The 72,089-nt window shown below is 32.1% G+C and overlaps 5 protein-coding genes across 10 annotated transcripts; 3 read left to right on the top strand and 2 right to left on the bottom strand.

The window, feature by feature from the left end:
- Positions 1-2,507: 2,507 nt before the first annotated feature.
- On the top strand, positions 2,508-14,434 carry LOC109810775 (Glycosyl hydrolase family protein). Its single transcript, XM_020374330.3, has 4 exons — positions 2,508-3,269; positions 3,365-3,632; positions 12,510-13,283; positions 13,416-14,434. The coding sequence occupies exons 1-4, from the start codon at positions 2,508-2,510 to the stop codon at positions 14,003-14,005; spliced, it is 2,394 nt and encodes a 797-aa protein (XP_020229919.3). The 3' UTR covers positions 14,006-14,434.
- An 18,393-nt stretch (positions 14,435-32,827) lies between these two features.
- On the top strand, positions 32,828-36,700 carry LOC109810762 (uncharacterized). 4 transcript variants are annotated; one of them, XM_020374318.3, is made up of 6 exons: positions 32,828-32,950; positions 34,318-34,393; positions 34,535-34,711; positions 35,329-35,427; positions 35,782-36,024; positions 36,163-36,700. In XM_020374318.3, exons 2-6 carry the CDS (start codon positions 34,319-34,321, stop codon positions 36,499-36,501), a joined length of 933 nt encoding a protein of 310 aa, XP_020229907.1. In that variant the 5' UTR covers positions 32,828-32,950; position 34,318; the 3' UTR covers positions 36,502-36,700. The 4 variants fall into 4 exon arrangements, with proteins under 4 accessions (XP_020229907.1, XP_020229904.1, XP_020229905.1 ...); XM_020374315.3 differs by having other exon boundaries at positions 32,843-33,002; XM_020374316.3 differs by having other exon boundaries at positions 32,856-32,997.
- A 272-nt stretch (positions 36,701-36,972) lies between these two features.
- LOC109810761 (2,3-bisphosphoglycerate-dependent phosphoglycerate mutase 1) lies at positions 36,973-41,070 on the bottom strand. Of its 3 annotated transcripts, none has more exons than XM_020374308.3 (10): positions 40,877-41,070; positions 40,537-40,606; positions 40,141-40,402; positions 39,542-39,765; positions 39,085-39,203; positions 38,825-38,981; positions 38,370-38,471; positions 38,154-38,273; positions 37,392-37,448; positions 36,973-37,312 (listed from the first exon to the last, which is right to left on the bottom strand). In XM_020374308.3, exons 2-9 carry the CDS (start codon positions 40,537-40,539, stop codon positions 37,404-37,406), a joined length of 1,032 nt encoding a protein of 343 aa, XP_020229897.1. In that variant the 5' UTR covers positions 40,540-40,606; positions 40,877-41,070; the 3' UTR covers positions 36,973-37,312; positions 37,392-37,403. The 3 variants fall into 3 exon arrangements, with proteins under 3 accessions (XP_020229897.1, XP_020229903.1, XP_020229901.1); XM_020374314.3 differs by having other exon boundaries at positions 40,585-40,606; XM_020374312.3 differs by lacking the exon at positions 40,537-40,606.
- A 6,412-nt stretch (positions 41,071-47,482) lies between these two features.
- Positions 47,483-48,959, bottom strand: LOC109810767 (protein DOWNSTREAM OF FLC). Its single transcript, XM_020374323.2, has 2 exons — positions 48,710-48,959; positions 47,483-48,020 (listed from the first exon to the last, which is right to left on the bottom strand). Exons 1-2 carry the CDS (start codon positions 48,864-48,866, stop codon positions 47,689-47,691), a joined length of 489 nt encoding a protein of 162 aa, XP_020229912.1. The 5' UTR covers positions 48,867-48,959; the 3' UTR covers positions 47,483-47,688.
- Positions 48,960-62,549: 13,590 nt separating this feature from the next.
- Positions 62,550-63,347, top strand: LOC109810789 (FCS-Like Zinc finger 6). Its single transcript, XM_020374343.3, has 2 exons — positions 62,550-62,868; positions 62,944-63,347. Exons 1-2 carry the CDS (start codon positions 62,582-62,584, stop codon positions 63,059-63,061), a joined length of 405 nt encoding a protein of 134 aa, XP_020229932.1. The 5' UTR covers positions 62,550-62,581; the 3' UTR covers positions 63,062-63,347.
- Positions 63,348-72,089: the final 8,742 nt, after the last annotated feature.

Raw genomic sequence — 72,089 nt, 5'->3', positions numbered from 1 at the left:
AGGTCCATTGTTTCACACACAAGAATACATGCAATGGTACATGGCCAATTCCATCTATTTTCTATGTTACGACTATTATCACAAATCAACATAAATCCTAAATCTTAAACCCTAAACACATTTAACTGTGTATTTATTAATTGATGAAGCATTGACAAGTAGATACATCTAGATAAGTAGATACATCTTGACACCCTTTCTCATATATTTGGTAGTATAGGAGTTTATATTGTGTTTAGTATTGTATTATGGGTCTTAGTATAAGACTTTTTGGGTTTTAAGTTTATTGGGCCTAGTTTTGGGCTTCATGGGTCTTTGGGCTTTTGATTGCTTCAAAGCTTAATGAGCCCAATGGGTTTGGTGAGCCTAAGGTTCTCTTTAATTGGGCTTTACATGGATGACCACCTTTCTCATATATTTGGTAGTATAGGAGTTTATATTGTTTGGTCTTGTATTATGGGCCTTAGTATAAGACTTTTTGGGTTTTAAACTTATTGGGCCTAATTTTGGGCTTCATGGGCCTTTGAGCTTTTGATTACTTCAAAGCTTAGTGAGCCCAATGGGTTTGGTGGGCCTAGGGTTCTCCTTAGTATAAGACCTTTTGGGTTTTAAGCTTATTGCGCCTAATTTTGGGCTTCATGGGCCTTTGGGCTTTTGATTGCTTCAGAGATTGGTGAGCCCAATGGGTTTGGTGGGCCTAGGGTTCTCTTTACTTGGACTTTACATGAATGACCACCATTCTCATATATTTGGTAGTATAGGAGTTTATATTGTTTGGTCTTTTATTATGGGCCTTAGTATAAGACTTTTTGGGTTTTAAGTTTATTGAGCCTAATTTTGGGCTTCATGGGCCTTTGGGCTTTTGATTGCTTCAAAGCTTAGTGAGCCCAATGGGTTTGGTGGGCCTAGGATTCTCTTTACTATAAGACTTTTTGGGTTTTAAGCTTTATTGTGCCTAATTTTGGGTTTCATGGGCCTTTGGGCTTTTGATTGCTTCAAAACTTAGTGAGCCCAATGGGTAGTATATTTGGTAATATAAGAGTTTATATTGTTTGGTCTTGTATTATGGGCCTTAGTATAAGACTTTTTGGGTTTTAAGCTTATTGGGCCTAATTTTGGGCTTCATGGGCCTTTGGGTTTTTTATTGCTTCAGAGCTTAGTGAGCCCAATGGATAGTATATTTGGTAATATAGGAGTTTATATTGTTTGGTCTTGTATTATGGGCCTTAGTGTAAGACTTTTTGAGTTTTAAACTTATTGGGCCTAAATTTGGGCTTCATGAGCCTTTGGCCTTTTGATTGCTTCAGAGCTTAATGAGTCCAATGGGTTTGGTGGGCCTAGGATTCTCTTTACTTGGACTTTACATGGATGACCACCTTTCTCATATATTTGGTAGTATAGGATTTTATATTGTTTGGTCTTGTATTATGGGCCTTAGTATAAGACTTTTTGGGTTTTAAGTTTATTGGGCCTAATTTTGGGCTTCATGAGCCTTTGGGCTTTTGATTGCTTCAGAGCTTAGTGAGCCCAATGGGTTTGGTGGGCTTAGGGTTCTCCTTAGTATAAGACTTTTTGGGTTTTAAACTTATTGGGCCTAATTTTGGGCTTAATGGGCCTTTGGGCTTTTGATTGCTTCAGAGCGTAGTGAGCCTAATGGGTAGTATATTTGGTAATATAGGAGTTTATATTGTTTGGTCTTGTATTATGGACCTTAGTATAAGACTTTTTTGGGTTTTAAGCTTATTGGGCCTAATTTTGGGCTTTATGGGCCTTTGAACTTTTGATTGCTTCAGAACTTAGTGAGCCCAATGGGTTTGGTGGCCTAGGGTTCTTCTTAGTATAAGACTTTTTTGGGTTTTAAGCTTATTGAGCCTAATTTTGGGCTTCATAGGCCTTTGGGCTTTTAATTGCTTCAGAGCTTAGTGAGGCCAATGGGTATGGTGGGCCTAGGGTTTTAACTAGAAATGTCTTATTTCTGAATCTGGAACGGGTTGTTCCGATTTTAGAATGGCCCGTTCTGGTTTAACTGGACATGTCTTATTTTTGAATCTGGAACGGGCCGTTCTGATTTCAGAACGATCCGTTCTGGTTTAACTGGACATGTCTTATTTCTGAATCTGGAACGGACCGTTCTAGATTTGGAACGGGCCGTTTTTGTCTATTCTTCATGTGTTGTTTTTTCATATGGAACGGCTCGTTCTGAACCTGAAAACCAAAGTGTTGAAGTTGCGTAAATAGAATTTTTTTGGGTAAATTATTTTTTTTAATAAAAAAATTCAAAAAAATTAGTGTATATAATAAGCTATTAGATTAGATGCATTTAATGGTAAAGATTCATAGTACATGATAGACCACTTAAACTTCATCTTGAAATAAAAAGGACTTAATAGCAAAATTTTATAATTTCAAATTTAACTTGATATGACACACTTAAATGAAATGTCTTTAAATTATTGGTCCACGTCCCTTTGAAAAGTGAGGGTGCAGTAAACTTTGTCTAAAATAAAATGGTGGTGAGAAACAATAATTGTAGTATGGCGATAAAGTTTTGGCTCCAAAAGATGGGTGTCCCAGTCCCAGCAGCCTTGAGCTTTGCGATTGCGAGCATCTTTTGGGTGACAGTCGTCCTCCATGTCACTGCAGAGCCTCCTTTCGCATGCGACTGGTCCAACCCTTCCTCCAGATCCTACCCCTTCTGCAACCCCAAGCTCCCCATTCCCCAACGAACCAACGACCTCCTCTCCCGACTCACCCTCGCCGAGAAACTCTCTCAGCTCGTCAACACCGCCCCTCCCATCCCCCGCCTCGCCATCCCCGCCTACCAGTGGTGGAGCGAGGCCCTCCACGGCGTCGGAAGCGTGGGCCGCGGCGTCCGCTTCAACGGCACCGTCACCTCCGCCACGAGCTTCCCCCAGGTGATCCTCACCGCAGCCTCCTTCGACTCCCGCCTCTGGTACGAAATCGGTGACGCCATCGGCGTGGAAGCGAGGGGCATCTACAATGCGGGGCAGAGCATGGGCCTGACCTTTTGGGCCCCCAACATTAACCTCTTTAGGGATCCAAGATGGGGCAGGGGCCAGGAGACAGCCGGCGAAGACCCTCTCCTCACCTCTCGCTACGCCGTCTCCTACGTCCGAGGCCTCCAAGGAGATTCCTTCCAAGGAGGCAAACTGCGAGGCCACCTCCAAGCCTCCGCCTGCTGCAAGCATTTCACCGCTTATGATTTGGATAATTGGAAAGGCGTGGATCGCTTTCGCTTCGATGCTCGCGTACGGTGTACCTAACTAGCTAATTACTATTATTTCTTCTCAATTCCATCTCATCCTCTCATACAATATTGCTTTATCCTTCTCCACTCTTTCAGGTATCTTTGCAAGACCTGGCGGATACATATCAGCCTCCGTTTGAGAGTTGCGTGCAGCAAGGGCGGGCCAGTGGGATAATGTGCGCTTACAACCGCGTGAACGGGGTTCCCAACTGTGCGGATTTCGATCTCTTGACTAAAACCGCTAGAAAACAGTGGGATTTCCATGGCTACATTACGTCGGATTGTGGTGCAGTGGGGATCATTCATGACCAGCAAGGCTATGCAAAATCAGCAGAGGATGCTGTTGCTGATGTGCTTCGAGCTGGTATGTCTTTTCTCCATATACATAATAAATTATTGATTTTATGTATATTAAGAAAATTGATTATTTCATTAAATTTTCCTACTTAAAGAAGAGATATTTTTTTTAATAAAAAAATATCACTAAATGATGCAAAATCAATTAAATTTATTTATATTTAAGAATAAAAATATATATATATATATATATTTTTTACTTATAATAGATATTACAGTGACATGGCAAAAATAGCTAATGCTCATTACCATTTCCAAGGGAAAGAAAAAATAATAAAAATAAAAATAATAAAACATTTTATGGAAGAACCAGAGCAAATAGAAATCAAAGAATCATATGAATTGCATAAAAAAACTTCATATTTCAACATCAAACATTCACAAACACCAGAATATATAAAAGCCAATAATCCAAAAAAAATAAAATGAATAACTTAATTATATTTATACTATAAAAAGTATATCGTAATTACAAAGATTAAAAATTGAATATTGTAATAAAGCTATAAAAATATTAAAAGAAAGAAGAGAACTTAAAAAATATAGAATTGAAAAACTAATACATATATATATACTATAAAAATACAAAAATTCAAAATAAAAATACTAAAATATAGCACAAAACTAAGAAAAATAAGTTATTTAATTATATAATGAATATTATTAAAAAAGAAACTAAAATATATAAGAGAGATAGAGCGATTAAATACACTAGAGTAGTGAAAACTTTTTGAGATAGAAAGTACTAAAAAACTTATAAAAAGTATGGAAATTGGAGTATGGAACCATCTCCAAAGATCTCAGTCTGAGTAGACATATGTCAAAAGTGAATACTTCCGAAGCATTAGGCAAAACTCTTGGTAGAAAAACGCAGTCCAGAGTGAAATAAATACTCTAACTTCGATATTTTTCAATAAAATCATCTTGTAGTAAATTAATAAAATTTAAAGTGATTTCTCTTTCCCCTTTTAAGTTTACCCAATACGATATATACCAGAATGAACATTACCAACGTAACGCTTTAACTGGTACACAAAAGTGTATACCATGATTCTTATGTGTCTATAATTATATATGTTACACGATATATATGAAGTATATATGAAGTAGACCATTATCTCGGTAATAATGACTCAAACTAGTATTTACGGTGAATCGTTAAATAATCATGCATTATAAAGCTTTGGTAAATACAACTCTTTTTATCATCTTTAATTTTCGCATAGACTTGCCGTTGCATTCAAGTAATGCTATTTAATTTCACCCATTTTAATCCGTGCTTTATTAAGTGCTTCGGCACAAAATAAGAAATGGTAAGTAATAAAAAATATCATCTAAGGAAATTATTTAGAATACAAAGGTCAGGTTTATGAAGGTACCATAGCTCATCTTTGTCCATATATCATTATTTCTCTTGATATTCCTGCATCCGTGATGTGAGCCCCGCAAGAAGACTTTCTTTCTTTCACTCACATGGGTGCCACACCCACCTTTCTTCTTTCTAGTTTCAATAATGACACTTACTTTACAGATTAAATTATTTACACTTGTAAACACTAAAAACTAAAAGGATAATGATATATACATCCTTTTTAACTACACATCTTTTCCTATTTTTAATTTTTTTTAAAAAAATATTCTTAATTTTTTTAATTTTTAATTTTTAATGTTACATCTCCCACAACGTTAAATTTAATATTTTCTCCTTATTTTTAATATATTTCTTTTGAAGGTGTTGAGTCGGATACATAACTTTTTCTTCAAATATTTTCTTCCTTTTCACACTTTTAGAAATCTTAACATTAACTTAGTTTTCTAGAAAATACTTTTTTGAACATTAGTTTTAGTATTTCAGAAAGTATTTTTCAGAATTGTGAAATTATTGTTCCAAAAAGTACTTTTATGAAAATATGTAAAAATAATAATTTTGAAAATTACTTTCCAGAATACTAATTTATGGTTTCGAAAACAAATTTTCAGAATTATGTAAAACAACATATTTTTATAAAGTACTTTTAAAATATAAATTTTACTATTTTAGAAAGTACTTTTTGAAAGTGTGTTGTTTTACATAATTTCAAAAAAAAATTCTAAAATAGTAAATTTAGTATTGAAAAGTAATTCTTGGAAGTATGTAAAAAAACAATTCCGAAAAATACTTTTCCGAACACTAGTTTCACTATTTCGGAAAATATTTTCTGGAACAGTAAAGTTAATGTTTCGGTAATGTATTTTTCAAAACAAAAGTGTTGTTCCTTTTGGAACTATTGAAGGGAAGGAAGTGCTCAAAGAAAAAAGTGCATCTGACTCGACACTTTCGACACTGTTAAGGAAGCCGCACACGTCTATAACACTATCGCGCACTAATTCTACGTCTCGAGTGCGTGTGAAAATTGAAAGAAGAAAAGTAAAGGGTAACAATGTAAAAACTAAAAGGGAATGAGAAAGAAAACTTGTGAAAATTGAATAAATTAAAACTACCTATTGAAATAGGTGGAGAATGAGAGAAAATAAGGAGATATATGTGAAAATTAAAAATGAAAGAAGAAGAGGTGTATAGAAATAAAAAAGTGCTAAATTGAATGTTGGAAATGTAAAATTAAAAAATAGACAATAAAAGAAATTAATAATATTTATTTATTTTTTTAAAAAAGGAGGTGTACTCGTATTAAAAAATATATATATACATATGATGTGCTAAACTAAAAAAAGTCCAAATGAAGAAAGTCCAAGTCATTATTGGACTTCATTCCAAAGTTTTTTAACCAAACATCGGGCTTTCCGTGTTCCATCCCCTTACAGGTTAATAAAAATTGGGACGGAACCTGTTTCTTGAGTAACCTGTTGTTCCTCTATATGGGCCTGGGTTTCTTTAGCCCCTGTTGTTTGCTTTAGACCAACCCCAAATAAACAAAACGTATATTGTACCTATGCAAAAGAACTATTGATTAAACCCGTCCCACACATTTAATTTACTAGAAAAGGATAAAACTATATTATCTTTTAGAAATTACATCTCTTCTATTGATCAAGTATTATAATGCAAATTATAGAGTTGGACAGTGCTGAATTCAAAGTTGAATTGTTCAAATAGTACCTAAATCTAATTATTGTTAGAAATGTTATAAAAGAAAGAAAAAGTAGAGAGAAGAAATAAGACAGTATGAGATAGAGAAAAGATTCTGACTGATGTATTCACTTTAAGAGAGGAGTAACCTATTTATAAGTACATGTGGTAACTGAACAATTACACAATAAAGGAAATAATACATAACGGACATATAAATGGTAATGATTGATAATAAATATTGGCATCCATTAATTAAGCCACTAATTATTATTCATAACACTCCCCCTTGGATGTCCAATATTTAGAATGTGTCTCGTTAAAACCTTACTAGGAAAAACCCTATGGGATAAAAACCTAGTGAAGGAAAAAGAGTACATCATTCATAAATATTTATTTCTCCCCCTCATGCATACAATCTTTAAGACGACGGAGTCCAATCTTGTGTATCAACTGTTCAAAAACTTTTCTTAGAAGTGACTTTGTAAAGAGATCTGCTAGGTTGTCACTTGAGCGGACTTGTTGAACATTTATATCACCATTCTTTTGAAGATCATGAGTAAAAAAGAATTTTGGTAGAATATGCTTTGTTTTATCTCCCTTTAGGTATCCATCTTTCAATTGTGCAATACATGCAACATTATCTTCATATATAACTGTCGATGTCATTTTTCCAGAAGATAAACCACAAGTTTCCCGTATGTGTTGAATCACAGATCTTAGCCAAACACATTCACGACTTGCCTCATGTAATGCTAAAATTTCAGCATGATTAGATGAAGTGGCTGATATGATTTGTTTTACAGATCGTCATGAAATGGCTGTACCACCACTTGTGAACAAATATCCTGTTTGTGATTTACCATTATGAGGATCTGACAAATAACCTGCGTCTGCATAACCATTTAGTTCTGGTTTGGAAACATTTGAATATAATAACCTCATATCCATTGTACCTCTAAGATAACGAAGTATTTGTTTAACTCCATTCCAATGTCTTCGTGTAGGTGAAGAACTATATCTTGCTAACAAATTAACAACAAATGTTATATCAGGTCGTGTATAATTAGCAAGGTACATTAGTGCTCCTATAGCACTAAGATATGGTACTTCAGGACCAAGTATTTCTTCATCCTTTTCTTGGGGTCTAAATGGATCTTTATTAACATCTAAAGATCTTACAACCATGGGAGTGCACAATGGATCTGATTTGTCCATATAAAACCTTTTAAGCACCTTTGTTATATAAGCTTCTTGATGCACAAGAATTCCATTTTCTAAGTATTCAACTTGCAATCCTAGACAAAACTTTGTCCTTCCTAGATCCTTTATTTCAAATTCTTTCTTTAAGCAATCTATTGCTTTTGAAAGCTCTTTAGGAGTTCCAATAATGTTTATGTCATCTACATAAACTACAATTATGGCAAATCCATTTTGAGATCTTTTAATAAATATACACGGACAAATTGGATCATTTTTTTAACCCCAAGCCTGTGGTTCAACGATAGGGGTTGATCCACGCTTAAGCAAGGTCAGGAATTCGAATCCTGCCTTGTGTATGCAGCCGCGTTAAATCTTGGGCCTAGCTATCCCACCCTTTGAGGTGCCTCCAACGTAGCGAGGAGATTAGTCACTGCTATCGGCGGTGGATACTCCAGGAACGAACAAAAAAAAATTGGATCATTTTTATATCCTTCTTGTAACAAGTATTCACTTAGTCGATTATACCACATACGACCTGATTGCTTTAGCCCATATAGGGACTTATTTAATTTAATCGAATAATCTTCTCTAGAAATTGCATCGTTAGGCAAATTAAATCCTTCTGAGAGTTTCATATAAATGTCAGCATCAAGAGAGCCATATAAATATGTTGTAACTACATCCATTAGATGTAAATTAAGTTTTTCATGTACAACCAAACTAATTAAATATCAAAAAGTGTTTGCATCCACTACAGGTGAATATGTCTCTTCAAAATCAATACCGGGTCTTTGTGAAAAACCTTGAGCAACTAGTCTTGCTTTGTATCTCACAATTTCACCATTTTCATTTCGTTTTCGCACAAAAACCCATTTGTATCCAATTGGTTTTACACCTTTTGGTGTACGTAGTACTGGTCCAAAAACTTTTCGCTTAGCAAGCGAGTCTAATTCTGCCTCAATTGCATCTTTCCATTTTGGCCATCATTTCTTTGTCGACAATCGTTGATGGATTTTGGTTCTTAATCCTCAATATCATTTATTTCATTTAGCGTTATATTATATGCAAACACGTCATCAATATTGACATTGTTTCGATTCCATCGTATTCCATTCATGACATAATTTATTGAGATCTCTTCATTTTCAATAGTTTCAGGTACCTGAGTTTCTTCTGGAACTGGAATATGAGTTATGTCAGAGGAATCTTTTTGAGTTTTTACATCCTCAATTTGGTCATTTTGCTCTTTAGCTCCTTTTTTTATTCGAAGATTCTTATCCTTGGAACCAATTGGTCTGCCACGCTTCAGGCGTATTTGTGACTCGTTTGTAGTATTAAATTGTCCAACAGGGACTTTGACTCTTATTGGAGCATTAGCCGCTGGTACATATGACTTAGTCACCCTTTTTGGATTTGTGAATACATTTGGTAATTAGTTGGCTAGATTTTGCAAATGAATTATCTTTTGAACTTCTAGTTCACATTGTTTTGTACGAGGATCAAGATGAGATAGTGATAATTCATTCCAACTAATATCTTTTTCCAACTATTTTTGTTCTCCCCCTAATGTTGGGAAAATCAACTCATTAAAATGGCAATCGGCAAACCTAGCCATAAATAAATCGTCTGTTAATGATTCAAGATATTTTATTATAGATGGGGATTCATACCCAACATATATTCCCAACATATATTCTCAACCTTCTTTGGGGACCCATTTTGGTTCTTTGAGGAGGGGCAATTGGAACATATACAACACTCCCAAAGATTCTCAAATGAGAAATATTAGGTTGCTCACCAAAAACCAACTGTAAAGGAGAGAACTTGTGATAACTTGTTGGCCTGATGCGAATTAATATTGCGGCATGTAAGATTGCATGCCCCCAAGTTGACATTGGAAGTTTTGATGTCATGAGTAATGGTCTTGCAATTAGTTTTAAACGTTTGATAAATGATTCTGCAAGTCCATTTTGTGTATGAACATGTGCTACCGGATGTTCAATATCAATTCCAATGGATATACAATACTCATTAAAAGCATGAGATGTGAATTCACCAGCATTATCCAAACAAATTTTCTTAATTGGATAATCAGGAAAATGAGCTCTTAATATAATTAGTTGAGCTAATAATCTCGCAAACGCCTGGTTGCGAGTTGATAATAAACAAACATGTGACAATCTTGTTGATGCATCAATTAAAACCATAAAATATCTAAATGGTCCACATGGGGGGTGTATTGGTCCACAAATATCACCTTGTATTCGTTTTAAAAATAAGATAGATTCATGCCCAATTTTTGCTGATGATGGTCTAATTATTAACTTTCCTTGGGAACAAGCGGTACATGAAAAAATATTTGATTGAAGAATCTCCCGGCTCTTTAATAAATGTCCGCATGAATTTTCAATTATTTTTCGCATCATGATAGTCCTAGGATGACCTAATCGATCATGCCAAACCTCAAATTTATTTTGATTTGTAAACTTCTGGTTTACAATAATATTTTTTTCAACTGTATTAACATACGTGCAATACAGTCCATAAGAGAAAGCAGGTAATTTTTCCAATACTTCCTTTTTATTCAAGTGGATTTTCGTGATATAAAGATATTCTACATTCCCTTCATTGTTTGTTTCAATATGAAACCCATTTAAACGAATATCCTTGAAACTTAATAAGTTTCTATAAGACTTAGAAGAATATAATGCATTTTTAATATGCAACTTCGTTCTTCCCGGTAACAATATATTAGCTCTTCCGGAGCCTTCAATTATATTTGTAGTACCAGATATGGTACTAAATTTGATTTCTTGCATCACTAAATTTGAAAAGAATTTATTATTCTTGAGAATTGTGTGAGTCGTTGCACTATCAGCGAGACACATATCTTCAATATTGATGCTATGGTCAATATCCATTCTTAAAATATTTGTCTTGAAAAATATGACATTCTTGAAAAAAAAATCTTCACAGCTTTCTCTTGTAATTACAAGACCAATAGATAAAAGACTTTCGTGCTGATAACGTGTTATAAAAGAAAGAAAAAGTAGAGAGAATAAATAAGACAGTATGAGATAGAGAAAAGATTCTGACTGGTGTATTCTCTTTGGGAGAGGAGTAACCTATTTATAAGTACATGTGATAACTGAACAATTACACAATAAAGGAAATAATACATAACGGACATATAAATGGTAATGATTGATAATGAATATTGACATCCACTAATTAAGCCACTAATTATTATTCATAAAAACAAATAGTTTTTTAGTAGATTTTACTCCTCTCAATTGAAGGAGGAGGTTAATATAATAAAATATAATAACACTTTTAAACTCTTACAAATATAAAAGATATAATATTTAAATTGCAAATCAATATAATTATATGTATATATATATATATTTATTTATTTAAATTAAAAGAATTTAAATAAAGAAAACTGATAATGATATGTTTCACTTTTAAGCAAAAAGATACTAAAATATTAAGTCATTCAAAATAACATATTCATAATATAATATATAAATATATTAAAAATAATTAATCTAAAGGTATTAGTAGCTTAAACTTGGTGAGAAATAGGAGATTTTAACTTAAAAGAGTAAACAATGCAAGTAATTACTTTGAGAATTTTTTAAAAAAAATATGAAAATTAGTAAAGTTGTAGATTTAAAATAAAAAAGGAGTAATTTTATCATCTCACTCTAAAGAGTGAGAATTAATACTACCTCTTTCTCATAACTATTGATGATGTGTAAAGTTAATGCATAAATTAAATAATATTTAATAAATGTAAAATATTAATACATCTGTATTAAAATGTCCCCATTTAACATCTTGATCCTTAATGTCTACACTCCTGATAATGAGATATTAAAGAAAGCATAATCAAGAAAAATAATTAAATTTTGAATTACTAAAACATCGATTGTTTTAGGATAAAAATAGAAGGCTAAAATATTATAGTTTTTTTTTCTTCTTCTATTCATTAAAATATCATAGTTATGAGAAGGAGGCAGTATTATTTATCTTTTAAAATCTAATTGTTTTGGGGATAAATAATATCAATCTTTTCTAAATATATTAGAAACGATATAAAAGAATAAAGTATGCCTTCTATAGATTTCATGAAATCAATCATTTTCTCGTGAATATACCAAAGAAACCCTGAAGTACAACCATCCTTATAGAAAACTTGAACAAACTGTAATTCCATATCCAAGTTTCAGTAGATGAACTGATGAAATGTAGGCAATTTCATTGTTATAATGGCTCACATTTGGTGGGTGAAGCTGGATTCCTTAAAATTTTAACGAGCTAAAGCTGTGGCCTTGTGAACGACGAATAGTGTGCCTTTTCTCTCACCGAATATGGTTCGATAACCGGTGTTTAAGAAAAGAGTACAAGTAATGAAGTCACGAGTGTGTTTAAGTTTGCACTTAATTTGGTGCTATTTTGAACAGCACTTGTACACTCCAGTTTCCAAGACTCCATGTAAGGAGGGAGAATAATTTTTGGTTGAAAGTGGGATTATGTGTCTTTTCTGAGAACTTTTGAAGAGGGCAATTGTAGTTACACGTATTGTTATTGTAATTTACAAAATTGCAGGGATGGATGTGGAATGTGGTTCTTATTTGACGGATCATGCTAAATCAGCAGTGTTGCAGAAAAAGTTAGCCATGTCTGAAATAGACCGTGCCCTTCACAATCTGTTTTCTATTAGAATGAGGCTAGGCCTGTTTGATGGAAATCCAACAAGGCTACCATTTGGGATGATTGGCCCGAATCATGTGTGTTCCAAAGATCACCAATATCTGGCTCTTGAAGCTGCAAGAAATGGCATTGTTCTCTTAAAAAACACTGCAGCACTTCTCCCACTTCCCAAAACAAGCCCCAGCATTTCCTTAGCAGTGATAGGTCCCAATGCCAATGCTTCTCCGCTGACTCTTCTTGGAAACTATGCTGGCCCTCCTTGTAACTACGTCACAATATTGCAAGGGTTTCAGCACTATGCCAAGAACGCCGTTTATCATCCTGGCTGTGATGGTGGACCAAAGTGTTCTTCGGCTCAAATAGAGCAGGCAGTGGAAGTTGCCAAAAAAGTTGATTATGTGGTGCTGGTTATGGGATTGGATCAAAGTGAAGAGAGGGAAGAACGTGATCGCATTCACCTAGACTTGCCAGGAAAGCAACTGGAACTCATCAACAGCGTTGCCGAAGCTTCTAAGAAACCAGTTATTCTGGTGCTCCTTTGTGGAGGGCCTGTAGATATCAGTTCAGCCAAGTATAACCACAAAATTGGAGGCATCCTCTGGGCTGGTTATCCAGGGGAACTTGGAGGCATTGCACTTGCACAGATTATCTTTGGTGACCATAATCCAGGTGAATGAATTTTCTTTTGTGTTTTATCAATATATCATATATGTCCTTCATATTGTAAGCATTAAGGCCTGCTTGATAAATTTCACAATAAACACTTATAACTGAAATGATGTGTGCATGAATACAATGTAGGAGGAAGACTACCAATTACTTGGTACCCAAAAGATTACATCAAAGTACCAATGACAGACATGAGGATGCGAGCAGATCCTTCAACTGGCTATCCCGGGAGGACTTACCGATTTTACAAGGGTCCAAAGGTGTATGAATTTGGCTATGGCCTAAGCTACTCAAAGTATTCCTACGAGTTCGTTTCTGTTACACACAACAAGCTTCACTTGAACCAATCATCCACTTATTTGATGGTTGAAAATTCAGAAACCATAAGGTACAAACTAATTTCGGAGTTGGGTGAAGAAACCTGCCAAAGCATGTCGGTCTCAGTGAGCGTGAAAGTTCAAAATCATGGAAGCAGGGTGGGGAAACATCCCGTATTGCTATTTATGAGACCTGGAAAACAGAGTAGTGGAAGTCCTGTGAAACAGTTGGTAGGTTTCCAGAGTGTGATGCTTGATGCAGGGGAAATGACTCATGTTGGATTTGTGGTAAGCCCTTGTGAACATCTTAGTAGAGCGAATGAGGCTGGTGCAAAGATAATAGAAGAAGGGTCTCATGTGTTGCTTGTGGATGATCAAGAACACCCTATAGATATATTTGTTTGATGCTACAGATTTAGCCAACCTGTTTCTGAAACACGCTGCACTTCGGGTTGAGACCAACAAGGGTAATATAATTTCGTTTGGTTCCTGGCTCCATGGTTTTTGCATCTGAAATTCGGATGAACGAAGCACTGTTTCTATGTTGCATGTTGAAGTAGGTCCTCTGATTATTGACCCGGATAAACCAGGTCACTGAATTGAACTGTATGTTTCATCTAATAATTATTTTAATACTATTCGCTTGTAGAGAATGCTTCATAATGGTTACAAATAATCGTGGAAACATTCCACGATACTAGTGTTCAATTGTTCATTCAACGTGTCAATATGAGAACAAAATTTCAGTTTATAAAACGTGTAGAAAAAATGTCTTATAAGTTCTACATAATTATTTTACTTTTTGAATGAATCTTGATTTCATTGATACATTCACATCAGTTTTGTCATCTGTACCTAAACACACAAGCAACAAGTCTCATGAAGTAATTTGCACGGTCGGAATACAAGCATTAAATGCTACGATTTTCTTTCCTATTAGATGAAAGACCAATGAAACAATGCTTGACTCTGACCCAATAATTAAACTACCCAATAATTAAACTACCAAAAACCTTGAGATCTAGAGTAGAGTAGAGGTGTCTGGTCCTTTATAGCGAGTAGGGATGGCAAAATGGGCCGTGGCCCGCGGGCCGGCCCGCTGGCCCGCCAATTTTTGGCGAGCCAGGCCTATCATTTCAGCCCGCCAACCCGCTAAGCCCGCCCCGCCAAACCCGCCAACCCGGCGGGCCAAATAGCTGGCTGACCTGTCACAGCCCGCCAACCCGCATAGGTGATTTAGTGATTGGTCTTTAGTATAAATAATAGGCTTTATATAAAAATAAAAAAAAATCTGGCCCAACAGGTAAAGGGATTGGCCCAACAAGTAAACAAGCTTTTTCGTGGGTCTGTTTGGTTTTCGGTTTTGTGTCGTGGGTGCTCTTCAAAAATTTTCATTCTGGGGTTAGTTGCGTAGATCTAGTGTCTCTGTAGCGTATGGTGGGTGTTGATGTGCTTGGCTATACCTCTGATCTATTTTTTCTTTTGATTTTTCAGATTTATGGTTTGCTTTCCTTTGTTTTTTATGTTTTCTAGGTTTTGCTTTGAGTTACATATCGATTTTTTTAAATATTTTTTTATCTTAGGATATTTTTATGTTGGCTTTGGATTCTGTTGCAATGTCTGGGATTTCATCGGTGGTTCAGTTGTTTGTGTATTTTCTACACATTTTTTATCATTTTTTTTGCAAATTATTTTTTGGGTATGCGGGCTGGCCCGCCAACCCATCCTTAGGCGAGGCGGGCCAGCATTTTCAGCCCGTTTTTCATTGGCGGGCCAGCCCGGCCCGGCCCGTTTTTTGCGGGCCATTGGCGGGGCGGGCTGGCCCGTTTTGCCACCCATAATAGCGAGTGAAGAAGGTGTTATTATTATTATTATTATTATTTATTTTTTAATTTAGAAATTTAAATAAATTATTATAATAGTTAACTAATTTAAATAACAACAATAAAGTAAAATGTGTTTTGATCTTAAAAAATTTGGTTAAACCTATTTTTACTTTCTACATTTTTTTAAAAAGGAAATGTTAAAATTTATTTAGTATTTTCTATTTTGAATAAGTCAAGTCCTATTTATTTGGGATTTGATGTAGACTACATTTTAGGAATCCTAGATTTTTCTAGTCTTATCCAATAGTTGTAGATAAGTTAATTGTCATTTTATTTTCCAAGTTTAAGGAACAACAATTTCCTTTGAACTACTATATATGTAATCGGAAGATTTTAATGAATGTATCAATTTTTTCTGCATAATTCATATTTGGTATCAAGAGTCTACACTAGGCATGGGAACGGGGTGGGGCATGTACGAGTTTTATGATACTCGTTCCCGTCTCTACGGTTCAAACCCATTCCCGTCCCTGATACCTGATAGGTATGTAATTTTTGTCTTATTCTTGTCCCCATCGGATATCGAGTATACTCGTACCCGTACTTGTTAAAAATTATTTTTTTTTTTGCAAAAAAAAAATATTTTTAGCTTATCTTTTTCTTATATTGTAAAGGTAATTGAGTTGTTTGTCTATCTCATATTTTAATCAAGAGTCTTCTTAATAATTAAACAATCACAAATGTTTCAAAATCAAATCGGGGTTGGATATTAAATCGGGGATAGGGATGGGGATGGGAATCAGGTGAGTAAGTATAGACCTGTTTCTGTCCCTGTCCCTGATTTAATATTTTAAATTTTACTCGTACCCATACCCGGTCAAATCAGGTATTCTCCATCAAAGTCCGAACAAGTTTGGGTATTATTCATGAGTATGAGTTTATTTATCATCCCTAGTATATACAGGGCCTAATCCTAATCAATATTAAAGCGGTAGCTCTCTTGCAGTAGCAAGTAAGAATGACATCCAAAAATGGCAACTTTGTGTAACCCGCAATTCCTTGCTTTGATGGTCACTATGACCATTGGATGATGTTGATGGACAACTTTTGGCGATCAAAAGAGTATTGGCCATTAATTGAAGAAGGTATCACCATTTATCATGAGGGTATGATGTTGACAGTAGCTCAAGAGGAGCAATTAGACGACCAAAAATTGAAGGACTTGAAGGTGAATAACTATTTGTTCCAGGCTATTGATCATACGATCTTGGAGACCATTCTTCAGAAGGATACCAACAAGCAGATTTGGGACTCAATAAATCTTAAGTATCAAGGGACAACCAAAGTGAAGCATGTACAACTTCAAGCTCTTCAAAGAGATTTTGAGGCTCTTCATATGAATATGGGAGAGTCAGTCACTAATTATTTTGCAAGGACAATGGTGATTGCAAACAATATGTGTATCCATGGTGACAAACTAGAAGATGTCGTTGTTGTTGAAAAAATTCTTCATTCGATGACTACGAAATTTGTTTGCGGTTTGTTCGATTAAAGAAGCACGTGACATTGATAACCTTTCCATTGATGAATTGCAAAGTTCGTCGTTGGTTCATGAGTAGAGAATTAGTCAAAGGGCTACAATTTAAGTGAAAGCTTTAAAGGCATCCACCAATAGTCCAACTATTACTAACAGTGCAAGACGTGGTTAAGGAAGAGGCAGAGGTAGAGGTAGATTTAGTTCTTCTTCCAGAAGCAAAGGGTGTGGTGAAGTATTAAAGTTCAATAAATCTCACATTGAATGCTTTAACTGTCATAAATATGGCCATTACATGTCAGAATGTCCTAACTTCTTTAGAGGTTAAGGAGAAAAATTGAATTATGCTATGTGTAACGTGGTTTAAAAATTTTTTTTTGGCTGATTTAGTAGCCCGGAACGGGCCGTTCCAAGCTATTAAATTAAACTGAAATTCGTGGTTGGGAACGGGCCGTTTTGGAGGGAGAACGGGCCGTTCCAAATTCCAGAACGGGTCGTTCTAGTTGGAGAACGGGCCGTTCCGGAAGGAGAACGGGCCGTTCCGGAGGGAGAACGGGCCGTTCTGGATGAGTCCCGAAACGGGCCGTTCTGAAATCAGAACGGGCCGTTCTAGGCATGGATTTTGTGCGTGATTTGGGAGTTCGGAACGGACCGTTCTGGGGCAGTTCGAAAAATCTATAAATAGGGGTTAGGGGGCCTTCAAGAAAATGTGAGTTTTTAGAGAGAAGGTCTCTGGGTCAGTGAGCTCCTTTCTCTCTCAAATTTCTCTGTTTGACTCCTTTTCTCCTCTAGACCACTAATGCCTTCTGGCTTTTCTTGAAATTCAGATTAGAAAGCTTGCTTTGGGAGGATTGAAGTTCCTGGTTGAGCTTTGGAAGGGAATTCTATTTCGTCACAGTTGTTGGCTATTCTGAGCCAGTTTTCAGGTAAGGAAAGCTAGAATGTTTGTTGTGTAGGTTGCATGTGAGTTTAGAAACTCTATAGGTGCATGAATGTTGAGAATCCATAGATGGATTGAAGAAAATCTCATCTTTTGGGGTTTTGAGAAAAAGGAGGATTTTGATGATTTTGATGCATAGGTTGGATGCATGTGAGATTTGAGTTATTTCGAGTCGTATGGAGCCTATGTATTGTATTTTGTGTTTGCATGTGGCTGGATTTGTTGGTTTGGATGAGAGTTTCTGAACTCTCTGACTGGGATTAGGCTAGGCGCAGGTTGAGCGCGCTAGGCATGGAAGAGCTTAGGACTCTCAGGTTGGGATTAGGCTCGGCGAGCTCAGGCTACGCCGAGCGTAAATATGTTTATAAATAATTATTTTAAATTGATTGCTTATGCATGTTTAAAGTTGAAATGTTAGATCATATATGTGTGATATATGATGTATGGTGCGGTGTGATTCATATGTATGCTTTGTGATGATACGTATGAATGTTCGAATATGATATGACATGTGTATATGTTCATATGAGTATGCTTATTGATCATAATGGTGGGTAGACCATGTATGATGTATGATGCATTATTGCATGTGATGTCTTATGACATGTGTATGATTGTTGATCATTATGGTGGGCAGACCATATATGATGTATGATGCATGATTGCATGTGATGCCTTATGGCATGAGTCTAGCCTAGGATTTGAGGAGAGGAAAAATATTTTCGAACTGGAAGAGCTCACATAGAGTCTCTTGAGAGTGGTGCTTGGATAGGTCACTGATATATGAGAGTGGTGCTCTGGGAGGCCACTGGATTTGGGAGAGTGGTGCTCAGATAGGTCACTGGGTTGGGTGAGTCTCCTCTAAGTCCTTAGCTAGTGTTGGAGCGGGGTATGAGGTCGAGGGTTATTCCCTTAACCAAGTACTCGGGAAGGTGCGTGGATCCTTGCGGATAGTCGGTGGGCGAACTCCACAATTGACTTGGTTAATGCATGCCAAGGTCGTGGTAAGCCCGTATCCAGCTGTGCTATACCTGACGGTGGATCTGGACTTCCAAGTGTGTAAGTGACATCATCCGAGTAAACCCGAGTGAGGATTATATATCCTATTTAGCTGTGACCGAGCGGGCGCATTGGGCGTGAAAACGGTTGGGGTGGTTTCGGTAGGATGTAATGTCACTTATACAGCTCTATTGTTACGGAGATCTCCTAGGTGTATGCGTGACGACGCATTAGATGATTGATATGCATTGATATCTATCATGAGATGCATTTATTGCATGATTATTAATATGATGAAGTGTGGTGTTTGACTTCATGATTGGTGGATTGTACTTTATGTATGAGTAGTATTGGATAGAGTGTATGGTGTGACTCTATGATAGTTGGATGATTGTGTAGTATAGATTATTGTTCTATACTTGTATGACTGATTTGTGAATTCTAGCTTACCCTTCTGTTTTCCATGTGGTGGAACTGCGATGATCATACTTGGTATGGGAGCAGGTCAGGACTAGCTTGGAGTTGAGGTGTCCGCTGCGTGACGGGGAGTTTTGATCCTCGTGTTAGAGTTATCATTTTAGGTAACGATTTTGTTTGTGCTTGACCGGCACTAGGGAATATTATTTATGGGATGACTGTACATATATGGCATTTTATTTTGTATTTAAGAAATTTAGTTATTTTATTCTTATCTATACCTGTATGTATGAGTTATCCAACTTAATATTTCTCCTAGATCACTAGTAGTAGTGCGATTCCACTAAGTGTAGAGACCATGGCGGGTCGTTACACTATGATTGAAGAAGAAGATGTAGAAGAAGAAGAAGAAGAAGAAGAAGAAGAAGAAACAACCTTATTGATGGCATGTCATAATAAGAAAGAAAAATTCGGAGACAACTCTAGCGTTGCTATCATAAGGAAAGGTATTATCAATGTTTACTTAAAAAAGGATGTTGTTGAAAGAATCTCTTGTGTGTTTTATAATCCAAATTTGAAAAGCAAATTGATTAGCTTGGGCCAACTCTAAGAGAAGGGGTATGAGATCATCATAAAAAATGGAGCCTCCCTTATTAATGATTCAAAGAGATGAGTGATTGCACGTGTTCACATTGCAGAAAATCGAATGTTTCCAATTATTGTTGTAAATGACGGTGCAAATTTTCATACTTGTTTCTCTACCAAATTGAAAGACAATGCTTGGTTATGGCACCATCGATATGGACATCTTAATTTCAATGGGTTGAAAACTTTTTGACAAAAAGGAATGCTGACGAGATGATGGGGTTTTTCGCAAACACACCACTTGGCAAGTGAACCAAGTTTCGAAGTAGTATTCAAATATCGTCCTCAAGGATTTGAGTGTTTAGTAATTCTTGCTCTAATGATTCAAATGAGAATTTTGTTATAATTGCAAATGAGTGAAAACAAATTAGAACAACACAATAAAATAAACGTAGTAAGAACAATGATTAAGAAACAAGGATTGGTTCAGGAGCACTTGCTAACTCGTAGATCTTCTTATAATAAATGCGATTCTAATTCCATTATTTCCACGTTCATTAAGTAATTCAACAAGATTCCTCGAGGTTGAATCCTAAAGTCATTAAGCTCAAAACATGATTCCTCTATGTTTTAAGTTTAACACTTCGCATTAAGAACAATGACTTGAACAATGTGACTAACCAAATCAAGTCTATTCCTAGAACAAGAAATGATTAGGTGCAAGATTCAGTTCGGGTTTTCGAAAACGTTTTCCAACTGGATTCAAAAGCCAAAAATCATACAACGGGTGATCAAGCCGACATAAGCATTAAGAGAAGAATCAGACACAAATAATGAGATCCAAATGCATATATTTAAGAAGAAGAAGAGTTAGTAGTTACATCCAACCAATCCTTAAGGAGTTTAGCCACACATGGCCATTACAGGATCAAAGAGTGAAAAGAAGAAATTACAAAGTAAAGGATGAAAAAATGGAGTTGATCTTCGTTCCCAAAGGATTCAGCTTCCAAATCTTTGTTCTCCCTTCGTTCTTTCCTCTTCACGTGCTCTTCTCTCTGTTTTTCTCCCTCTGGTACGTGATGCTCTGTTTTGTGCCTTTTCCCCCTTTTATATGAGCTCTAAAATAGGGCACAAAGTGATTTTTTTAACTCCACCGCTGTGGCTGTAGAACCACAGCTATGGCTGTGGAGAGTCCTTCAAGATGAAGCAACTCCTGGCGCTGCAGTTGTAGCTCCACAGCCATGGTTATGGAAACTCCTTCATGATTAAGCAACTCCATGAGCTGTAGCTGTGAAACCACAGCTATGGCTGTGAGTCTCTGTGGCTTTCCTTGATCTCCCAAGCCTCAACGCTCAAGCTTTGGACCTGCAGCTTTAGCTTCAAGTCTCTGGAACCAAAAATGAGCATTCCAGATTTCCACAGCTATAGCTGCAGAACCACAGCTATAGCTGCAAGTTTCTGGCCTTCAAAATTTCTCCCCAGATTTCCACAGCTATAGCTCCAGAACCACAGCTATGGCTGTGGAAATCTGTCTTCTCAATTTTCCTACAAAAAATGGAGGGAAAACATTAGGATTTTTCTACTACTCTTCTACCCTTTTAGTATACTTTGATTCTTCCAATTTAAGGGCAAAATAACATATATAAATATCTACAAATACCAAAAAGAGTACCAAAAGTTGAGTGCAAATCATACATAAAAGACACTCAACACGAGACTCCCTCAAATCACTCTTCCTTCACGAGTTTGTGGAGATTGTGTTATTGGCAAACAACAATGTGATTCCTTTCTAAGAGGAAAATCATGAAGAGCTCAACAACCTTTAGAATTGGTTCACTCGGACATTTGTGGCTGTATCAGTCCAACTTCAAATGGAAATAAGAGGGTACTTTATTAGCTTAATTGATGACTAGAGTAGAAAAATATGAGTATACTTTTTGCAGGCAAAGTCAAAGGCTTTTACAGCCTTTAAAAACCTCAAAGCCTTGGTTGAAAATGAAGCTAGTAGAGCAATCAACGTGTTGCGAACAAATCGTGGAGGGGAATTCAACTCACAAGAATTTTCTAACTTTTTTGAGTTGAATGGTATTCGAGGACAATTGACTGCAGCTTATACACCACAACAAAATGGAGTATGTGAAAGGAAGAATCGCATGATGTTGAGAATGGTTTGGTGTATGTTGTCAAGAAAAGCCATTCCAAAATGTTTTTTGGGCATAAGCTATTGATTGGAGCATCCACATATTGAATAAAAGTCCAACATTAGCTGTGAAGAACATGACACTCGGAGAAGCATGGAAAGGAAACAAATCGACTGTGAATCATTCCAAAGTTTTTGGTTGTATAGCTTTTTCCTATGTCTGTTGAGATTTCTGTTGACATTAGTTTCTATCTTTGTTATAAATCAGTTTTATTCTATCAACGGACTCAAACACGTCAAGTATACCGGCCGTTCAAATAGTAAATTTAAATCGTATCCACAGGGACTAGTAGGTAAAATAAGCATTTACTGACTATTTGTGACTAAAGAATAATTCCAATTTTTCATAGATTGTCATGCAATTTAAATAAAGGTTATGAATATTGGAATTTCAAACCTATAATATAATTTGTGTGTGTGTGGAAGAGATAAGAAATGGTATTGTGATTTTGTAAGATTGTGGGGTCAGATATCACCAAACTTCACACTGATGAATCTTTGTTCTCTTGTTACATTCATTGCTTAGTCAACTCATAAGTTTACTCAAACCTAATCCATTAGAGCAAGAGCCTGGTGCAAGTAATGAATATCAATTCCTTGAGTATCCAGTACATACACCTGCATTACGGGTTAGGGTTTAAGACTACTAATGGGCCAAGCTCCATTCCTAGATACATTTCCCACTAGGTATTTTGTTTCAGAGCTAGTTTCAAAGGCTATTTTCCAATACCCAATGGACTCTATATCAAGTAAAGGAAAATCAATCCAAAGCAAGTATTAAGAATAGAAACATAACACAATAATGAATGAAACAACATATATATCATTAATAAAATGAAGATTACAAGAGAGTTTCGTTGGTTACATCTAACCCCACAAAATAATGGGTAAAACCGCTCAAAACAATGAGAGTGAAATAAAAATAGAGATGGAAGAGAGATGGAAGAACCGAAGGAAAGACCCACACACGAACAATCCCAAGCACCGGGAATCCCTTCCACAACTCCTAGAAGTCTCCCAATGTGTGAATGAGGGAAAAATCCTTGAAGACTTGATCAAATACGAGCTGGGTGAGTCAGGTTAGGGTTACCACGCCCAGCGCGTTATGCTTTGTGCCCGGTGCAGGGCCTTCCAAAGAGTTTAGATGCTCTTTGTCTCAAGACACGCTCGACGCGATGTCTTCTAGAGAGTTTAGGTTGCTCTCTGTCTCGAGGCACGTCCGACGCATCTACTCTTGCGCCCGGTACAATTCTGAGTTGTAGAAAGTGTGGCTCTTTGTTTTGTTCAAGCCCGACACGGGTAGTCTTGCGCTCGGCGCAGGTACTCTTCTCTTGCTCCTTAGCTCCTTAAATTTCTAATCCTATGGGTCTTCAACCTTACTCCTAAACCTAATACCTGCACAAAAAATGAGATGTATTAAGGTATTGTCAGATGATCTTTGGGTTAGCTATAGTTGCACTAATTTAAACAAAAAAATAAAAACTATATTACAAGGTTGCATGGAGTGAGTGAAATTGTTCAATAATTACTATCTTAAAAGAAGTGTAATTGAGACTTAACAATGTCCCTGATGAAAAGAGGAAGAAGCTTGATGATAAAGTAGAGAAATGTATATTTCTCGATGTTAGTGAGCATTCTAAAGCTTACAAGTTGTATAATCCAATCTCAAAAAAATTCATTAGTCGAGATGTGATATTTGATGAAAGCAACACATGGAAGTGGACTGTTAATAGCATCGAATAGCACATTCCAGTAAGTGATGATGAATTTGAGGGAGAAAACCAGGGTCAACTTTTAAGCTCTATTATCACAAGTTTACCATCAGCCATCTCATCACACTCACAAGTAGAAGCAAAAGATGATGTTTCAAATGAGCATAGACTCTAATGCACAAGAAGAAGGCTAGCATGGATGCAAGATAATGAGGTTGGTGGAGTTAATCAAATTGATGATCCACTCACTCATTTTGCATTGCTTTGAGATCATGATCTTATTTCTTTTCATGATGCCATCAAAGAATTGAAGTGGCAGACGACTATGGATGAGGAAATTAAAACAATAGAGAAAAATAACACTTGGGAATTAATAGATCATCCCAAGGGGAAAAAGTTTATTGGAGTTAATTGGGTGTATAAAATAAAGCTTAATGCAAACAGTAAGATGGATAAATACAAGGCATGACTGGTAGTGAATGACTATAAGCAAGAATATGGGATTGATTACAAAGGGGTGTTTTCCCTTGCAAGACTTGACATAATCAAATTGGTTATTTCGATTGCAACTCAAAACTTATGGTTTATTTATCAATTTGATGTCAAGTCAACATTTTTACATGGAGAACTATAAGAAGATGTATATGTAGAGCAACCTTTGGGATATGTGAGACAAGGGAATGAGGAGAAGGTTTATAAATTGAAAAAGGCACTATATGGACTAAAACAATCACCCGAAGCTTGGTATAGTAGTATAGAGTCTTATTTCATTGGATCAGGTTTACATAAATGTTCATATGAGCATACACTTTTCATAAAGCTTGTAGATGGAGAGAAAATTCTATAGTATGCATATATGTAGATGACTTGGTCTTCATAGGTAATGATAAAGTCATGATTGATTCATTTAAAGCCTCTATGATGGCTGAATTTGAGATGACAGACTTGGGTTTGATGTGTTATTTTCTTAGCATTGAGGTAACATAATCAGTAATTGGAAATTTTGTGTCACAAAAAGTATGTTTTGGAGATTTTGAATAGGTTCCAAATGAAAATGTGCAATTCAGTTTGCACTCCTAATTCTGTAGGCTTGAAGTTGAAACGGGCTTTGAAAGGGAAGAAAGTAGATGCAACAGTCTATAAGTAAATTGTAGGAAGTTTGATGTATTTGACTTCAATCAGGCTAGATATAATGCTTGCAGTTAGCCTTATCAGTCAATATATGGAGAATCCAACAAAATTACACCTCCTAACAACTAAAAGAATATTCAGGTACTTGAAAAAGACCATTGATTTCAGAGTGTTTTATAAAAAAGGAGAATAAAAGGGTTTGATTGGCTTTAGTGATAGTGACTATATATGTTGGGGATGAAGATGACAAAAAAAGCACATTTGGATATTTCTTCATGATGGGTTCGGGTGTTGTTTCATGGTTGTCAAAGAAACAACCAATAGTTAGTTTATTTTCTACTGAAGCTGAGCTTATTGTATCTACATCAAGTGTTTGCTAAGCCATTTGATTAAGAAGGTTACTTAGAGAGCTTGGGTACGATCAAGGAGGCCTTATATCAATATTCTATGACAATGTCTCTACAATTAAGTTGTCAAAGAATTATGTTTTACATGGAAGAAGCAAACACAGATATCAAATTTCATTTTTTACATGACCTGTACAAGGATGGTGTTATTAATGTTATCTATTGCAAGAGTGAGGAGCAGATTGCATATATAATGACAAAACCTCTCAAGTCAGATATGTTTAAGAAATTTCAAAGCATGATGAGTGTTTGTTCAAGAAAGGAAACTAGCTGTGATGATGACAATTTGGTTGCTAAAATTTCCTCTTATGTAAATTGATGTTTATAGAACCTTCAGTTTAATGGAGGGAAATGTTAAAATTTATTTAGTATTTTCTATTATGAATAAGTCATGTCCTATTTATTTAAGATTTATTACTATAAACCACGTTTTAAGAATCCTAGATTTTTCTAATCTTATCCAATAATTTTAGATAAGTTAATTGTTATTTTATTTTTCAAGTTTAACAAACAACAATTTCTTTTGAATTGCTATATACGTATTCGGAAGATCTCAATATCAGTTTTTTCTGCATATTTCGCAGGAAAAAACTATATTTATTCGTACTAAATAACGGTACTTTTTTTCTAAATGGTGATTGTAGTCCTCGCATTTTTTAAAATAAGTGAATTTGATGCCTAATGTGACTTGCATCCAAGTAAATTCCATACGGTATTTGTTAATCATATTCATATCAACAAAAATATTGACGGAGTTAAAATCAACACAATTTTACCTGTTTTTAAAAATTCAAGAACTTAAACCACTAAAAAAATTAAAATTTTAAATTTGATGATTTTTTAAAAAAGAACAAAATATAATTATATTTAAGTGAGTGGTGCTTTTTGTTGTCCAGTTGATTTTTAGGTTACGTATCAATCAAATTAGATTGGTGTAAATATTATAGACTAAAAAAAAAAAAAAAAACTCTACTCACTAGCTCTATTCGTCCAATGATATAGAATCGCCCCCACACCATTCAAATAGGTAGCTGAACAATTAAAGTTGCATGCACAAATAATGTCCTCATTATTATAGCTTTAATTTTGAAAAACCGAAAACAAAAACTCAATAAAAAATCTTATGGTTGAGTCTTGATTCATGAGTGGTGTGTCACGTTGATGTTTAGAAAATAAATTTCAGTTCAAAATTGAGCGGCCAGTTTTCTATACCTATATATTAAAAAAAAAAACAGAGAGAGAGAGAGATGATTTTAATATAAAATAGTTTGATGATTATTTGATTATTTCTAGAGATTATAAAAAAAGTAGAATTTAATTTATGTTCATTTATCGTCATAAAAACAACTTTTATATATAAAAAAAAAGTAGCTAAATTCGGAAGAAACTATTCTGATTAACTTTTAATTTTAATCGGGTTATATATATTTTTTAATTTATAATTATTTTAAAACTAAAAAAGCACAAAATTACTTAAAAAATAGTTATTTGACGAAAAAATATTATAGGACCCTAAGAAAGAATTTTCTCAGCTCATTAACTCTCAGTATGAGGACATTCAACCGCTACCACAATCTTTAAATAAGTAGACTAACAATTAAAAGCAACATGTAAATGATAACGATTTCCTTATTATAGCTTTAACTTTCTTCTAGTACGATTCAAAATTTAAATGCACATGTAAAACTACTCCTCTCGATTTTGAATAGATTATTTAAGAAAGTGAATTGATATCATTTAAGTGTACTGATTTTATCTAAAATAATCCAATTTTAAATTATTTTTTTTAAATTTGGTATTAAGAATAAAATTTTTATCATTAAAAATATAATCTCAATTGAATGAAGAAATATTTTAAAAATAATATTATTAAATAGAATAAATTTAATTGAGATTGTTTATATTTTAAATCAGCAAAATATATATATATATATATATATATATATATATATTAATTATTGATATTTAAAATCAAAAAATATTTTTTTTTCTTTGTTGTTTATATTCAAAATTCGAGACTATGTTTAGTGAAACACACAAAAGTCGTATTATTGAAATTTATATATAATTCAACATTTATCTCTTGCTATATTAATAAAGAGAGAGATAGATAAACTTATGTATAATTCAACACACATAAAGTCTTGTTATTGAAACTTATGTATAATTCAACATTTTTCTCTCTCTATATATAAATAAATAGAGAGAGGATAGAGAATTCTATTACTCTAAAAATATATTTATTTATATTTATTTTATTAAATAATTTATGTTTTATATTAAATTATAATGATTAAATTGTTTAATTAAAAATTTTTAATGTATAAATTAAGTTTTTAAATTTTTTAAAAATTTAAAAATTGTTTGATATTTTATTTTATCAATTTAAATTGAGAATAATTATATATATATATATATATATAATGCATTTATTTGAATTAATAAATGGAGTATTCAATAAATTTTTAAAAAGTTTGCACATGATTTATGCATAAAATTTTTTAATTCAATAATTAAATTATTAAAATTTGATATAAAATATAAATTATTAAATAGAATAAATCTAAATAGACTTATACTCATGAAATACGTAAATTCATATATATATATATATATATATATATATATATATATATATATATATATATATATATAACGATCCACCATATTTCTTACACTTAAAGATATATCGTACTAATTATACTAATCAACTAAGAGGAATTATTAGACTAAATAGCAACGTATGTACATGTATATAAGAGTAATAATAAAAGCACATCTCTATGTACAAAATGGAATACTATGCATATATAGTCATCCAAAATAACAATACTTTCCTGGTGTTGGTCAAGCACAACCAAACAGTTATCCAAGATAGTAATTCTGACACTAGGACAAAACTCCATATCCCGCAACGATCCCAACAACTAGGTCTAACTTAACCTTGACCTACTCTCGTACACAGTATGACTATCGCAGTCCATCCACATGAAAACAGAAGGGTAAGCTAGAATTCAATAAACAATCATGCAAGCATTAGAATAAACATCAATGCTACATCATCATCAAATCACCAATCATTCTCATAGAGTCACATCATACACTCTATCATACACTAATCATGTAGTAAATGCAACTCCTGACAAATATCAATACATATCAATTATCTAATGCGTCATTATGCATTCACTTAGGAAATCTTCGTAATAACAAAGCAATATAAGTGACATCTTATTCTACCGAAATCACCCCCACCGTTTTTACGCTTAAAGCACCCTGCTAGGTCAACAGCAAATCGGGATATCAAATCCCCCTAGGTGTTTACTCAAATAATGTCACTTACATGCTTGGAAGTTCGATACTACTGTCTGGAATAGTACAGTTGAGTATAGGCTTACCACGACCTTGGCATGTATTACCAAGTTACTTATGGATTTCGCCCACCGCCTATCCGCTAGGAACCACGTAACATTTCTCAGTACTTGGTTAAGGGATTAACCCTCGACCTCATATCCCGCTCCAACACTAGCTAAGGACTTGGAAGAGACTCGCCCAAACCCGTGGCCTATCCAAGCACTACTCTCACCCAAAACCATTGGTCTATCCAAGCACCACTTTCATCCAAACTAGTGGTTTATCCAAGCACCACTCTCGAGAGACTTTATGTGAGATCCTCTAGTTCAAAAACATTTTTCCCTCTCCTCAAGTCCTGGGCTAAACACATGCCATAAGACATCACATGCAAACAATGCACCATACATCATACATGGTTAATCCATCACTATGATCAATATCATCCTCATATAAACATACATACATATCATATCATGTTTAAACATTCATATATATTATTCCCAAGCATACATGATGGAACTAGGTGAGGAGATTGATGTTCCTTCACTTTGCTCCATGCTTAGGACCGTGAACTCTTGAGGTAGACCTTTGGAAGAAGCTTGAAGCTCCATGAAGAGGTCTTCAATGGAGGAGAAGCCTCAAGGTGGTTCGGTTACTCCTTGCTTAGTGTAGAAGCTTGAGGAACCAATGGTTAAGGTTGAAGAACCTTGGTGAAACCTTAGAGAGAATTCTCCACGGTTTTAGAATGGACTCTTGATGAGAGAAATTTGAATATTATTTCTCAATTTGTTCAAAAGTGATTACAAATGAAGTAATTAGAAATATATAGGGAAAGGTAGCTTGTAGGAGAAGCTATCCTTAACCATGGTTCACTAGGAACCATGGTAGGGTTAGCTTTAACTCCCACGGTTTAGGTAGCTTCTAGGAGAAGCTAACCTTGACCATGGTTCACTTAAGAACCATGGTAAGGTTGGCTTAACCTCCCTTGGTTTAGTAGCTTGCAAGGCAAGCTTCAAAAACCAAGAGAAGGAGCTTGGAAATCCAGCCAAAGGGAAAGCATTTGGGCTAGGCGGCCTTGGTCTCAAATGGCTCCAAGATTTAATTTGAAAATCTTTGATTTGGTTTAGTTAGGTTCATCATATGATGATGAAACCTAGCTAAATCAAATCTATGAAAAATTAGGAGCAAAATGAGTCCAATATGCAAAATTTTGCCTAGGCCCAACTCAGGCCCAATTTCTAAGCACACTCCCTAACTTTGCTAAATGTCACCCCCTTTTCCCTACTGAAAAAATACAAAATGAATGTATCAACTAGGGAGGTTAAATGGAGTTAAACTCTCCAAGTAACCCACCTCAAAAACAATATACAAACACTAGGAAAAGCAAGTAAAGTGCCTCACAAATACAAAGGCAAAAATAACCTATACAAAAGACTATGTATAAACTGTACAATATAAACAAGTGGAACTAGGCCTTCTCTTCATGATAGAGCATTCCAAGTGAAGATTACCTTGGGCTTGACAAGCCCACTAGTCTTCACAAGATCCAACTCTTCCTGTATTCTTCTAGCCATAGCTCTAGTCACTGGACCCTTGGTCCATGGTCTATCAATACATATGAATCAATCAACATTTTGCATCATATATCATGTATATGAAGTAATTATTAAACATCAAAACATGCAAAAGCATCATAACCCAATCACAACAACAAAATACAATTCACACCCAACGTAGCTTAACTCGCGCCCAACCTAAGCTTAACCCGAGAGCTCCAAGGCTCTCTCACGCCCGGCGTTAAGGTACCACGCCCAACGTTAGTCTAGAAAAAACTCTCCTAAGAAATCACGCCTAGTGCAACTTATCTTTTGTGCGACGTCACAAAGTTAGAGACCCCCTAGGGCGCGACATTCATGGCCGACGCAACTAGCCTTGTGCTCGACGCCATATCACTAAAGACTCACCTATGCTAGTTTCTGATATCGCACCCTACATCACCTCATTCATGCCTGGCGTCATTCATCCAGAGGCCCCATTATTAATTCACACCCGGCGTGAATGTGAAATGGATATCCCTGATGAATGCCTGTCCGACGCCGTGAAGGTGTGCATGACATAAATTCATATAGTGACACTCCAACTTCAGAAATTTTACAAAAACCTGCAAATCCAAGAAAACCAACCACATGCAATCCATGCAAAACAACAAACAAACTTCAGAGAATCCAAAAACAACCTCAAAACCAACATACACCTACTCGATGCATCAAAATCACCAAACCCAAAGAAAATGGTCTGTAGACCCCGAAAATGCTAAACACCTTGATTCAGCAAATTCATCTATAAATCATGCATCAATTGAGTTTCTAAACTCACATGCAACTAATCTAATAATATTTTAGCTTTCTTCACCTAAAAATTGGCTCAAAACAGCCAAGAAGAGAAAGAATGAGAAGAAAATCTCAATGCCCAGCCCGCCAACTTCAATCGTCCAAATTCAAGTTTCCTAGCTTAAATTCCAAGAAAAGAAAAAGAACTCTCGGACCCAAAACCATTCTCTTTAAAATTTCTTTCTAATTTTTTTAAAAAATTAACTTATGAAACTTCATTCTTAAAAAAAAACCTTATATATATTTTTCTCTAGAATTAATTAATATTTAAATAATTAACTTACCACTTATAGTGTTATAATATAAATTTAACTTAATTATCTTTTCTTGATGCAAGAGAATCAAACTTGATATAAGAAAATTTACGATATTTATAAATTTTACTCAATGAATTGAATTAGACTCTCGTAAACTATTATAATTAGATTCGTAAATGTTGTAAGTATCGATAAATAAATGAGTATTAAGACTAGTTATACAACAACCGCGAAATTATGTTGGTTGATGGATGAGCAATTAATGTAATTTCTCCAGATGTGACTTTATGCAAACTTTAAGTAATAACTTGTGGCTGTTGATCATATGACACTAGACATTATTTGGAGGACGAGTCAAACATATCTTCAAATGTTATATAAACTAACAGTATTTCTTTTTTAATTTATTACATTAAAAATATTTTCAACACAATGATAAATGAAATATTGGAAAATTAGATAAAATATAAAATAATTTATATTTATATTTATTTAAAATTATAATAGCTTTTTAATAAAAATCTTAATTTTATTAAAGTACAAATCAATTTAACATGAATTGTGAATAATGCAACTTTGGAAAAACTAAAACAAAGAACTGCACAAAACTATTCTTCGGAAAAACAAAAAGAAGGAACTAGACAAGACGAACTCCAACATTGGCTAAGAATTCATTAGCCTCCCAAATATCTGTGAGTGAAAGAAATAGAAAAGGGACTATTCACGATTAATCAACACAGTCGGCACATGCAAGACAAATGTTGTTGAAGAACACGAATCCGAATTAATTGATGATCTCAACAACATGAGGGTTATCCATTTCGATCGCAATAAATAACTCTCACCAGTATTTCTTATTACTCCCTTCATTTTTTTTGGTTTGAAGTTTAAAATTTATGTACAAGAAAATGATTAATATTTTAAAGTATTTATTACTTATTTTTTTATTATACCTTTTAAATAATTGGAAAAGAAATAAGTATATTAAAAATGAATAAACATATTATTTAGTGAACACACATTAATTATCAAGGTTAAAAATATATAAAAAAAATTAATGATTATAATAAATCATTAATTTTAATAAAATAACAATAAAATAATGATAAAACAACTATCAATAAAAAATGGATGGAGTAAATAAGTAAAATATGTGTATTTCTAACGTGTATCACTATTTATACATGCTAATACTTCTTTAATATTTAGAAGGGTCTTAGGAAGAAAGATATATTACATCTTTAAGCATTTTGGTTTATTTTTAAAAAAAAAACGAAGAAAATATAAGATATTTTTTAATAATATTTTGATTTATATATGCTTCCCCTAAATATTTAAATAAATTCATAATTCCATGCCATCTCTCTTAATAAATATATTTTTATAAAATAAAATCATTTTATCATAAATATTGATGTAATTAATAAGTTTTCTAAATATGAATTAATAAATGGTGTACTACTATTTTTGTTTTCACATGCAGACCGCTTGATATGGATCACATTAAAATGGGTAAGTGTAACTGTGGCTGTGGCAGAATGCATTAAAAGAAGAAGCAGAAGCAGAAGCAGAATTCACACTCCAACCGAACTCACAAGGTTATAGTTTTCTGGCTTCCACTTTCTAAATATTGTATCCATCTCAGGTCAGGTGAGATATCTTAGAAGCTACTTTTTTTTCTTCTCTCTATTTCTTTGCAAAAAAATTTCAGTTTAGTGTTGACTCCCCCGACTTTTAGTTACACATGAGTTGTGTCTACTATATCCATTGATTTAAGTGCTCAATGATTGGGTTCTGTGCTTAGTTTTTCTTAAATATTACGTTAATCTTATGCTGTCGGTTTTATGCGTGTTAATATTCTTTGTAGTTAAGTTTTTTTCCCGTGTGCCCGTGTGCCTTACGTTGCAAAGGGTATACTTTACCTGTAAGAAACAAAGCGAATGTGAAATGTAAATGAGTCATGATGCACTAGTAATCTAAAATTGATTCAATATGGTATAAGGGTACACGTTACTGGTTAGAAACAATGTGAGCTAATGTTAATGAAATATTGTCAAGATGCACAATTAATCTAAAATTGATTCAATTTGATGTCAGTAACTTCCAAATGGTATTTATTTGTATATGCTGTGTACGTGGTTTGATGTGGGTTTTTTTTTTTTTAATCTTGCTACTCAACCACTAAAGTGAAGCTCAATGTTTATTTATTGTTATGTTTTATTGTTTCGTGCTTTTTGGGTTACTTTTTTGGATCTCAAATTGTTTTAATTAAAAAAATTATATTACTTAACTTTATAATAAACACACAGTGATCTTATTTTTCTAAAAATATATATAAAAATAAACTGAAGAAAATGAAGAGCGTGTCTGGAAATAATAGTTTTTTTTCTTTAGACCATAGGTATAATCTTGTTTAAATTGAATAAGATTACTAAGGAGGACAAAACTCTCCCTCCAAGTATGCATGAAAATAGTATATGAGTGAGGTTAAGTTTACATATACAACATGACATAACATAAGACTATAAGCCGTATTCCTAACAAATGAAATGAACTTGCTAACAAAATTGAGCTAACTGTGGGTTAATTTAAACACCAACTCTGGTAATATGAACTCTTTGACCTAAGTGGCTATAAAATGAACGCAACATTTCAATGAAGTAACCAGAAGTAACAATATCCCAGAGTTCACTTTGGTACCTCAAAGGTTAGCTTTGTGTTACATCGGGGGAAAACATAGGTTTTGTTGAAGGTAACTTATCTTTATAGTTTATAGTTATACAGGAAATTACAGGTTAGTCTGCATAATGAGGTATTGTATAAAAATGTAGCAGTATGTCATTGTTGATTGTTATGCCGTAATTATTTGGAAAGAAGGAGAATAACTATTACTAGGATAAGTTGCTACTCACCATTCCGGTGTTTAACTGTAAATTGATAATTTTATGTCTCTTTTACTGAACAGTATGAGTCAGGATCTGAAGAAAACTGCCTCTAACGGTCACGAGAAAATGCTAATATCACAAGAACAGCATGCAAAGGTATGTCCAGTTATATATTTTGCATTCTTTGCATATTAACAAAATACTTTTACAGTTTTACTCGTGTTGCATGTGAAAATATCAAGCCACAATGTTATCAGATATAAAGGATGTAACTAAAAATAATTTGCTTCCTTCCAGATCAATGAGGTGAGAAGTTTGATAGGCCCGTTATCAGATAAGGCATCTGTGTACTGTTCTGATGCATCCATCTCAAGGTATTTAAGGTCACGAAATTGGAATGTCAAGAAGGCAACTAAAATGTTGAAACAAAGCCTAAAATGGAGAAAAGAATACAAACCTGAAGAGATCCGCTGGGTAAGTAACTACTTTTCTTTTAATGCATTTCAAGCGATAATGCATGACCGGGATGTTTCCTTTTTCGGTAAAACTAGGTTGAGGCCTACTTGAATAAACTTTTTCATAAGCACTTTTAGAAGGAAAAGTAAAATAATTTTCTTCATAAGCAAATTTGTAGAAGTTCTCATATTACTTTAAAAAATTACAAATTAGTTTATACATAAGTTTGTTTTAACTTATAAAGAAACTTATTTCATTTTCTTCTCTTTTTTTTTTTTTCCTTTTAGAAGTGTTTCTTGAGAAGTTTACCTAAATAAGTCCTAAGAATAGCTAAACCGAATATACGTTATCCCTCTATTACCGTGAGTCCATCACTCTCTTCAGACGAGTTGAGAGAATGCCTGAGGAAACAGCAAAAGAAGTGCTCACAGGCTCAGCCATATCTACTTGCCTTGTTTTTGGCTATATCTAAGCAATATTCTACATAAACTAGCAGCAACTGATTATTTTGAAATTTTGTTCTTAAGATTGATCAACTAAATCTGGTTCATTATTGTCTCTCATGGAATGTATGATCTGGACAAGCTCTAGAATTTATCACTTTTCACGCATTGTAATGTTTTTCCTTAATGCAGGAAGAGGTTGCTGAGGAAGCAGAGACAGGAATTATGTATAGACCAAATTATCATGACAAGTATGGGAGATCCGTGCTTGTAATGAGACCTTGTTGCCAGGTTTCTTCTGAGAATAATTTTCAATCTCTATCTTGTTTAATTTAATGAGGGTGTAATCATGTAAAAGTCACACTCAGCGATTGGAATGAGTGAAAATGGAAGAGTGAGAATAGGCGATGTATTCAGATATACATTGTGTCCAGCTACCATGTGATTTTTCATTTTCAGTTGAAGAAAACACTCTTGAATTTTACACTATACATAACAGTGCTGACCCATTTACTCTACTTTGAAAATGATTCAAGGGTTTATGGATTCTACATGTATATTAGTTAGGACTCGATTTATTAACACTTTTTAAGAGTAATATCATCCATGTTTTTATTTCATTTGTCGTCTTCATCTGTACTGCAGAACTCAAAATCAACACAGGTACAGGTTAAGTATTTTGTATACGTCATGGAGAGTGCCATTTTAAATCTTCCACCACACCAGGAACAGGTGGTCTGGATGGTAGATTTCAAGGGTTTCAAGTTGTCAGATATATCATTCAAGGTGACACGTGAAATTGCCCATTTATTGCAAGAGTATTATCCAGAGAGGCTGGGTTTGGCAATAATGTACAATGCGCCAATGATCTTTCAATCATTCCTCTCGGTAATTAAATAGAAGGCTTTTCATTATAAAACTTGTATCTTATGTATGGTGTTTATATATACACACACATGATGCTTTAGTAGATCATGAATCTAGTACTAGTACTATTTTGTAATGTGAAAGAGTGAATTGCTGCAGATGGTAAAGCCCTTTGTAGAGGCTGAGACTTTCAATAAAGTGAAGTTTGTCTATTCCAATGACCACAACACACAGAAGATTATGGAGGATTTGTTTGATATGAATAATCTTGAATCTGCATTTGGTGGGAATGGTGTCACTGTCACAGGAGATGACATAAATAAATTTGCTGAGAGAATGAAAGAGGAAGACAATAAGAAACATTCTTTCTGGACACAGACCAAGTCTCTACCATCAGTTGCACATAATGCTCCTTTAGATTCGGTCAGGTTAGATGCAGATTCTGATGCTTCTAACAATGAGAAAAAGGACTGTTCCCCTGTTCCTATCAAACCCTGATCAATACATCTTGGTTGCTCGGACGAACAGAAATTCCACGGCATTGGAATGATAATTACATACTTAAATCAGTGTTGAGTCAACTGTAATAATGCAGAAAGATGTCATGACACTCTAGTTTGAAACCTAGATTTGAGACACCTAGTGTCAACTTCATGTATGATTTATGATGATAAATATTTTTGCCTTGTGGCTTGAAGCTTCTGAACTTTGAAATAGGCAAGAAATGGATGCTTATGCGCCAGCTTCTCATCCGATTGGCAATATTTTTCCCCATCAGTAGGGTCAAATTTTAAGTAATTTTAACAAACTAAAAATAAATAAAACCTAGTACTACAACTTATGTTTTAAGAAACAGTTCAGTTTAGTTTTTTTTTTGTTCACCCCTAATCAACATCAGTTTTTTTATCTTCATCGTGCAACTCGAAAATGAGATGTATAAGAGTTATGTAATCGAGGATAAGTAGGAAGTTTACATAATAAAACTTTCAGAATATCCAGTAAAATTCACATTAGAACTGATTTACAATTATAAATAAATTATAATAATGGACCTGAACTGCAAGTGTTACAGCGTTTCCACATTTATAACATGCATCAACAACGAGTTCATGGAAACAATCACTCGCCTATAAGATAAATATACATAAAAATGGGAGTTCGTCTCCATATATACTGATACAAAACTGTAATCACGCATCGGAAACAACCTAGCTTTAGGACAAGTGCATATTCTCTACACCTAACATCGAAAACATCTTTCCCTTTGTGATTCAACTGTGACATTTTTGATTGACTGTAAATGTATTTCCTGAAACAGTGAGAGATAATGGAATGTAGCATATTAAGATAGTAGCAAAAGAAGAAGAAAATAATCAATGAATGTTTACCTAAACATTATATCATTGGAACTTCTCATCCAACTTCTGCCTGTAAAGAGCCAAACGCTGGGAACAAGTAAACTTGTCAGTGCCTTGCAAATGAGTTAAAAAGAAAATTTAAGGACCTTAATTTCAACATCATAATAGGGCATCAACCAGGTAGCAGATGATTGATGATTAATGACTAATAATAGATCAGAGCTACCAGAAAGTGCCAACTTCATCTGTATACATATTTAACTTTCGTGCTCACTATGAAAGTGCAGTCAGAATTTTGAGGAACGAATGCCACTTTTTCTGGCATCAAAGACATTCTACAAGTTCACATATAATTGAGTTTGTGAGAAACTATTTACTGCTTATTTTCAGTTACTAGTTCGTGCTGCCCATTCTAATCAACCAGACTAGTTCAAACCAATGGAAATACTTTAATAAGAAATTCAGCCAGTCAAGGTGCAACAGTTTTCTACCAGGTTTAGAAAAAATTGAGACTTATCAAAAACACGTATCAAAAAAAACACGTAGACATTAAAACACGTATCAAAAAAATCATAATATGTAATAATGTAGCAAATAGAGACAGAAGACAAATAATTTCACAATCCAAATCATTTTGACATTCTATTCAATCTATTGCTAGAGGACTGCAAGTGCCATTGCAGCCTTCCAGACAAACAATATCCATCCTTAAAACTTTTACGTTTCATTAACAAAAAGAAAAGAAAAAAACATCTTAAAAGGGGGATATAAAAGCTGATATAAACTGCATACCCTAGTATAGGCATAAACTCCAGCTTCGGAAGGTCCTATGGGACTCCCCCTCCTAATGAATCTGCCCTCTTTGAAAATGTAAAGCATGGGAATTCCAGTTGAAAGCTCCAAACTAATGACCTGATGAAAGGAGAAAGAAAAGAAAATCATGACTATGTACGGTCATATATAAGCTTGAGAGTTAAGAGCCACAATAATTTTGAATACTCAAGTCACCTCTTGTGAAGTTAATTTATCAAGGTACATGATAATGGATCTCAATGAATTCCCATGGGCTGAAATCATGACATTCTTTCCAGATAAAAGTTGAGGTTCAATCTGCAGCAGTGATGTCAATGGGATCATTCCTTGACCAATGTTATGTGATGACAACAACCATACCAGAAATTTGGCCATACAACATATATAAACTACATACATACTTCCTCTCCGGTATATATAGGCTTGGAGCTACATTAGTCCCATAAACATTAAACATATAGCACATATGTAACTAAACTAAACCAGAGCTACTGAATTGATTGGAATATCTAGTTTAAAGATTCACCACATTTGTCTGGAAAACTTGATCATCAAAGTTAACATGGAAAAATGAGGAGGGGAGAGGAGAAGTAAATTACTAATCAGAATTTGAATAATATAAATGCACAAAGAACTAAATTTCCACTTACTTGGTCTCTGAAATAGGCAACTGCTCTTTGAGCACACATTTCCAAACTTTCACCGTTTGGAGGAGGTATGTCATAACTTCGTCGCCACTCATGGACTTGTTCTTTCCCATATCTGTCTGCTGTTTCTTGCTTATTGAGACCCTGCAGTTCCCCATACCTGAAATGATAAAAAATTATGATATACCAATAATATGTTAATGTTATTCCTGACATTGTAAAGCAGAAATTTCAAACGCTGAAAACAGGAAAAAGATTACTACATTCTTTCATTTAGTTGCCAAGATGCTATGACCGGAATGGACTGCTTTTTTGTATCTTCACTATACACTTGACTCCATGACCTTGCTTGTTCACTTTCATTATGCATAATGACAGGGACCTGCTGGGAAGAAGTTGGTTAATGTTTAGGAAATAACATTTTAATACTACACTGCAACAGATAAAATTATTTCTTCCAATGGTCTACACTAGAGTTTAGTGTGCTATTATGTACGTTCTCAGAATCAAGAATAGCAAAACCTGTCAATTTTTCTGTGGACCAATTTTCTGGATTTTGGTCCTAGTATAAATAGATCAAAACTCCTTTGTTTTCAGTTAAGCTCAAGTGATTTGGAGTATGACATGCCTACTAATATGCCCTAAGTTTTCTAAAGAAAGAATATTCACATATTGTGTCAGTTGACACCTGAAGACAGTTATGAGGTATCCATTAGTTACCTTCCCTCGACGGTGCTGGGTCATGGCAAGCATGGCTGTCATTTGTGCACGAATCAAGGCTGATGTAAATATGACATCAACAGGAATGCTGCTAATTCTTTTTCCAGCTTCAATTGCCTCATCTATACCCTTCTTGCTTAGTGGAACATCAACACAACCTGTGAATAAGTTCTTTTCATTCCACGATGACTCACCATGCCGAATAAGAATTAAGGCTGCTTCATCTGAGTTGGAACATAATGAACAGAAGTTAGACAACATCCAACTGACAACTTGAACTACATGAATGTCGCAACCACTTCAAACTTTGTGAATCCAATTTCAAGAAGCAATAAACATGGAGAAATTTGGCAAAGAAGGATGTCCAACAATAAATATAAGGACAAAACTTAAACAAAGTATTATAAATACTGTTGGTGTTATTCTTCAATCAGAATTGGAGTTTCGTCTAGGTAATATAAGTAAATGCATATTACCAAGGCTTCCGTTTAATATAAATGCATATACCTGAGATGAAACATTAATTTTGACCGGAAAACAACACTAACAATACCTTTGAGTTTTGTCCTAAATATAATTGACAGGTGCGTTTATCTTACTTGATTTCTTGTGAGTGTCACCAGCGTTGCTTCTTGAAGGGGACAACACTGGATCAACCACTGCTGTTTGTGAAGCTAGAATTGCACCACAATTCCTCTGGCCAGAGCTACTTCTCCTCGACAAGCCATTACTACTGACGGAATCCTTTGTCACCAATCTTACATAATTGTTCTGAAGTTTTTGATGATGATTAAAATTATTCAAATAAGAATGGGATTGCAAAGTGCCAATAGCCTGGTAATATGCTTCAGCAGCCATTACCTAAAAATTGAAAAGAAAAAAAAAATGAGTAAAACAAAACCACTTAGAGTTGAATATTCAGAAACAGGGCAACATTGCTAGGTTGCTGTGGTGCACAAGATACGCAAGTCACAACATGTAGGTTTATTTAGTACCATGATGTACCCTCAAATGTTTGAATCAAGGAAACACCAACTACGTACTTGCTTGGAAGAATGTCCAACGCTGGAAACAAAAAAAATAAAAAAAATAAAAAAATCTTCCTTGCTTCACTATCTAAATTATCACAGGGAAACAAAAATCCTGCCCGGCATTCAAACATCCCGTAATTATTTAAAAAACGGTTTCAAATACAGAAATAGCAGATCTATGAAGGGAAGATAACAACGAAAATGGAGAAATCCGACGTAGAAGAAATATGAAAAAAAATCCTTTTTATTTGATTTGCAATAAGTAGGGAGTCGAAAATGAGGAGAAGAAATGGAAAGAGCGTACCCCAGATGCAAGTGATGGAAGAAAAGAGTGCGTAGAGTGAGTTTATGATTAGAGAAGCGAAAGACAGTTGAGTCCAAGGAAGGGAAGGAGGAGATGTCGATTTTGACGTTGGAATGGTAGCTGTAATTCTCAACTGGTATCACAATTGACAATAGAAGGATAAATGGTGGTAGGTAGATTTAGTTGTGTTCAAAATGTGGCATATGCTGTTGGACAAATAAAAGCTGAAAAAATCAAAAGAACTGCCACATCTAATCAAACCGTTTAATAATCAAACCTTCCAAACTAAACTACTATTATCTTTTTCATTTTTTGTGTGTCTATTCTTGCTTTTCTCTGTCCTTCCATTTTTTCAAAGATTATTAATTTATCAAAAATAATAAATTACTGATGATGGTGTCAAAGAATTTTATATACTTGCAATAGGTTTAGAATAAAACTCACCTCTCTCAAGAGTGAGTTTGAATTTAAAAGAAAGAAAAAACTAATAGTGCAAGTGAGGTGAGAGAGTCTAATATTAACATGTGTGCTAAAATTGTATTTGACCTAAAAAAAAAATTTCTCCTTAAAACGAAAACCCGGGTCAAACACATTTAGATAAAAAAAGCTTTTAAAAAAATTACTTTTTTATAAATTAAAAGAGGGGAACAGTTTTAGAAAGAAAAAAAAAACTAACTGACATAACTTTTAAAAATAAGTTGCACATCTTAACCTTCATCTTTCTCTCATCCTAAATTAATTTATGGGGGACAAATTAACAAATATTTAAGTTTTAAAAAACTTTTAAGCTAAAATTACCAGACAACTTTTATATTTTATTTTTGAAACTCTTATTTCGAATTTCAACTTTAAAATAGTTATTAAATCATGGATAGTTGTTGAACCATTTTATATTATACTAATATTTTAGCATATCTAATGTACAAACTAAATATTTACTATATTTAATTAAAATAGATAATAAATTATATAAATAAATATTATATTTAAATATATAAGTTATATTTAAAAATTAAATTAGATAAAAAATAATATTTTTTTTTGCAAATTCTCTCTTTAAAGAAAAATCTTTAAGAATATTTTTACGAAAGATAGAAGTGAAAGTTTAATATATAGGAATTGATATATAAATTATATTTAAAATTAGTATACATAAATATTTTTAAACACATAAATTATATTTTAGATTTATGATAAATAATTTTATTGTTAAAAAATTATTTTTATTTATTAGTAATTTAATTTGAAATATCAATTATATATATTTAACATGAATATTTATCTTCCGTAAAAGTGTTTTTAGAAAAATTTTTTCAATAAGAGAGTTTGTAAGATTTTTTGAACTTCTTATCTAATTTAATTTTTACTTATCATAATTATTTATAAATTAAATATTAATATTTTAAAATAATTCATCAATAACTATAACTAATTTTTTTTATACAATATAAATTATTTATCATAAATTTAAAATATAATTTATATATTTAAAAATATTTATGAATACTAATTTTAAATTATATATATATATATATTGAAACAAATTATTTATTTATGAACTAAATATTAACTAGTATTTTAATATGTTTAATATACAAACATATTTATTATATATGATATAAATAAAAATTGAATGAGATAAGAAATTAAAAAGAATTCCTACAAATCCTTTCATTAAAGAAAAATTTCTAAAAATACTCTTGTGTAAAATAAAAATTTATATTTAATATATAGAGATTAATTTAACATGTTTCTTCGCGCAAAATTATTTTCAACTTGAGATGTGAGCAATGCATATAATTGCACTATTTTTTTTTTTTTTTTTTGTAGAATTAATGTTTTGAGACTGATTCACAACCTATAAGATTAAATTTTATGCATAAGAAGTATAATTACAATAAGCCAATAATTGAGTTTGAACATAAAGACTTTATGGTTATTATATTATTCTCAAATCAACACTAAGTAGTATATCATTTATCTTCCCATGTCAAGAAAAGTAAAAAACTGGTGTAGGAAATAAATATGGCACAAGGGATTCGTTAAAAGAAAAAAAGGCAAACCAACAGTAGTAAGCACTAAGCAGTAATTAATTAACCTCCCACTTCCTGTTATTTTCCAAATTCTTTTTCTTGTGTTCTGTGTGTATATACATTTGCTTGTTTCCAAAATACGAAGGGAAGTAGGAAACACCTAACAAAGCAACGTGAAATTAACATCACCAAACACTGTCACCAGTGCACATATATGGTGGGTTTGACAGTTGACACAGAAAGGGCACGTGTTTATGTGATCTCAAAGTTCTTTGAAGACCAAACTTGAAACTTGGCGATCACAATCCCACCTACCCTTTGCTACAAGTGTTTCAATTCAACTATGAGATCAACAATTTGGACATTGAAATTTTCAAAGGCTATAAATTAACCATTTAACCACGATCACGTGATACATACAATCATCAGCAAGCAAGTCAACCAATGGAATATGCCTCACATTATGCGCCCTTGAACTTGAAGGTGACACAAGTAAACCATCATGTGCCAAATGAGGACTCAAGTTCCATCTTATACAAAAATTAGATTAGATACAACTTTGTAAATGTTTTGTATTTTCTTATTAAAATTGGAAATTCCTTCACCATTTACATAATAAAAATTTATATCAAGAGAAAACGGATTATGTGCTAATAACTAAGTAGTTTTACATAACCATTCAATCATAAATTATTGTCTAAGATATTTTTGTTGACTTTCATAATAATTATTTTAAAAATTATACTAACAACAATTTTTGATTGATTAACATTGTTTCTAGTCATTAAACTCTTATGTTAAATGTCAAATAAACTATGGAAGTAATATTTTGTTTTAAATAAAAAAATGACTTTAAAAGTATATAAGGAACTATATTTAAGTTTTGGTAAAAAAAAATATTAATTTATATATACAATAAAGATATATAGTATGACATGGTTGACAGAGTCTAATTTTAAGGTCCTTCTATAACTTCTTTTTATATTCCAACTTTCACGCCCCTCCATGCCTGACATGTCCATTGAGTCATTATTTCATGGGCTGCTCATGAGTTATGGGCTAACTATCGGTATTTTACCCATCTCCTAATTTACGAGCTCTTATTCATGTGGGTTGTAAAATATGGGCTTTGAGACTTTTTCGTGAATTGTAAGCTTGGGTTTAATTCTTTTTTTTCGGCTCATGTATCTTTTATTGTTGGCTAATCCTTTTTGCACCTCTATGATTTCTCTTTGCACTCCCTTTTTTTATTTTATATTAATATGATATATTAAAAAAATATGACAATTTTTAAAAACTATTTTCAAAATGTATTTAATATATTCCAAAAATTAAATTTCAGTAAGTATAAAATTTTCTAAAAATTAAAATTCAAAATCATTAAGAAAAATTTATAGAATGTTTATTTTTGTTTTGATTCCTTATTTTCATTTTTTGTTTCTTATTTTTTATTTATAAAATTTATCACTTTGTTTTCTATCTATTTTCTGTTTGTTAATATTTACATAAGAAACACTACAATGGATGGGAGGGGAGGAACATTTTATTTGAAGATTCACCTATTGTTATCATTCTTATTAATTTATCTTTTTGAACGATTCACTTTTCAGTAAATTAGTATATAGACATTGTCATTGGTATTCTTACGTGAAATCAACAACAATAAATCAATAATCTATGCTCCTTGTTACTCATTAGAAAATGGACATATTAATTAGTTTAATTATTAATTAATGTGATTATGAAAAGAAAAAAAAAACCATCCCTATTATGGTTTGCTACAACTTCATCTTTAGACAAAATGGTTTAGTTAGCAACTTCAATGCACGAATGTTGAGTTTTTCCCCTAAGGACTTTGGTGCAATCTCCTTCAAAACATCGTACTTGCTTCGGGAACTAGAGCTTACCACATAATGCTCATAACCTTTAGTTGGTTTCTACTTCACTGATGGAGGTTGGCTTCCCTCATCTAAAGCTTGATCACGATTTTGCTAGAAATGGTACTATATCAAATTATAAAATTTATTTTCCATTGAATATTGAGATCTCAAAGTGTGTTTCTTGCGAATGATTCAATACCAACGTTGCAGAAAAAATCACAAATAACAAGGATTGAAGATGTGAACACAAAATACACCACAAAAGAAATAATATAACACAAAAAATTACGTGATTCTTTCTAACTTCTCCCCCAAACATCTACTTCTTTGTCCCTCCAAAGGATCATTGATGATCTCAAGATGCATGGATCTGATCAATCATCCCAAGAAAACCATCAAGATGTTGTATCACTGCCAAAAAGGAAATAGGGTCATCTTCTCGAGGCTCAATGCTCAAGCTAGTTTTTCAAGTTAACAGACTCATATTCCTGGATACAAACTTTGGTAAAAATGTGTCAATGTTAGAATGGATTGGAAGGATTTTGAGCACCCTCATTGCCCACATAGTTGATTAATGAGCGCTCATTGTGAAAAAATTAGAGATTCACGCAGCATAACCCACGAGTTGAGCTAACTAGGAAAGTTGTGTTGCTTGTACCAACTGTGTCTTCTGGGGGCATCTTGGGGCTTCTGTATTACTTAACCCATAACTTCTACTTCTACTCTACGAAATTTTGTGCACTGATTTGTTGTTTATATATGTGGGCAACGACGCCATTAAGAAAAGCATATCATAAAAGAAAACAGTTTGACCAAAACCAGCCCAATTAAATTGACGTCAGGGTCTTGAACACCATAAGTCAGTGAGACCTCAGAGCATCTCTAGTGAGGTTGCTTCTCTTGCCACATCATACTACATCAATTCTTTTTCACTTTATGAGTTACTTAAATTTTAGCACTGGAATTTCTACAATCAACTTTGTTAAAATTTAAGCAATCCATAAAATGAAAAAGAGCTGCTGTGACATAATGTGGCACGAAGATTGTTTATGAGCAACCCCCACTGTAGATGCTCTTAAGCCATCTCTAGTAGGGATGGCAAACATACCCTTACTCGCGGGTAATACCTAAACCCGTCCCGACTTTGACGGGGAATACCCGGTTTGACCGGGTACGAGTAAGGGTACGGGTAAAACCCGATATATTAAATCGGGTACGGGTACGGGTATGTACTTACCCGCCCTGTACCCATATCCGTCCCCGTTCTCATTTTTAATTTAATACTCTCTTTCAATTTAATTATATTAAAAAAATTTAATATTTTTTTATGTATGATTATTTATTATAATATAAGATAAATAAATAACCTAATTATAATTATAACAATAAAAAAATAATTTAAAAATCTTATTTTTTTTACAAAAAATAAAAAATAAAAAAATTGACGAGTACGGGAATGGGGATGAAAATCTATACCTGACGAGTATGGGAACGGGGACGGGAATGGATTTAACTCGCGAGGACGGGGGCGAGTATCATGAAACCCGTACCCGACCCGCCCCGTTGCCATCCCTAATCTCTAGTGGGATTGCTTATAAGCAATTCCACTTACCACGTCAGTCTCATTTAAATTTCATATCTTTGAATAAATTAGTTTTTATTAATTTAAATTATTAAATAATAAATTTAGTTTCAACGTGATGTATATATTATTATTTTTATCAATAAGGTTATACAATCTCAAGATGCGATTAAAAAGTGTTATTATAAATTATTTAAGGGAAATTTTATCATTTATTTTATAAGATTACAAAAATTATTTTACATCTATTTCAGAGTTTATCTCTCTCTTTTCTAAAAAGAAAAAACTTTGAAATTAGTAAAGTTTAAATTTAATGAAAGAAATTATGATATATATATATATATATATATATATATATTAATTTATTAATGAAAATGTTAATGACATGATCACATATTTTACTAAAATTTCTTTTTATTTTGATCATTTGTTATACATATTAGATTAATTTACATCTTTAAGTGACAAATCAAATAATTTCAAAATATAAATTCAAATTTATTTTTCATTTAAAGTCTAAAAATCAAAAACTTTTGATGATAAACTAAAAATTTAACAAATAATACAATCTTAATTTATTTTAATCAAAAGCATTACACAATATTATTCTTTTTTCAGAATACAAATTGCTTCTAAAATTTTATTGACAATTTTAAAAGAAATTAAAACCATCAAATTCTCATTTATGATTATCCATGTCCAACGATAGATTGAATGAAATTATTGTGAAATATTAGAAACAATATTAAACTGAGATTTTTATAATTAGTTTTTAAATTAATAAAAATGAAAATGAAATTTTATATTAAAACAAATTTTGAATATAAATTTCGTCTTAGGCCTTATAAATTCTAAGCCCTGATTGACGTCGTTCGAAATCAAGTCAAACCGCTACCATACACTCTTGCTGCGTTATTCGTGAATGAAACACTATAGGAAGAAAAAATAGGATCCTCTTAATAGCCACCAAAGGTCATAAAACTGAACTATCAAAAGCCGAAAGTTAAAAAATCATTGCTTTACTTCACAATTAAGCTCTAGTTAAAACTTAACAGTCCCAACCTAGCTAGCAAACCATTCATTGTTGACTTAAAACAAAACCCCTCTTCAATGAATGCAAATATAAAAGAATAGCTTATTATAACAACACAAAATAAACTACAATAAGCATCCTCAAGTCCAGGACAGATCTTGATGTAATAATATAATTTAGCAGGGTCCATTAACATATAACATAATATGAAAATGTCGAGATAACACTCCACATCAAGATTGAATTAAATACACATTAGGAAACCGAAATCGAAAGTAGATAAATTAATTCTCATTGTCGAACTCCTGGTATTGCTTGAGGATCTCAGCACAGCCAGATGCAACATCCTGTGACATGAAGCCCATGGCATTGGCAAACCTATTATCTGTGGCAATGCCATTGTAGCGGGTGAGAATAACAAGGGCTTCATCACGGCCTGGGGTGGCGTGCTTGCATTGTGGGTGAGGGCTGCTTACAAGCTTGGCATTGCAGACTTGATCTGCGTGATCCTCATCCACATTTATTGTGTATGTTCCTGTTGAGTCGGTCCACCCCTTCTTTGTGTACACAACCTCGTTGCTAACCCTGCTCTTGCATTGCAACATAACCTCCGCACCTGCAATCAAACAAAATTTGTTACAATTACAATTTTGTAACTACTAACTCCATGTTTATGTTTGGATTCACATCAGATCATCCAAAAGTACCTTAAAATACATAATCTGAAACAAATGTTCACATGTTTAGTTCGGCTTTAAAGAGTTGATCCTGGATCTACAATTGATTGAGTTGAAATTGGTTTAAGCAGCTTAAGCTTTTGATAAAATAGTACTGCTAACTTGTTTCTAGAATAAAATGATCCAAACCATTTCATAGAAAATAAATCAAAAAAAATTCATTCAAAATTACTTTTGCAATCGCCCAACCAAACGCTAAGCAAATGACAACAAAACAAACAAAAAGGGACAGCCTAATAACAAGGAACCACTAACTAACAAGGAATTCTGGGACTTGGTTACTAGATCCTGCAAAGTGCATAAACTAATTTACAATCACTTACAGGGTCAGATCTGACACCCCAGTTACTAAATTCGAAATGAACAACAGCATTTTCCCGAAACTAAAGGTTTTAGAGAGTAAAGGTAGGAAATTGAAGTGAGAAAACAAAAGTACATGAATGAAAAACCGAAAGGACGCATGAAACAACAGAGATTCACTTTATGAAACAGATCTTAGACATGGTGCCGTGTAACATAAATAGTAGCATATTTTAAAAGCAAAGAGAGGAAAAGGGTTAGCAGTTACCAGCAATGTAGGTGGTTGCAGGGGTCTCAAAACCAGCACGGCAAGGGTCACAGTAGACGCGACCCTTGACGCTAAAGGGGTTCTTGGCAGGGCGAATGGCCACAACCATCGCCGGCAGCACACACATAGCCAACAATAACACTACTCTCGATGCCATGATGAAGAAGAAGAAGAAGAGGGTTTGGTTATGGAAGAATGAGGAAATTGAAGTTTATGATTTCAATTAAAAGGGAGTGTCTTGAGTGTTGGAGAAATGGGTATAAGATAAAGAAAAGCAAAGCAAAGCAAAGCAAAGCGCGTGGTAAATGTTCAACTGCATTGGAGCGCACCGTAGAGGAATGTGGTCTCGCATCTAAAATGTGCCACGTCATTATGAAGGGTGATGATGGGGTTAGGAGGAAGGGTGTAACGAGAGAGGGGCGTAGAGGAGAGGAACTGTGGCGGTGTGTGAATTGTAGCATAATGTTTGCAGCTGGCGCTGTCGGTGATGGCATGTGACTCGGCTAGTGAATACAAGCTGTGAATCTATTAACCCCACGTCACACGCCGATAATTTTGCATCTCGATGTTTTTCACTTTTCGGAGGCTTGAGTAGCCTTCAATTAAAGTCCATGTCCACGGGAAGTGAATTATGCCACTTCTTAACTTTTATTTATTCAAAAAACTATGATAGTTGATTCGATGATTAAAAAATAAATTTATTAGTCTGTAATTTTTAATAAATATTAGTAATTTATCAAAGTAAATATTATAGAAAAAGTTTAAAAACATTATTGTTATATAAAATTGTTTTATATATAAAACTTTTTATAAAATAATTTCGCATTCATCTATGTGTGATTGGGATATTCATATTATAAATCTTACAATAGTAGATCTCATAATTTCATATCAATAATGTAAATTTCTCCCATTCATTATAAATAACTATTAAATTCATGTTTAACAAGTCACTCAAGGATTAACATATTAATTGATATGTGACTAACTAGTTAAGTCACTAGTCGATTTAGTCTGTTAATGAAAATTTATTTTTTAGACTAAGTCGACTAAGTTCATTCGATCTTGTCTAGTTGTCTGATGAAGTTAACTTCCTCTAATCAATTTAGTAAAGTCGATTAAAACTCAAATGAAACACAATCCTCAAGGTTCATGCACTAAAGTATAGAGAGATTAAAAGTCGACAATGGTAATCTCTAGTTAGTAAGGTGAAGTATAGATTATACAAAAACATTCTTAAATGCCTATAGTTAATCTTATTAAGTGTTATCTAGAAGAGTAAGTAACGATATTAGTTAATTAATTTTTAAATAATAAGTATAAATTTTAATAATTATACCTCATACATTATTAATTATCTTATCGTTTGAATTCAATGGAAATTAACGTGATAAAACAAAATTTATTGAATAAATTTTTAATCTATAAATAAATAAATAATTCTAATTGAAAAGGAAAAATATAATATATGGGATATATTACTATCTAATAATGAAGATGTCTAAATATAAATATTAGTTTTTCTTTTCCTGATGAATTAAATGATCATATGTTGATGGTGTAAAACATTTTTGTTGATTGTTATATAAATAATCATTTTTATTAATAGAATGTAAAAAAAAAAATTACATTAATAATATATGATCATTTAAGAATTTGGCTCGACTGACCTGGGTTGCTTATATGTGTTGGTCCAAGTCAATACAACAGCTCTACTGCCATACCTTGTACCCGAAAATTTAGTCTCAATTTTTATTTCTTAAATTTAAAATAAATTTATTTTAAAATTATTATTTTTAGTATGTAATTTAAAAAAAAAAAATATTTCGGTCCCTCAAATTATCAATAATATATATATAGAAACAATTATACATAAATAAATAAATTTAATATAATGTTTTCACTAACAAAAATACTAGTAAATAAATTTTATAGAATATTATTTTACATATTTTTTAACAAATTTGAGTATAAAAACTTAAACAAATTTTTTTAAAATTATAAAACTAAAAAAATAATTTTAAATTTAAAAAAGTTATCTTAAATTTTAAAAATTTAAAAAACACATTTAAATCAATACCAAAAATGGTCTACCACCATCTTTCTTAGTAATATACACTTAAATCAAAGTTCACTCTCATCGCCCTGCCTCCTTTTTTCTCATATTTATCACTAATCGTATTTTCTATTTTGATATTAACAAATCATTGGCCAGTTTGATCTTACTATTTTGATCTTAACATATCATTGGTTGATTTTAGTGTAAGAGACTGATGATGGTTATTCACATGGCCGAGCAAGTCGTTTTGAATTGAGAAAGTAAACGGTATTTATTAGGAGTCTGTATGAGTTGACATTTTACATGTTCAATTGATTAATTGCTTGAATTAATTTAAAATTTTACAATTAGTTGTATACATGTGCTTTCTTGAAAAATAATTCTAAATCTTCCGTCTACATCTTTATACTAATTCTGATCTGCTACTTCATCTATATAATAAATATTAAATGTATTTTACTTTTTAAATATTAAATAATTGATATTTATTTAATATCTTATTTACAAAAGGATTTATAAGAGGATAATCCATGCAAGATGATCTTAATTTATGCTCTCAACTACCGTGCCAAACTGCCAATAGTTTTTTTCTTCTTTAGATTCGAACCTCTGACCTTGCTTAAGCGTGGAACAAAACCGTTGAACCACACGTTTGGGGTTAACTGTCAATAGTTTGGCGCATTAATTAGATGTAAAGTAAATTAGTGTCAGATGTGGTCGAAAGTCAGTCAAGGGCAAAAATATAATTAGAAAAATAAGAAAAGTCACAAGATATATTCAATAAAAGGAAAAAAAAATATGAATTAGTTAAAGACCGAATCCGGTATCAAATTTAGTACTATCCATATTTATAATTACTATAAATAATATAAATTTATAAAATTGGTATGGTGCATTAAGGTATGTGGAATACTTATTGGAGAAGAATCTGTATAAATAATATAAAATTATAAAATTGGTATGGTGTGTTAAGGTATGTGGAATACTTATATAGGAGAGGATTCAAGAAAATAATTTACCTTGCAACTGGTTGATAGAGTTATCAATTTGGTTTCAACTAATTCGTAAATAAATTTAGATTAAACTTTAAATAAGATAGTTTAAATAAAATTGTTATTTTTGTATAACTTATCAAGTTTGATGGGTCAAATAGGTTTAGATCAGATTCACTTGCAGGCTTACAAATTGATATCATTAAACTAATAAAGAATATAATTTAAACTACTATCATTATTAATATGTAAATATGTAATGTATTATAAAATAATAAGATAATTATAACAATAGTAATTGTCTTTCATTTTTTGTGTTTATTTATTAAGTTGTAGTTACAAACTTAGAATTAAAATTACCAACTTTGAGAGTTTTTCTATTTTTTGTTTCAAATACTAATCATTTAAGACGTCATATTATTAAATATATTGGATCACCTAAATATTAAGATGTTGAGGTTATGTTGGATAACAAAACTGGTTTATTGAAGTAGTGAAAATTTAATCTTAAGACTTATAAAGATACAATTGCTAAGTATATCATCAAGCATGATCTTCCATATAATTATGTTGAATTTGAAGGAGTTTGGACAGTAAATAAAATGTCAAATCTTAACTTCAAGATTAATTATGAAAGTATTTCAATAGTTGATCATAATAAAATGTTTTTAATTGAAAAAAAAATAAAAATATATTAACTATTATTCAAGGTAGAATATATTTGACTTTTGTTATGTAGACAATTGTAATTATCTAAGACTACATGGCTATGACTAACTGACTTCTCATTTGTAGTTAATATATATTATCAATTAATTATATTATAATTTTTTTATTGTAAAAAGATAAATTTAATTTTTAAATATATTTTTTAATTTGATCAATTTAGTCTAATAACCCGACAAGGGTCAAGTTCATCAAAAAATGACAGAAAAAAAAAACAAGTTAGATTGAACTAGATTAATCAAACATATTGAATAAAGTAAAAGTGAATTTATTTTGATTTTAACAATACTCATAAAATTTATGGGTGGTCATGTAGTCTTACTAAAGTTAGTGTTGTTCTTTCTCTCGATCTACTTTTTTTCTTTAACAATTTATCAAGTATAATTTATTTACTTGAATTTATGTTTAAAAGCTTCTTGTTGGAAGGCAGAAAGGACAAAGTCAATCCATTGATGGTGCGTTTGAGAGATAGGAAAGAAATAGGTGAAAAATATATAGGTGTGAGAAAATAGATTAAAAAAAATTATAATAAGAATTTGATTATCTAGTTGGAGAGAAATAAATAAGAAATAATATTATATATATTTGATAAGATAGAAAGAACTAGGTAAGAAATAAATTATATAAAAAGAGAAGAAAGAATAAAAATATAAATAAGTAAAAAAAATAGAAAAATAAATTTTATCTTTATTAAATATATTTTTATTTTAATCAATTAAATAAAATTATATAACTAAATAAATAATATTTTGAAATAAATAAATAACTAATTTAAAGTAAGTAAAAATTTCTAAATTAAAATTAAATTAGATTAAAAATTCATTAAGATAATAAATTTAAATTAAGTAAATAAACTTAAAGTATATGTACAATTAAAAAATATATATAATTTAAATTTCCATGGAATAATTATTTTTTTTGTAATCAATTGAAAGTTTCGAAAATAAACCTTTTCAAATGTAAAAGTAATCGAAAAAAAAAAACTTTTATTTATTCGATAAAATAAAAAGTTTTTAAGATATCAATATAGAAAAACAATTGAATCGATTGCGAATAATATGCTAATCAATTACGAATAAATTTCAACATTTTTATAATTTAATCGATTTTAACAAATTATTATTGTTTTTTGTTTCTTCGTCATTTCGTTATTCTCTATCTTATTTCTTCACCATTTCTCACCAACCAAACGAAGCGTGAGTTGCATGTCATAAAAATTGTTTAGAGAAAAAGGATGAAAGATTAATGGGATAAAGAACCTTAAGGCCTTAATGAATGGAGACACATTTATTGCGGTATAAGGTCCTAGATTACAAGCATAGAGTAAAAAGATGCAGTGGTTAAGTGCAAGAGGAAATGTTGTAAATGATGGTTAGACAAGAACTCCATGCACGTAGATAATACAGATTTTGATTCAAATTGATTTAAGTCAATAATGAAAAAGGTGGCTGGTGGAGGAGGATATTATATTTTGGCAACAACTTCATGTGGAGGTCACATTTTATTCTAAATACCAAAGGTTATTATTTAACGGTGAAAAAAAAAAGTCTCAATTGCAAACTTAGGTGTTTGGAAGTCAGGGGCTATGAGATATTGAAATATGAAGATGAATGAGATTAGTTTTTTTACTTGGATAATGAGATGTTAAAAAAACTAGAGAATGTTTCAAAGTTATTAGGTATTAAATTAAGGAAGGTGTGATAGATATATGGGTGTGACAATTTTTTTTTTTCTACATATCATCAATTTATTATTAACTTTTATTATATCATTGTTATTATTACTATCATTATTATCGTCATTATTATATTATTGTTATTATTATTATCATTAGTATTATTATTACCACATTGTTATCTTTATTATTATCACAATCATTATTATCACTAATGTATGTGTAAATTTACTTGAACTTACTTCATTCAATATATATACACATATCTACTTAAACCAACTCTATTTAATAATTCATATTTTGTATCAAATTTTAATTATCTAACTATTAAATTAAAAGTTTTTAATGCATAGATTAAGTTTATAAATTTTTAAAACATTTAAAAATTATTTGATATCGTGTTTTATTAATTCAAATCAACGTATAAAATGTTTTTTTGATTATCTATCAATTTGAATTAATGATACAGAGTATGAAATATTTTTTAAATTAAAAAAAAATACAGACTTAATCTATGTATTAAAACTTTTAATTCAACTGTTGGATAATTAAAACTTAATATAAAATATAATTTATTAAGTGAAATAAGTATAAGTAAACTTACACACACGTAAAAATGAGGTATGAAATTGTTTCAAGAATATTTCTCGATAAATTATCAAGCTTATAAGTTTTTAATTTATAAAATGCAATTAGGTGAAGTCTATATTTGTAGAAGAATGCAAAAAAAAAAATTTCCCATTTTTCAAAGCTTTTTTTTTTGTTGTTCGTTAAAATTTATTAGGAATTGTTGGTTTTATATTTTATTTAATGAGTCTATCATAATTCAATGAAGAAATTTATTATAATTTTTAATTTTTAATTAACTTCAACTAATAATAATAAAAAATTTTGAAAAAGTGTTAAAAAAAATATATTACATACGTTAAGACTGATAAAATGAGTTAACTCACCTAAAGTGGGACAAGATAATTTGACCCATTAAAGAAATGATACAGGGTGAGCACACTAAAGAAAATGACTTGAAAAATACATCTTACTTCACTTAGTATTTGATTAATGGTTAGTAGGTTGATTTATTTAGTGAGTTGATGGATTAAAAATGGTGGAGTGATCAATTTACACACCTTCAATCCATCCAATTTTATTATCAATTAAAATATTTCAATATATATTATTACTTCAACCTATAATTTTATTATTATTTATAAAACTGATTAGAGGTGTTATATTTTTTATGAAAAGGAAAAAAAATAATATATATTAATTTTTATTAATAAAAGATATTATACATGAAAATATATTATCGAAAAATATGTGATTAAAATAATTTATCTCTATTTCATATAAAATAAAAATAATTAACTAGAAAGAAAAGTTAAATTATATAAAAAAAAATATCAATCCAATATAAATTAACTATAAATTTTTTAAAAAATAAATAAAAATTAAGTTAACATGAGAGGTTAGTAAATTTATTTATTTAATTAAAAAACAAAAATATAAACTTCTTTAGATCCACTTTTTTTAACTTCGACAATATAAAAAATTGAAGAAATGCATAAGAAATGAATGCAATTTATATTATGTAAGTTTAAAGTTGAGAGATTAACCCATTATATTCGGTCACAATGTCATTCATAAAATACATTTGAAAGAGGGGTGTCCATTATTTTACACCAGTACATTTATCTTGTGCTCACCATATTATTATGTACTTCATGTACCTAAAATTTTCTCTTTCTCCTCCTTACCCTTAATTTGTACTCTCTCCTCTTGCATACCCATGGGGTCATCCCTACACTGCACTTTCAATTCAATGGTAAAATGGCCACTTGATCAGTGCAGCACCATTGGCCAACTCTGTTCAATGAATCTTGATTCCGGAGACCTTATACCTGTTAAACAAGTCAATTCTTTTATTCCTTCTTTCTCCTCCTTTCGCTTCTTGTCTTCATTTGTTACTTAGCTTATGTTTCTCTTTTTCCTTTTAATAGGATTTTTGTTGCAGTTTCTGGTTTTATGCGACTCTATCCTAGACAGTGCTTCGCTTTCACAACTACTAGTGGTTTCATCTATAGTGATTTTTTTTTTCTATAGTGCTTTGTATGTGATTTATGCTTTCTTGAAAGAGAATGGATGGGTAGCAGAGTAGAGGGAAAAAAATGGTACACAATATTACTATGAGCACTTACAAATCCAATGACTTAAAATATCGGGGTGCACGATAAATCACCCATGCGGTCTATGGTAGCACTCGTCCATTTGAAAATAGTATATAATTTTGAAATACAAATATTCATTTCTCTGATTCTTGATAATTTTGTTTAATAATTTTTTTTATAAATAAAAGTTTACGTTAGAACAAAAATCAACTCAATCATTAAATTAAAACTTATCACGTTGATATTTTTTTTAATATAATTTACAAATTGAAATACTTTCTGATAAAATTTATGTAACATTCGGATCTAAACCTTTTGGAATGCATAAAATTTTGAATATTAGAATTAAAAAGTGGGTTGGGATTACTTTTTTTGGGTCATGATGTGGAAAAAGAAAGTGGTATACTGCAGAGGCTAAAAGTGAAAATGGAGGAGGTGCATGAACCAGTGGATATGATTGGTGGCATTTTGTAATGGAGGTAGCATCCAAATAGAAAGAGGCCAGCAAGAGTGAAACAGTTGTAGCCCTGTTGCCTGTCCAACCTAGGGGGAATGGATCACGGTTGGGTGGAGATGGATTGAGGTAATTAGAAACATGAGAACTTAGGTTCAATTCTCATTACGACTATCTTTTGTAATCTTTCATATCTTAAAAAAAAAAATAAAAGGAATAAAATTGGTGATTCTAATTAAATTAATTAAGTTAGTTTAGTTTTTTTATACATGAAATTTGATTAAAATGAATTAAATCTCACTTTAATTAGTTTGAATTATGGATTTACATTTTATAAATATGTGGATTCGAGAATCAGACTAATTATTATTTTTTTATTATCAATCATTTACGAAAAAGAATATTTATTTATTTTAAGAGTAAATTTTAATATACTTATATTATTTAACAATTCAAATTTTACATCGAATTTTAACCTGAATATTAAATTAAAAAAAATTAATATATAGATTAGGTCTACGAACTTTTAAAAAAATTAAAAATCATATGATACATTCTTATATAGATTTAGATCAATATATAAAATATTTTTATGATTATTTGTTAATTAAATTAATGAAATGAAATAGTAAAAAAAAATTAAAAACTTGATGTATGTATTTTTTTTAATTTAATAATTAAATCTATGAAATTTGATGTTAAATATAAATTATTAAGTAAAATAAATTTACAAAAACTTATTGTTAAAGATAATATCTCTCACAATATTTTATAATATTGTAATTTTATTAGTAACATATAATAATTGTTGGATAATGATTGTAACTTAGATAATTTAGTTATATAAAAAAGGTTACCTTAGTTTTAAATATTAAAATACTTAAATTTTTAAATTTTTAAATTATGTTTAACTACTTTAATTTCATATTTTTGACATTAATTTTTTATTTATACATAAACTTACATTATTTTAATAATTAATTTTTATTTAAATATTAAGATAAAAAAATGTATTTTTTATATTTTAAAAAAATAAATATCTAAAAATTAAGAAAATTAATTAATTCAAATCAAATCAATCCATTATTAATTATTTTGATTCCGTTAGATCACAATTTTTTTTTTATAAATTCAATTCAAACTAATTGGTTAATTCGACCTTTAATTTACACTAAATCCGAACACTGTTACCCCTAGACCAACACTTACACTACATTTTTCTCCTTCCTATTCATAAAATAGTTAAGCTTATGTTTCAGCCACATTTTTATCCTTATAGTTTTCTTAGTTTAATTCTCCTTCCTTTAACTATTATAATAGTAGCATATTACATCACATTGTTGACGAGGTATGCATTAATTGCCCTCATTATATATCATATTATGTTAGAATATTGTTGAGTGCTTGGAGCTGAGGGAGAAATCACTCTGCCCCTTCCCTTTTCTCCTTTTATTTTTGCTCAAGACGTCATTTTTTCAAGTCTTTCCTTTTGGCACATTAGCAACAAGTCCTAATCCTTTTACCAAACTTGGCACAACCCTCGTGTTAAAAACACATTTGTGTATGTAATCAAGTTAAAGTTAATCTAATGTCCACATATGCCTTTATTTTTTATTTAAAAAAGTAATAACTGAAACCACATATCGAAAATAATATTGGAATTCTATACCATATCAATACTAGAATTTATAATATCACATTACTATTTATTAATTGTTATAAATTACTTATTTTTATAAACATTTTTGTAGTGAATTTGTTATCACAATTTGATCACGCATTCACTTGTGTACGTCAAGAACAATTTTTTTATCAAAACTTTTCTCTATTACTACTACCTTTTGGATCAAAAAGTCTAGTGAAATGTTGTCTTTTCGAATTGTGAAAGTGCAACTTAATATTCTTTGATAACAAATATTAAATTAGATTCTATTTTAAAAATTTAACACACTTGTCTATTATACTTAGTCTAATAATTAGATATATTTACATTGATAACTTCTAGACTCAAAATAGATCCTTTAACATAATGGACTTAGAGGAAAAATATATGTCAAATAACATTCAATCCACTTTAATAAAAATAAAATTACATCAATTATTAATAGCTCAAATAAATAAAAAAATTAACAAAATTCCTTAAAAATAGCGTTATAGTTTACTATAAAAAGAAAGTCATTCATTTTTTTTAATGTTTTTAAAGAAAATGTAATTTTTATCTAACAAGAAATTAATTTTGGATAAAAATATTTCATCTCCTTAGGTTATTAGCTTTCTTACACTTTTTATCACAAGTACTTTGCAACATAAAAATTATAATACATGCAAAAGCAAAATTTACGGAGACTCTTCCTTGGTACCTACTCCTGGATGTATATAAGTTCAAGAATCTCACAATGATGAATAGTATCTTTGACTCAAAATTTCATAAAACACTCTCAAATGATAGAAAAAGTGCGTCAAAGAATATGAAATATACAGTATCTTTATATAGAGTTTCAAATGCCCCTTCAAAATGTCAAATTCTCACATAATAATCGATTATTTTATTAGGTAATAATCAATTACTTGTTACTGTAAGTATGCAACTGCATAATTGCCATTGACTATAATCGATTACATAGTTTGTTTTGCATCATCATATTATTCATGTAAATTTTTAATATATTTATATTAATAGTTTATATTTTGTAAAATAAAGACCAAAACATTGGAGACAAACCCTATGCTTAACTGCTAACATATATAATTTTTTTAAGTAGTAAAAATAAGATATTATAATGATAACTCACACAAGATAATGTGACATTAACAAGTAAAATTGACACTATAATATCATATTGATCTGGAAAAGACACAAGCATTAACGTGTTAATAACAAGATATAATGATATGATATGTGAAAGTAAAAAAAAAAAAATATTAAAGTGTTTAATTAATTGTTAACCCTTACTTCTAAGTTCTAGCAACAACATTTAATCATTAAGTTTGTAAGTTTCTTTAAAATATCAATGACAATCGTATCATATATACATGATAATTAAAATTGTACATATATTTATCGATGATTAAATATATATATATATATATATATATATATATATATATATATATATATATATATATATATATAAAGATAACTCTTTTAATAATTATCTTGATCTCTATATTTGATACATTATTTTTATTTTTATTTTTTAAAAATAATTTTTTTTTACATTTTTATTAAATTAACTTAAGACTCAAAACCCTAAACCCTAAACTCTAAATCCTAAACCTTAAACCCTAAACTAACTACAATTTCACTTTGATGAGAGAACTATCACCTTTGAATAGTAAAATCTATATAAAAAAGTTTCAAGATTATTAAATTAAAATTTAAATATTATTCACAATTATATAATAACAAATAATTAGATTTAATAATTAAAATTTAAACATCCAATCATAAAAGTTTTAAGTTCAAATAATGATTATTAAAATAAAATATTTTGATTACTTGTGAATCAAAATAAAAGATAAAAAAACATAATAATTTACTTAATTATTATAAGTCAAAATAAAATCAAATTTATACAAGTCTAAATAAATTGAATATTAGTGGGTATGGGTAGCTGTGGATACGAATATTATGATACTCGTATCTCCCGTTAACATGGAGGTATAAAAAATATATCTGTTACACGGTACTCATTTACAATATTCATTTTCTTTTCGTTACATATTTTATTTGTGAACAACCGTGAATACAGATATTTTTAACATCCCTAAGAACAGTATAAGGATAGATTGAAGGAGTTTGGAGAGTTGAGAGCCAAGTTAGATGGTAGTGTAACTTGATGCTACCTCTGTATAAATGTTGTAGTGTTGCTTTACTGATGACCTAAGTTATATTTTTTTATCATATGTAATTTTTATAAATTCTACTTATGTACAATATATATTTAGCTTGTAAATTTCATGAACTAAAATAGCAGTAATAATGCATTATAATATATCAACATAATAATATTTTTACACTTAATTTATCAATTATATTATTAATATAAATAATATACAATTTATGAATATATAATATTCATATTTATAAAAATTTAAATTAATTTATAATATTTTTTTATAAAATATACATTAATTTAAATTAATACAATAAAATATAAAATAATTTTTAATTTTTGTAAAAATTTATAAACTTAATCTATTTAATAAGAACTTTAATTTAATAGTTACATTGAAATTTAATGTATTGAATAAAGCAAATTTACCAAATTACTATTAGAGAAACTAGATATTTCCTTTTTAATTTTTTACATGCAATTCTAATTTTTAATAGTTTATATAATTTATATTTATGCATTTAAAAAATGATATTAATTTAGTAATTAAGTGTTTTTTTTGGGTGTAAGTGTTATGGTTAAAGTTTAAGATTTAAATTTTATGTTTAATATTTTGACAAATTTATGTTTAATTTTGGTTTGACACGTTAGGGTGGATCTGATGGAGCAGATTTAAAGGTAAAAGAAGAGTTTGATTTAGGAGGAGGAGATTGGATGGTAATTGTGGGAAGAAAGCAGAGCATAAGAGACATTTGAAAGATGTGGTTGCGGAAGTATCCCAAGTTCCGATTCCAAATGGCATTTAAAAAACAATAAAATTAAGAGTGATGGTAACTGAAAAGGAAAGGTTGACGCCAGATAATAGAGGATTGCTAGAAGAAACGATTCTACACTAGGTTATTGCTAAGAAAGATATTCATTCATTGCCTTCAGAATTCCAATACAGCTACTATAAAAGAAAGACCTAATGGTTTAGGTGCCTACACGTGTAGAGCACAGATTTAGGGAAAAACAACAATATAACAGAATTTAAAATGCTAACTCAACACCTGGCCTATTTAAAAGCCCAATTCTCTAAGTCATATAATCTTTGAATTTTAATGGGCTTCTTATTGTACGTTTGGGCCTTTCAACTCTATCACCAGTAGGGGTGGACAAAAAAAACTAAACTGAACTGAACTGAACTGAACTGGTAGTGAACTGTACCATAAAAAACTGAACTATTTGTAAAAAAACTGAACTGAACTGTTTAAAAAAAAAACTGAACTGAACTGAACTGTTGTAAAGTTGAACTGTACTGAACTATAAAAACTGAACTGAATTATAAAAATTGAACTATTTTTATAAAAGAATAAAAATTAAATGTGTTTAACATGTTATGTCTTAATGGATTAGCTCAATAGTCTAATAACCAAAACTTTAGAAAAAAAGTGATCTGAAAAAAATTTGTATCAATTTTGTCGAACTTAACGGATTAATTGAGTTATGTTGAACTACTTATTTTTAGACTTAAAATTCATTGAGTTTGTTTGACTTAATTTTATATTTTTTTCCTTTGAAAAATTTAAATAAAATGGAAAATAAAGTAAAGTTGGCAAATGTGTCCTATTTTGATAGATCAATGAGTCAAAATTGTTCAATTCAAAATATCATAACAGTTTAGTGCAGTTTAAATTGTAGTTCAGTTCAAGTTTTTATAGTATAGTTCAGTTCAGTTCAATGACACAAAAGAATAGTTTAGTTCAGTTCGTCTGAACTAATATTTAGTTTAGTTCAGTTCATATGAACTACTTTTAAGTTCAGTATAGTTTTTATAAGTTCAGTTCAGTTCGTTTTGCCCACCCCTAATCACCAGATTTCATTTCATAATGAAATCAAGGGCTCAGATCCACTCCTCGATTTTAGGTTCTTGTTTTATTTATCTATCTCCCCTAAGCTTAGCTGTTTTGTAACCCTGTCACAGTAATGATGCTAGGGAAGAGACCTCCTCCTCCTCAAGTCAAGAGAACCACCAGCATGTCAGACATAACCTTCGATCTCAACAACCCCGCCGTGGGAGCAGATGGCCCAGGCCCAAGCCCAGGCCCATGGTCGCAACACCCTCCTGATGGTTTAGACCAGAGCAGGGTTTGGGCCACGGTTTCACCTAGAAAGCAGAGAGATTTGGCGCACACACACCCGCCTGACTTCTTGCGGGCTTGCTTTCTCTGCAAAGGGCGTTTGGTAGCGGGCCGTGACATCTACATGTACAGGTGAATTAGTTTCTCCCTTCTCTGAATTTCATTCAGACTTTGGGTGTCCATGTTGTTGATTTTGATTCATTGCAGAGGTGATAGTGCTTTCTGTAGCTCAGAATGCCGTGAGAAGCAGATGAAGCAGGACGAGAGAAAGGAAAAGTGTGGTGTGGGTGTGCCATCCAAACCCCAAACCCTACTTGCCTTGTAGTCCTTCCAATTCAAACGTCTATGCCCTATGCGGCTATGCCCATGCCCATGCCCTTTCTTACCTTATTATATATACATATATATATGTTCATATACCTAGCTTAAGCTCGTGGATTTTTTCTTCTTCTTTTGCTCCACCTTTGTAATTTTCGTTATGCCGCTTTTTGGAGAGGGCTGTTTTGCTTAAGGCAACATGGGCCAGTATTTTTCAGCCACGCTAGCTGTAGTCGTTTCCATGCTATTTTCAAAAAACAATGTAAATCATAATCTTGGTTTCTTTCTGGCTAGTAACGAACCGCATTCACGTCTTAGGTATACTTTACTTTCACACCGTTGTGTCTCAATGGTGGACTAGCTCACTAGCTGGTTCATTGTTCGTAAACTCCATGTGTTTGACGGGTAAATTAGATACTTTTTCTTCTGCCTCTGTAATTTTTTGGTTTAACACCTTCACATGTCATGAACTTTTTGACAAATTTTAATTAAATCTCTAAAATTTTTGAGAATTCGTAAGTGGGCTTTTTGTTTTCTACAGTTAAGTCCCCAGAATTAATAGAGTTGTAATGTGATTTTAATTTTTATCGTGGTACTAGCTATGTGATTTTTTAAATTCTAATTTAGATGGGATTTTGAACTGGAATAAGTACGTAATCTGCTTTCCTTCTGGCTAGTCTCGTACGGGGAAAACTGCATTCACGTCCTTAACTTTTTTCAATGTTTGTGTCTCAAGAGTCAAGACTCAACGTACAGTGTCCCGGTTCATTATATGTAAACCCAGTGTTCCACGAGTACGTTAAATTGATGGTTTTTACTTTATTTTACCATTTTATATATTCGTTTGATCAAATGAAAGTGATTAACAAACGAGAGTATATCACTACCTTTTAATTTATTATTTTAAAATTTAAATATATTTTTAGTCTTTTAAATTTAAGAAAAATTTGTTTTTATTCTCTCAAATTTAAGACTATTGATTTTAGTTACTATAATTTTTAAAAATTTTATTTTAGTCCTTCATCATTAATAATATATTTGAAAGTAATAAATTAAGACAATTATGTAATATCAATTATATTTAATATGATATTTTCATTAACAAAAACATTATTAGATAGATTTTATGCAATAATGTTTGATAAGTATTTTAACAAAATTTAAGTATAAGGATTAAAATAAGATTTTTTAAAATTATAAAATTAAAAATAATAATTTTAAATTTGAGAGATAAAAATAAATTTATCATGAATTTGAGGGACTAAAAAATATTTAAATTATTATTTTAATATACTTTTTTCCAACCATTTTTATGTTATACATTCTTTAATATTTTTAATAAAATATTTTATCTTTAAAGAAATCAATAAGAGTCCAAAGTTATAATTAATTAATTTTTTATAAAATTAAAAATATATTTTATGCCATTTTATTATTATCAAATATTTCAACAATTAATTTAATCAAATACTTTTAATGTATTAAATTTATTTACAGATTTTAAAACTAATTTTTCAACTAAACTCGCAAATCGTATCTTACATAGATGTAGAGGGTGGTGATAGGATTGAGATTTTTTTTGTACTAAAATATTTTTTTTAGTTGAAGACTAATTTTTTTTTTGAAATTTAAATCAGTTTAGGGTTTGAGAGGTGTTGAACACTTGAACTTGTTGGTGGGATTGAGTGCGTGTTTGATTTCAATTTTGAAATTCAAATTTTTCATCTTTTTCTACGTCTAATTATCAATTTACGGAGAAGTTACAATTTTTTCCTTCGGTTTAAACGTGAAAAATCACGTTTTAACGCATAAACAAACACACCCTGAGAAGTTTCTACGGCGTCACTACTCCGCTGATGAATGATGATCTCCCCCTTTTCTTCATAGTTGCGATGTTAACAGCGAAGAGAAATGTTATTTCGTACAAAATAACACTCCAAAAAGCCGTTTCGAATCATTAAAAAATTATTTAAATTATAAAATATCGAATTAAATAATTATTTTATGATATACTTATTAAATGGTGTCAAATTTTTAAATGTTTTTGGAGATATAGCAATCCTCTAACAGCAAAATACATTTAACAGGTAGGTTGCGTAATCTGACTCCGATTTACCTTTTTTTTTTTAATGTTAAAGTTCTTCTATTTTTTTTTAATTATTTTTTGATGTTTGTACCTGTCTAAGGATACACTCGTAATCTTCTAATAACTGGAGGGTTGAACGAGAGCTTCGGGTTGATGCTTCAGAGGGGGGAGGTACCTGCAAAAGGCACTCCGAAGCTCAAATCAGAACAAGCACGATTCTCTACGGTAATAAATGAACAGTGACATACCTCGTTTCGTGTGACTTATTTATAGTACCTGTCATGGGCCTGAGCATGGTGGGTCTTCTCTGACATTTAACCAAATTAAGTAATACGATGCTAATCGGCTGGTTATGCTTTAATTACGTGTCGTCCCTTGTTAACCATGATTATCGTTGTAATTATCTTCTGTTGGTCCTTGGCCGAGCCGATAAGGAGTGACCGAGACGGCCTCTCGGTCTACGGCCGAGCCGATAGGAGAACGAGTATTCTCCGAGTCCTCGGCCCCTTACCGAGCCGAGGTAGTGTTCGAGCTACATCAATGTCTGATAAGACATGACATGTCGGTCCACGTGACCAATCCACGTAGCCGATCCACGTGGCCGATAGGACCCTTCCGGTACTCAATAGTGAATTCACATGACATGCTCAATCCACCGAATCTTTCTGCTGTTTATGTTTAATACCTCATTAGTACTTATCGTAGTGGTAATATTTTCTTTTACCTTAGTTGCTGAACTTGCTCATGAAAAATGTAGTTTCGGACTGAATTGTGTACGATTTGTTAGAGTAGTTAGGTGAGTAGTAAATATATAATTTGAAATTAAATTATATTTTTTAATTTAAAATTAAATTATACAGCACATATGCTTAAATCATTTCATAACAATAAGAATTGACACAAATAAAAATTAAGATTGTGTAACAGATAAAATTATGAAATTAACATAGAAATTATTTGTAGAAAATATTGAATATTAAAGTAGTCCTCTGTCAAATTACTGCTAGTAGAAAAACGCAGTAACATATATTTTGTCCATAATTTTGCTCATTCTTGTACTCAATAGGAAAATTATATATATACTATTTTTTTAAAATTTTTATTTTGTAGTATATCGATTATCATATATATATCAATTTGTTTTCTTTTTCTTTATTTTATCTCTTCTCTTTTTCTTCCACTCATTTACCCAGTGTTGTAAAGATATAGTTACTCTACTTAGTATAAGTCCAAGTGCAGTTTGCACAGGGTAAATTGAAGGATTTCCATGTCTTCTACTCTTCTTTAGAATGTATACGAACAATTTTGGAAACATAATTGAAATATTTTGTAATGTAAAATTACTAAACTTGGTGTACACAAAAAGGTTCATATAAGGGAATCTAGTTGGGTTTTCTCTTCTTTTTAACTGCATACAATCTTGCACAATTTATCTAAGAATGATTCACGCGCACACAAAACTAAAACATGAATGAATATGTTGGGGGATTTTATGTGGTAAAATTGCAAAACAGTTTCTTTTAGATTTTATGTAGTAAATTGCAAAACATCTTCTTTTATCAAGAATTACATTAAGAATTTAAGATTTTATTTTTGGAGAGTAATTTAAGAATTTTTATTAAATAATTTTTTGTTTGCATTGACGACTATTTATCTTGGATTACCAAACATTCAAAGAACGGTGGGCTTATGGGGCAACATTGGAGCCACAAAGAAGATAAGAGTATTTTATTGCACAAAATCTTAATTTTTATGGAATTAGCAAAGATAGGTTAACGTATTATTTATTAACTATTGTTTAACCTAATTTGGTTCGTTTGTACAATTTAATTAAATCTATTGTTAACTAATTATTTTATTAATTAAATCTCATTTAATTTAATGATATGTTGGAAGTTTTTATTCGATGTGTTTGACTTTGTAAATTTTCACTTAATTAACAATAATATTTAAATATTATATTGAATATCAAATATGATACTAAATATTTTAGACAAATATTGACATTTAGTAATATATTATTGTCACTTGCATAAATATTACACTTAATATTGGCATCTGTGGATAATTTGATAATTGATAAGGCCAACAAACAATTAATAATGGATAATATAGACTCTAATATTATCTTAAGAAAGTGAATTAAAACCAAATTCAATCAATAAAATTAAAGTAAGGATTGTTTCTTATTTAATTATCTACACTAGGATTGTTTCTTATTTGGTTTTGCCTGTACCTAGCAAAACAATTTCTTGCAATTTATTACAACAAAGTTATACAAGTGTGTCATGATTTTGTTTCCTTGCGCAATAAATTATGCTATGTATGTCTTGGATTTTGAATTTCCTGCATCTTAAGAATTATTCATTGGCATTGACATGGCGTGCAAGTCGTGTAGTGCGCTAGTGTGACTGTGTGAGGAATGAGACTGAAAATTGCTTCTGGAAACAACTTTCGGCATGTGTTATGTCGAGGGAGTTTGTTTCACGAATTTAATTATATTTCGGAATTTTAGAAATAACTTTAACCTTTTCACATGAAAATAGAAAGAGGGAAAAACTTATATAATATTATTTTTAGGAATAAATAATGTTCGAAAATGTTTTTTTTATATAACATATTAAATATGAAAAATGTTAGATTCTCATCTCATATTCATATTCCTGGAAATAATTTTGTAAGATTGAAAAACTTACTTTCCAAAAAAAAAGGTGATTTTGGAAATAAGTAAAAAAGAGGCTTTGGGGTGGGAGGGGGGGGGGGGGTACGCTTAGCAACTTCAGAAGGTGTATTTTCAATCAAACCCATATTTCATTTAATCAAATCAATCCATCCATTTTATTATCACTCTTAAGTATGATCCATATTGGGTGTTCAACTGGTGAGACTGTGAACATGAAAGAACGAGTCAAGCCATATTGGGTATTCGTCCTATATACGTGGGTGGAGGCTATTGTTTTCTTTTTGTTTCGGTGTACCAAAGAAAAACGCACCCATACTCCTTCATTACTGTAGGGCTTGCCACTTTAATTTGTAAATGCATTAGTTAATGACAACACTACACTTGACCAAGAAAAAAAAAGTTAATGACAACAAAAGCTCAACGAAAAAATTTCAAGACCAAAATGAAAAGGCAGACAAAACATTATTACCAGGGCATAATCTTTTCACAACGGAAAAAGCACTTGAGTCCTTTTTACTCCTTTTTAGTTTGCAGTTTTGTTGTACCGAAAGGCTCAAAGGTTTTGTTAACCAGGGGTAATCTTGGATGATTTATAGAAGGCAAAAAAAAAAAAAAAAAAAAAAGACTTGTACACCCTTCCTATTCAACAAGTCATCAACATATAAAGTTTATGTGTAGCCTTTGTGAGGCTCCTCTATCATTTCGTTGATAAAATTGGCTAAGTATTGGATTAGTATGGAATTATTTGATAATAAGATGCTCGGTCTTAATTTTCACTTAGTGATTTAAGAAATAAGGTCTCAACCTTCTTGCCACAGTTATCAAGGCCAAGGCCAAGATCTCCACCTTCTAATACCTTTGTTTGATACTATACCGTATGGGACCGAGGCCGACCCGACCAACCCGACCGAATACTAGAACCCAACAGAGACCGAAATCAATACCCGAACACACTGAACACTCACCAAACAGAAGGGGTCAGTTTACTCGACCGATCCCGGGACTCCACGAGTATGATTACGAAGGGATTAATTTAAGGAATAAGCCGGATTAACCCCCTAATTTTCCGGGGCCCAGCTCCTAATCACGACCCAATAAGAAACACTATAAATAGACCCCCTTCGAGGTATGTAACTAACTTTCAACTACCACATTTATTACGCCGAGCACTTACTTGAGCGTTGGAGTGTCTTTGCAGGCACACCCCCCTTTACATCGGACTACCCGGATAGGAACGAGAAGACCGAGACCTAGGATCAGACCCGCTACAATAAGGATAATTGGAGTGTGTATCCTAACACAGGAACATTTGGCACCCACCGTGGGGCCGAAGAGACATTTTCAGCCCCTTAAAACTCTACGACTGAGACCGAGGCATGGTAGTAACTCGCAAAGGACAATCGACGACGACTCAACCAATCCCAAACCCTGAAAGCAATCTCGTTATGACCAATCAAGAACGTTACCCGTACGGAATGCCTCAAACTGAACCGGAGCCTGTGATACAAGAGGTCCGACGAACTCAAGGTTTCCCTCCCGAGTAACCAACTCGGTCAAGGATGTACCTTCGAAACTCAAGGTTTCCCTCCCGAGTAACCAACTCGGCCAAGGATGTACCTTCAAATCTCAACCAAGGTTTCCCTCCCGAATAACCAACTCGGCCAAGGACGTACCTTCAAAACTCAAGGTTTCCCTCCTGAGTAACCAACTCGGCCAAGGATGTACCTTTAAATCTCAACTCAAGGGTTCCCTCCCGAGTAACCAACTCGGCCAAGGACGTACCTTCAAATCTCAACCAAGGTTTCCCTCCCGAGTAACCAACTCGACAAAGGATGTACCTTCAAAATTCAACAACGCTTCTCTCAAAATCAATCCCGAATAACTCAATTCGGTTTTGACTCAAAAGGCATCAATTCTGAATAACCCCATTCGGTTTTGACTCAAAAGGCATCAATTTTGAATAACTCCATTCGGTTTTGACCTAAAAGGCATCAATTCCGAATAACCCCATTCGGTTTTGACTCAAAAGGCATCAATTTCGAACAACTCCATTCGGTTTTGACTCAAAAGACATCAATTCCGAATGACTCCATTCGGTTTTGACCTAAAAGGCATCAATTCCGAATAACTCCATTCGGTTTTGACTCAAAAGACATCAATTCCGAATAACTCCATTCGGTTTTGACTCAAAAGGCATCAATTACGAATAACTCCATTCGGTTTTGGACCTAAAAGGCATCAATTCCGAATGACTCCATTCGGTTTTGACTCGAAAGGCATCAATTCCGAATAACTCCATTCGGTTTTGACTCAAAAGGCATCAATTCCGAATGACTCCATTCGGTTTTGGACCTAAAAGGCATCAATTCCGAATGACTCCATTCGGTTTTGACTCGAAAAACATCAATCCCGAATGACTCCATTTGGTTTTGACCTAAAAAGCATCAATTCCGAATGACTCCATTCGGTTTTGACTCAAAAGCATTCTATCCCGAACGGCTCCATTCGGTTTTCTCCCAAGGTGAAAACAGTACCGGATGAGGTTCCTCGCTTTCGAGTCAAATTAATCTTACTCGGTTCTTCCTAGGATGAATTATTCAGTTATTAACTTATGCAATATACGGTTTTGCGTAAAACTCCCCGGATTTCACAAGTCAAAAATATAAAGCACTAGTTCGGAATGAAAGAAAAAATACTACTTTTATTCAGAAGGTTCTAATGACCTTTTTCATACAAAAAAAAAGAGGCTCTATGTTGAGATTTCCGTTTAAACACTTTTGTTTTAATCTATAAATCAGTTAGATTCTATTAACGGTCTCAAACACGGCAAGTATACCGGCCGTTCAAGTAGTAAAAATATCGTATCCACAGGGATTAGAAGGTAACATAAGCATTTATTGACTATTCGTGACTAAAGAATGATTTCAATTTGTAGTTTGTCATGTGAATGTGAATTAAAGATCATGACTACTGGAATGAAAATTATAAAAATATTTGGTTGTGAGTGGAAAAGGTTAGAAATGATATTGTGGTATTGTGAGGTTGTGGGGTCAGATTTCACCAAACGTTAAACTAATGAATCCTTAATCTCTTGTTAAATTCATTGCTTAGTCAACCCAATAGTTTACTCAAACCTAATCCCTTAGAGCAAGAGCCTAGGTGTGGATATTGAATATCAATCCCTTGAGTATCCAATATCTACACCCGCATTACGGGCTAGGGTTTAAGACTACTAATGGGCCAAGCTCCATTCCTAGATACATTTCCCACTAGGCATTTGTTTCAGAGCTAGTTTCAAAGGTTATTTTCCAATACCCATGGAACCTATATCATGCAAGGAGAATCAATCCAAGGCAAGCATTAAGAATAGAAACAACACAACAATGAATGAACAACATATATATATATATATATATATATATATATATATATATATATATATATATCATTGAAAACGTTAGGATTACACTAGAATTCGTTGGTTACATCTAACCCCACAAAAAATGGGTGGAACCACTCAAAATTGAGGGCAAAACAAAATAGAGATGAAGGGAGAAATGAAGAAACCGAAGGAAAGACCCACACACGAACAGCTCCAAGCTCCGGGAATCCCTTCCACAGCTCCTAAAACTCGTCCAATGTGTGAATGAGGGAGAAACCCTCGAAAATGGCTTCAAATACGAGCCTGGGAGGTCAGATTAGGGTTTCGCGCCCGGCGCCTAAGTCTTCGCGCCCGGCTCATAGTCTTCTGAGCACATTCTGCCTCATTATAAGTCCGGCACAATTCCTTTTTACGCCCGGCGCAATGTCTTCCAGAGGCTTTCCAGCATTCTCTGCCTTAGAGAAAGCCCGGCGCAATTCTCTATTAAGCCCGGCGCAATTCATTCCAGAGAGTTTTGAGGTACTCTCTGCCTTGATCACGCCCGGCGTGGTGGAGTCTCGCGCCCGGCGCATGTATGACTTCTAGAGATCCACTGCTCTGTTCTTCTCAAGCCCGGCGCAGCGTCATCTTGCGCCCGGCGCAGCCGCTCTGCTCTGTTCCTTGGCTCCTTATGTTTCCAATCCCACAGATCTTCAATCCTCAAATCTCTAGCTCAATACCTGCACAAAAAATGAGGTGTATTAAGGTATTGTTAGCTAAAATGGGTTAGCTATATCTGCACAAAAGATGAATCAAAAAGGGAACAATTATCTTGCAATGGTGCTAAGAATGAGTAAAATTGTACAATAAATCTCATTCAGAAAGAGGTATAATTGAGACTTAAC

Source organism: Cajanus cajan, chromosome 6, assembly GCF_000230855.2.
Source record: "Cajanus cajan strain Asha chromosome 6, NIPB_CcT2T_4, whole genome shotgun sequence".
In the NCBI taxonomy this organism is placed as follows: domain Eukaryota; kingdom Viridiplantae; phylum Streptophyta; class Magnoliopsida; order Fabales; family Fabaceae; genus Cajanus; species Cajanus cajan.
Note: the sequence above shows the minus strand (reverse complement) of the source record. Positions and strands in the feature narration are given on the sequence as shown.

Excerpts from the sequence above, each read along its gene's own strand:
- LOC109810767 (XM_020374323.2), bottom strand. The coding sequence starts at position 48,866 with ATGGCATCGAGAGTAGTGTTATTGTTGGCTATGTGTGTGCTGCCGGCG. Across the intron at positions 48,021-48,709 it reads TGCAACCACCTACATTGCTG|GTGCGGAGGTTATGTTGCAA; the intron begins GTAACTGCTAAC and ends GTTTGATTGCAG.
- LOC109810775 (XM_020374330.3), top strand. The coding sequence starts at position 2,508 with ATGGTGGTGAGAAACAATAATTGTAGTATGGCGATAAAGTTTTGGCTC. Across the intron at positions 3,270-3,364 it reads GCTTTCGCTTCGATGCTCGC|GTATCTTTGCAAGACCTGGC; the intron begins GTACGGTGTACC and ends CCACTCTTTCAG. Across the intron at positions 13,284-13,415 it reads CTTTGGTGACCATAATCCAG|GAGGAAGACTACCAATTACT; the intron begins GTGAATGAATTT and ends AATACAATGTAG.
- LOC109810761 (XM_020374308.3), bottom strand. Across the intron at positions 39,766-40,140 it reads TGACACTCACAAGAAATCAA|ATGAAGCAGCCTTAATTCTT; the intron begins GTAAGATAAACG and ends GTTCCAACTCAG. Across the intron at positions 38,274-38,369 it reads ATAAATTAACTTCACAAGAG|GTCATTAGTTTGGAGCTTTC; the intron begins GTGACTTGAGTA and ends TCCTTTCATCAG.
- LOC109810762 (XM_020374318.3), top strand. The coding sequence starts at position 34,319 with ATGAGTCAGGATCTGAAGAAAACTGCCTCTAACGGTCACGAGAAAATG. Across the intron at positions 34,394-34,534 it reads CACAAGAACAGCATGCAAAG|ATCAATGAGGTGAGAAGTTT; the intron begins GTATGTCCAGTT and ends GCTTCCTTCCAG. Across the intron at positions 36,025-36,162 it reads TCTTTCAATCATTCCTCTCG|ATGGTAAAGCCCTTTGTAGA; the intron begins GTAATTAAATAG and ends GAATTGCTGCAG.
- LOC109810789 (XM_020374343.3), top strand. The coding sequence starts at position 62,582 with ATGATGCTAGGGAAGAGACCTCCTCCTCCTCAAGTCAAGAGAACCACC. Across the intron at positions 62,869-62,943 it reads CGTGACATCTACATGTACAG|AGGTGATAGTGCTTTCTGTA; the intron begins GTGAATTAGTTT and ends GATTCATTGCAG.